The 72,089-nt window shown below is 29.8% G+C and overlaps 4 protein-coding genes across 5 annotated transcripts; 1 reads left to right on the top strand and 3 right to left on the bottom strand.

The window, feature by feature from the left end:
• Positions 1–11,429: 11,429 nt before the first annotated feature.
• LOC135956958 (cytochrome P450 4g1-like) lies at positions 11,430–13,700 on the bottom strand. The gene is made up of 2 exons (XM_065507594.1): positions 12,465–13,700; positions 11,430–12,338 (listed from the first exon to the last, which is right to left on the bottom strand). The coding sequence occupies exons 1-2, from the start codon at positions 13,533–13,535 to the stop codon at positions 11,739–11,741; spliced, it is 1,671 nt and encodes a 556-aa protein (XP_065363666.1). The 5' UTR covers positions 13,536–13,700; the 3' UTR covers positions 11,430–11,738.
• Positions 13,701–22,532: 8,832 nt separating this feature from the next.
• LOC135956332 (cytochrome P450 4g1-like) lies at positions 22,533–25,497 on the bottom strand. The gene is made up of 4 exons (XM_065506785.1): positions 25,134–25,497; positions 24,333–25,052; positions 24,162–24,274; positions 22,533–23,408 (listed from the first exon to the last, which is right to left on the bottom strand). The coding sequence occupies exons 1-4, from the start codon at positions 25,357–25,359 to the stop codon at positions 22,803–22,805; spliced, it is 1,665 nt and encodes a 554-aa protein (XP_065362857.1). The 5' UTR covers positions 25,360–25,497; the 3' UTR covers positions 22,533–22,802.
• An 11,495-nt stretch (positions 25,498–36,992) lies between these two features.
• On the bottom strand, positions 36,993–38,142 carry LOC135958216 (leucine-rich repeat-containing protein 57). The gene has a single exon (XM_065509098.1). It carries the CDS (start codon positions 38,033–38,035, stop codon positions 37,319–37,321), a length of 717 nt encoding a protein of 238 aa, XP_065365170.1. The 5' UTR covers positions 38,036–38,142; the 3' UTR covers positions 36,993–37,318.
• Positions 38,143–39,006: 864 nt separating this feature from the next.
• carmine (AP-3 complex subunit carmine) lies at positions 39,007–41,467 on the top strand. 2 transcript variants are annotated; one of them, XR_010576425.1, is made up of 7 exons: positions 39,007–39,144; positions 39,201–39,288; positions 39,349–39,674; positions 40,238–40,397; positions 40,464–40,916; positions 40,977–41,300; positions 41,379–41,467. XR_010576425.1 is itself a non-coding variant. In XM_065508526.1 (6 exons), the coding sequence occupies exons 1-6, from the start codon at positions 39,110–39,112 to the stop codon at positions 41,160–41,162; spliced, it is 1,248 nt and encodes a 415-aa protein (XP_065364598.1). In that variant the 5' UTR covers positions 39,007–39,109; the 3' UTR covers positions 41,163–41,355. The 2 variants fall into 2 exon arrangements, 1 of the variants encoding a protein (XP_065364598.1); XM_065508526.1 differs by lacking the exon at positions 41,379–41,467 and having other exon boundaries at positions 40,977–41,355.
• Positions 41,468–72,089: the final 30,622 nt, after the last annotated feature.

The raw sequence follows: 72,089 nt of genomic DNA on the forward strand, positions 1-72,089 counted from the left end.
TTCAGATGGGGCAAGGTCTGCACTACAAGGGGGTGAGGCAAAACTTCCCAACCACTTCATTATAAATAGTTTTTAACATTATAAATAGCATATTGTGGCCGATCGTTGTCATGATGGAATACTGCGGTTTCATTTCTGTCCGCATATTCTGGTCGGTTTTCGGCCAATACTTGCTTCATACGTAATGATCTGGCTAGATTTCAGCAGCTCGTAGTTTTATCTATACACAAATAATAATAATTCCCGAAAATTTACCGATAAAATTTTCATTGGAATTTCTAAAAAATATTCCAAGTTTTTCCTCAAAAAATTTTGCCAATTTGGAACCCTAGTTTGGAGAGCACTTCGAGCATAAATTCTAAAGCAGTTATTTCTAAACCTATTTTATATTTTAAACAAGATATGCAGAACAATTCAACATTCTTTAAAATGCATATAATTTGTGGTCCATAAGTTTTAATCATTTTGGGTTTAAAATAATACAGGTCTTAAGAATTTGGCTTTTCTAAAAGGTTCAAAACATTTTACAATGTTGTATTTACTTGCCACACAAGTAAATTGAAACATCAATTGCAATTTCTTGCAATTCATAAAATCAAATAAAGTCAATTGAGTTGTAACAATAGACAATGACTCGACATGATCTTAAATTTAGCTCTATTCAAATTAAACAAAACCTGCAATGATTTTGTATTTTGTGAATTTAGTTCTTTAACTCAACAATACATTATTATGACATTTCAATCAATTTGTAAAAAAATTGCAAAGAAAATTATTTTCAAGAAATTCTATAGATCTTAGTTAAGATGTTGCTAGTTTCTGTTTTCCTTAAACTCCATTGAAGATCGTTTTTGCTCTCAGGCAGTATTTTTGATTATTATTTGCAAATACTTTCAAGCAAAATCATTAGGTGCCGTACTATGTATTATGCTGCAAAAAACCATAAGTTTTAATAACATTTGGCTTTGAAAAACAGCATGCGATTTCTAAGCTGAATTTCATTGAAGATTTTAAAGAATTTATTTAGAACACACACAGTTTTTAAGGTGTCAATAGAAATAGGGAAAAGTGTACGGCATCATGGTGTGATATTCATATTTTGAGTTTCATATGAATGGTTTTCACACACATAGAAACATAGGGAATTTCAGGGACTTAGTAACTCATTTAGATTATCCTGCTTAGTTTTCTAGGGCTTTATTTTATTTTTATTCATAGAGTAATTATTTTGGTTTTTTTCTCAAGTGTTTTAACCTGTTGTTATTTGCAAAATATGTTTATGAATTGAATTGTTTTGTGTTGAAATATTCCAAAATAACAATTGATTTTAAAACAAAAGATTGCTGCAAAATTTGTTCAGAAAATTTAAATAAAATTTTTTAATTTTTCTTGTATATGGATCTATTTTAAACCATCACCATAAACCAATAAAATTCGACATATGATACGAATACTTAAAGTTAAAGCCCATGGAAAAAATTAAATCGTGAATAAAATCGCGATTTTTTCGAAATTTAAAAGAAGACATGTGTTTACAGAATTTGTTCAAAATCGTATGAGCCAAGGTATATTAATAATAAGGTAGTGTCATCGGCGAATTCAGAATACCTAGCGAATTGGTTATATTTTTTATATGTAATTTGAAATTGTGCCTGCACTTGAAGGCGAATTGGCTGTCAGGGAAAAATTTCAAAAACAGCTGACAAATAAATCAAAGCGAATTTTTGTTAAACAAAAAATGTTTATAAATTTGAATCTGTTTTTAATTTAATTTGATGTTTTTAAAAATAAAACTAATTTCGTGTAGTATTATTATTGGTTTTAAAACATAAACGAATTTAACAGCAAAACAAAGTTTGACATTTACAAAATGTAAACAAAGTTTGACATTTATTTTACACCACGGCGAAAAATGAACATAGTAGCAAAAAACGATCAGCTGTGCTGATAACACTACCTTATAATTAATATACCTTGTGATGAGCCATGATTAAAAATTTGTGTTTTTTCTGTTCTGTGCTCTTTAAAAAAATACAGAATAAACGAAAATTCTTTGTATTTAACAAACTGACCGTTAAACAGAATATCTTTTCATATGTCTACTCTCCAAATCGTATTTTTTTTTGAAATAAAATTGAAATGTCAAAATACTGCTTTGTTAGGATACACACAAATAAAACTACAAAATCATTGCAAATTTCATTACATGAATTAAAACTAAATGGAGTTTCCTGTTGAGTCATTGTATGATGTTACAGCTCAATTGACTTTGACAATTATTAGAAGTTGTCATTCATGCTTCATGGGTTTTTATGAGTTTATTTGTGCAAATAATGGTCTATACAAAATACCTTTCTTTATATAAATTATAAGGAATAATTTATACATTCATTAGAAATTTTAGACCACCTTCAATGTTAATGAAGGAATACCAAAGTCCTTTTCTAAATGGTGGAAATATTGAAAAAATGCTATCCTGTAAGTTATAACAAATATTTTTAAATTAAAAGAAATTCTTTCACTGACTAATTAAATATTCATGTAGTTTGGTTTTACACATTACAATATTCATATTCAAAAATTTCTTTCTCACACTTAATATTCAAATGAAATTTTCAAATGTTTTGACGTTTGATTGATTGTTTTTATGCTGGCATGTATCCTTTCGTTTTGTTTATTAAATCACTTTTACGTTGCATTTCAAATTAGGTGCCGAAAGGCTCAATTGTAATTTGAGTTGAGTTTGTGTCAAGAGCCAACAAGTATTTACATAAAAAAGAGTTTTCAATTTCCATAAATTTAAAATTGTTTGAGGGGATATTTCAAAATTCGGGACAAATGATTTTCCTTTATTATGAAATACATATTGACTTGATTAAAATAAAAAGAAGGGCTCCTCGTGAAAAACGTCTTTTCCATATAAAGTTGAATACAAATACATATGTAAAATAAGTGCAATATTTTTGAAGAACGAAGTTTTAATGTGGCATATTTTTGAATCTAATTGAGATATTGAGTAGAAATTTTTTTGGTAGACCAAAAATTAACTTATCTAAACAAAAAAAAAATAGATCGGAATAAATGTGGATCAAATTGTTTCTAATATTTGCAAGCCTATTAAAATTTTGATACAAATTTTAGTTTTAGAAACTCAATAAATATGTAATATGTAATAAAATCTTTATTTATTAACAAAACTCAATGAAATTTTCAAGGTTTTTTAAATTTGTCATTCTAAATAACAAGGTGTAAAAAGTCTTGTCAAGATGTCAAAGGGAATCCCCTAATTCCTAAAAATTGGAGCGAAAATCCCAAAAATGGTATTTTTTACAATTTTACCGATAGGGTCCACATTTCCTTAGGGGCTGGGGAAATACTTTGGGGATAAATAGGAAACACATCAAGGTTTCCAAAGCTGCTTTCCGTTTTCAGATCCCAGCTTTGAAATTTTATAACATGTTGACCAAAGTAGAAATTTTGATAAAAAATACGTCAAATTCCGAAGAGAGTAGGGGCGACATATTCCAAAAATAAGACATTTTTTATACCAAAATATTTTCCGTAAAGTACATACCTTACAGAAAAATATAAAATTGTTATATGTTCTTAAAGAAACTGTTGTTTTAATAAAAAAAGATTATTCACCTTTTCGTCCAAATAACAGCAAATATTTTGCTACATTTTGAATATTTAAATTGAAAAACGATTTTTTTTTGGATCCATAGTCGATATTGCTCTGAAATATTTTGTATATTATTGTTAATTTAGATGTCTAACTAACAAAAAAACTCGAATCCATTCGGTCCAAAAATACGAACTATATTTTTAAAACATCGGGCCAAAGTATGGCAAAATTTTTAAATTTCAATTTTGAATACCTATAATAAATATAAAAATATTTGAAATCGGATGGGAAACAAAACAATGGCACGTGTTTAAAAATTGTACATGTCGAAGGTATCCTATTTTGAGCCCCCATAACGCTGCCCCTGGAGCATGTGTAGGGTTCATTTTAATAACTTTTAATAAACTCGAATACTCCTTGTCTAAATACGTCAAATTTTATCCCAATGGGACCAGCCGTTTAGAAATGCCAGATTTATTTCTAAAAAAAAAATAATTTTGCCCCACTGCACAGTGGGAGAAAACCCTAATTTAGTGGAACTAAATTCATATCTTCTAAACGCTTGGCCAAATTAATTTCATTTATATGGAAATATTGCAGGCAAGGAGGTAAGCTAATAAATAAATGCAAAATGGGTACTGCTACTTCAGTAGAATGAGCGTGAGAGGCTGCTAAACTACACTACCTCGGAAGAAATTCTATACTATTTTCAATTGTAAGAAATTATTTTAATATATCTTTCAAAAAATTTAAATTATATAAGTAATTTTATTTATAGCAAGTAACTATTTAAATCTATTGATTTTGGACATTTACCCTATTGCTGGCATAGGTCGAAATATTCATATAAAATTAAACTTTTTTTAGTTTTATTAATAAGTTTTAAAAACGAATAACAATTATTAGTTATGAAATGATTTTACTTCATTATTATAAATAATTTAGTTATAATTCAACAATGAAATAAAGAGTAATTAAGCTAGCTAACACTTGTTACAATTTTGTGAATTTTTATTATGAAATTTTTAAAATCACTAGGAAGTAATGGATCCAACAAAAGTTGCCTAACATCTTTCGATAACGGTTCCACTTTTTTATAGCTTGCAGATGAAACTAGAGATGCTAATCGGGACTGATTTTTGAAAATCCCGGGGTTCGGGATTTGGTAAAGATTTAGATTTTCGGGAAATCTAAAATACCGAAAATTATAAGAAAGAAACGTACATAATTATGTCTTTACAATTGAAAAACTATTTTTTATTTAGCAATTAATTTTTATTATACACCAAAAAGCTTAAAATACTTGCATGAGTACATTGTATAAGAACAAATAACAATAAAGTATGTACCTTACGGTGGGTCGATTTTTTTGACGAAAAAAAATCCAAGAAACTATAGGTCTAAAATCAAATCCTATTTTGCGCATTTCGTTTTTTATCCAATGATATTTCAGTATTTTTTTATTGGATAAAAAGCGAAATACGCAAATGTTATATTTTGAATCTAAATAAAGCACTACCATATTTAAAAGGATTCATAATTTTAAGGAAAATTTGGTATATGGGCATTTGTTTTTAGCAACTTGTAAGTAGTTAGAATTACATAAATTTCATTTTTATGTAATGTAATTACCAATAACACTTCTTATATGCAATCTTAACAAATTTAGTACGTCTTAGTCATTCTAGTATCAATGGCTGCCAGTGGACTTTAGAAAGTAATGCAATCGAGTAAACATCTCAAACTCACCAGTTGTAAACTGAGAGCATTGACTAGTGCTAGAATGTCTAAGTAGACGTTAATTTTTGACGTCTCCAGATAAAGTTATCGATATCGTATTATGCTGGATGACAGTGTTTGTAGTCCAGTCACTTCTGTTTGGTATTCTGATCTTAAAGGTTTTATTAACATTCAGAGTAAATAATGTAAGAAAAAACAAAATGTATATCCCTAGTGGAAGGTGCAAATGACGGGAACTTTCGGTTTTAGTTGTAAAGGAAACAGATACAGAAAACCCATTGAATGCTATAATACTCCAGAACACGGAATACACCTGACAATTTTTTAAGGCCGTAGTTTTTATTCCGATGGATTTAATTTTTGTTTCTTCAGATTCCGTGTAATTTATTAATTCTAAAAATATTTAATAATTCTGTAACATTTTATAAAAACAAAAAACAAAAGAAATATCAATTCCACTTTGAAAACTGAAAGTGGTTTCATTCCGAAAGATATTTTCATTTTACTTTATCTGAAGAAGCGAAATACTGAGCTAATTCCACTTTCTATCGGAATGAAATTCTGTGACAGACCTGTATATTTTTTATTAAACAATTCAATATTTAAAAATGTTAAAAACGCCAGCAGTTTGCAAGACATGAACAACTTTTACACTTTCTCTTTAAAAATCACCGCCAATTGAATCCTAAAAACATTGAATTGCACCTTCCTTTCTTCATAATTAATCTCTTCCTTTAAGTGAAAGGATTCTTCAAAAAAAGTAGCAAATTAATAATTAAAAAAGGAAACATTTCTATACAATTTCATTTAATCCTGTTGAAAGAAAAAGTGCGCAACAGCAAAATATCCATTTCCTTCCGCTTACGCAAAAATAAATTAATGAAAGATTCAGCATCCTTTTTAACAGGCGTATAAAATTTCTCTAGACAACAGGTTGTAAATACGAGTTTCCTTTCTATTTCCCATAAAGAAAAGTAACAAAATGTTAAAACGAAAGGGTAAGAAAATAATATATTTTGTTGTTGCTGATAAAAGTAAAAAGGATCCTTTAAGATCCTCTATTTACTATTTGCAATTTGATACAGCTGTAGGGTGATGATGACATTGATGTTGGGCAAATAATAGTTTACCTTGTATACATTCCCATCGCACTGTTTCTGGATGGGTGAGAAACTAGTGAGAGTCTTTTTGTTTTTGGGTTTCTTGAAGAAAAAAATATCAAATTATTTATTTGAAACAGGTAGCTTGGTGTTTATTTTCATTATTTTTCATACATGAGAAAGTTGAAGATATTTTTGGGATGATTGGCAAAGAAACTGAAATTGAAATTCAATATTGTACATATAAGAACTTTAGGTTGGCAGTAAAAATATTTTTGAAGTAGTCAAATGAAATTGAAATTTTAAACCGATTTATTTGCTTTTGAATTCTGTTTTGCTAGTATCTACTATTAGAAGTGCATAGAAATATGGCTGAGAATATTTTATTATATTTACTTTGGCTTTACCTGTATTTTTATTAATTTTTTTTTTTCAAATTTCACTGTATCCTGTAAATAATCACCTCAACAAAACTTTTCAAATTACAATAACAAAATTGTATTAAATTTATAAGCGATTGTCAAAATATTTACCACCTCTTTATGTTGTGACACAAAAACGAGCACAAAGCCACAAGTAACAACATAATCTGGTTGCATGTTGCATTCACTGCCTGCTACTGCCCCAAGTAACCTTGTAAATAAATAAAATCTAAAAAATTACCATAAATTGAAGCGGCATTTAGCTAAACCAATAATAAGTAGGTGCATAAATATATGAGATCATCAATACAAAATTTATAACAATGTCAATATGAATGCACTTCTCTAAAGGCTTCAAAACATACAGTTGCACCTTTTACCACCATTAAATTTACAGACACCTTATTGTGGCACAAACTCGCTACTGCGCGTAAAGAAAATTGAAATGTAAAATTTCTTGCGATTACAAACAATGAGGAGGAAGTTTAATACGCTTAAAATAAACGCAAAATAACAAATGATAATGCCATTGTGTGAAAATTATGTCTACTTAGACTTTGGACAAAAAAAAATATGCAAATATGTACAATTTTAATAATAATATAATACTATGCGACAGCAATAACAGCGTCAACAATGACAAATATAAGACAACTAAGACCTGTGTATAGAAGAGTGTTATAATCGGCTGTTCCGAATCTTAAATACCCTTCATCTTAGTGTACTTTAAAAGATAAATTTCTGTTTTGGTGGAAACCTGTTTTTTTTGGAAATAAATGTAGTAAAATAAAGGTTGTTGGCTTGACTAATGCGCCATCTCACCACCAGAGGCGCTGCAACCTGCACTAATAACAAACATAACGCGCAATTGCAGAGTTGTCAATTAAAAGCTTTTCTCCTCCTTTCACCACCTTTTCTTCTACACTCTATCCCCTTTCCAAAGAAAGTAACACAATTATATATAGGTATATTAATTGCCTGAGTGTTACTTCTCTTTTTAAAAAAATGTATATCAAATGAAAAGTATTTCAAAGGCCTTTTCACTATGAATAGAACATAGTATTAGTAGACGTTTATGTACCGATTTTCTTGATTTTCAATACCAAAATTTTCTAACGTACTTGGTGTGTACTTAGAACGTTTTTAAGCTTCTTGAATTTTTGAATCCTACGTTCTCTAATTTAAATACTGTCAAAATTTGGTTAAGATAGGCCGATCCGTTAGTTATAGACATAAATATACTTAGACTACACATATAGTCGTATAAATTTTCCATTCTAAAATGTAGTAAGTACACTTAGAATACTTTTGCTTGAACAATTTTAAATTGACTTGAAAACCATGTTGACTTAGTATGTTATGAAAGGGACATTTATTAACGTTGTTTTTTATGTGTATTTGGTATGTTCATATGTATACTTAGGTGATTAAGTTAAAAACATGCTAAGTAAACTTAGACGACCAATAGCCAATATTCTCTCCGTGCTAAAACATTCTATATAATTTTTTGCTATGATCCAATTCAAATTTGTAAATTCTGAAAATACTGTAAAAATTCTACTCAAATTCTACTAAAAACAGTGAAATGGCATATCTTATATAGTTTACGAGATATCTAGTAAAAACTTTGAGAGCTCGTAACTCAAAACTAACTTTTTCGACTTAGAATGTTATATATAGAATAGAGGCGTCGATATATTAATAAAAAAAATTGAGTCAATAATATATCTGGGTCATTCGGAAAGCTGTTTTCAACAGACATACTTTTATATTAAATATCCTTAGCACTACATTCATTCAACCAAATAAGAAGGAATCTTTAGTGAAATTCAAATTATTAATACAGGCTTCACTAAAAATAGAAGTAAATAAAATTGGTTCAATTAAACCAATAATAATCATTTTGATTATTACAAAAAAATGTATTCAAATATTGTACAATTTATTATACATCAAAATATTGGCAAAACACTCGGTATTTAAAAATTTATCCACTTTTTCGGAAATTAAAGATTTTATAGTTGCTTCCGTTACCATTTTGGACGAGGTTATCCACTTACGCTTAAATACAGACCTGTGCTGGGATACCTTTCCTGTGTTCTTTAATTTATTTTACAAGAGCCCAAAACCTTGTTGTACAAATTTGACATTATTGTTTGTATACCACTCAAGGGCCTTTTTTCCATAGTGGCCCTTGAGTTGTTCAACTTCTTTTGCCTTAATATATTTCAGACGCTTTTTTCTTACTGATCCAGGTTTTGCGTAAAGTGGAGATATTTAGAAATTGGACTTTATCGGTCATAAATGCTTGATTTATATTGATATTTACACAAAGTTTTCCACAAATAAATCACACTTACATTTTGCATTAACATTTTGTGCAGATCGATTAATAATTGACCATAGCTCCCATATAGGGACCACTTCCAAAAATTACTTTAACGAGCATAAAACTCTTAAAAATTTTGGTATCCCAATACAATTCGATAGAGAAAAGCTTAATATAGAAATAAAATTCGCGACCTAATTTCATCGCGATAGGTCCATAATTAGTCATAGCTTCCTTATTAGAACAACTTCCAAAAATCACAACAATAAATGTAGGGTATTGTACGGTCGGGCTTGACCATTCAAATGTTAAATGAATTTTGAAAATGTTTTATGAATTAATTCTACAATTAATGAATTCTATTTAAATAAAATCTTTTGAATGAAGCTAAAGATTGAATTGCTGACATTTCTACACCCCCACCATCAACAAATTTTAGCAGACCCACATTAACTTAACGTTGGTGTAAATTTCATTCCGATCGGAAGACATCGATTTTAAAAGTTGGTTCAGTTGACATGAAATCCCCCATATATATTCTGGGTGCTCATAAGATTCTAAAACGATCTAGCTATGTCCATCTGTCGGTATGTCTGTTGAAAACACGTTAGGGACCAAACTAAAGTTGCTAGCTGGCTGAACTTTTCCACAAATACTCTCTATTTGATAAGGTTTGTTTGGTATTGAAAATTGTCAATATCCATGATTTCACCAAGCCCCCATACAAATGTCCCCCGGAATACTGTTTGAGCAGTCATAAATATTCTGACGACACATTGTGATTGGACATAAACAAGTTTTATAGGATCAATTATGGAGGATCGGTACATAATTGACACCCCATATAAATCCTCTATCAGAATTGTCACATATTGATAACACTATTACTTGTTAATCCTGAATTAGATTTTAGTGAATTAAGCTTAAGTTCAAGACATGTCGAAATAGATTGTATACTTTCTCGAATTATGTATTATAATAATTTTATTTAAGGTATTCATAGACTGCAATACTGAGTGTTAATATTTGTCAAAAACTCAAGTATCATAATACAATTTCATCGTCTAAACAAAATTTGTTTTAGATTTTCAAAAAATACGAATGAATTTTTTGATTTGTTTAAAACAATTCAAAAACTTTTTATTTTCATATGTATCGGGTATGTATTTATAAATACAAATAACCCCCATTAACACGAAGACTGGTTATGCCTTAACTAATAGTTATACAGTCGGTTAAAATTATTTTTGTATGAAAACTGTCAGTATAACTATTAGTTAAAACATAACCAGACTTCGTGTTACTGGGGCTAAGGCAAACAAAAATGTCAAGAAAATATAAAATAAAGTTTGCAGAAAAAATATCAATAAACAAAGTATAAAATATTTGTAATACTATCGTGTAAACAAAAAATGTTTTTTCGAAACGATTTCTTGACATACCGAATGATTTCAATAAGATTTTAAATTTGAAAAGTGTTAATACTCAATATTGTCAATTATATTTTATTTAAATAAATGTTTTTTTATCGAAATTCAGTTCGATATTTCAAAAGTCCTGAAATTAAAAACTTTTTGATTGAGATTAGCTTAATTTTAAATTTTTCTTTTAAATATAAAGTGGTTTTTATAGAGGAGCAGAACTTTAAATTGAAATAAAACAGAGAAAAAATTTTTTAATATCCATTGGCATTAATCTTTGAATATGATTTCGGGCGTAATCTGGAAGTCTAATTTTCACACACCCTTCATTTGATAATTTTGTTCAGTGATAAATCACTTTTGATTAAACAAAACTGCCTCAAGCCATTGTCGAATGATGGCCGATAGAATCATTGGTCCATATGTCTTCACAAATAACGATGGACAGAACGGTACAGTCAACGGTGAGCGATATAGAGACATGCTTCCTAACATGTTCGTGGCTCTATTGGAAGGCACTAGTATTGCTAGCATGTGGTACAATAAGTTTACTGAGAAAAACATTTGGCGAACTAATAATTTCAGGAAATGTTCGTGTTAACTGGCCACTGGTGATTTGACGACATTGGTTAAAAAGTAAGTGAAATAGTTTATAATGTCACTGAAAATCGGCCCATTTATCGAGAGTATTATCCAAAAAATTATTTGAAATTTTGGAATTCTAGAAACACAAATCAGTCTGAAATACTTTATACCTATACTAAAAACTAAATCCAAATAAAATCACAAAAGTTTACAGTTTTTTTACTGTGCATGACCTTTTTTTATTGAATTTTATAATCTCTTTGAATTTATATAACTTAAAAACTAGTGTTAGTAACTTGAAAAATAAATGTTGTATGGTGGTATTAAAAAATCTTCCTCTTTTACGTAATTTTTCCTGATGTTATTAGCACACGTTTTTCATTTTTAAAAATATCATTTGGGTTAGTAATATTTCTTTAAAGCATAAACCTGCAGTTTTCGTAAAGTTTGTAGTAGAATGGTCCATTTAACAAAGTCATGGTCAAAATATCTGGTCAATTTTCGCTGAGAATCACTTTAAACTTTAATAGTAGTGCGGGGTTCCAAACTGATTTGGAAACCATTGCCCAATTTTAAGATAATATCACCCTGCAATTGGAAATCTTTTTCGGTACGTGACGAATTCACACTATAGTTGCGGATGATGGTCGAGAGTAAAACTTTCAATTGCAACATGGCAAATTTGCGGCCAACACAACTACGTGGACCGGCACTGAATGGAATGTAGCTGTAGTAATGTCTGTCGACTGAACGTTCGGCCAAAAAGTTATCGGGATTGAATTTGTCGGGATCTGGGTAGATGTCAGCACGTCTGTGTACAAAGAATTGGGGCACAATGACTGTGGTGCCTTTGGGTATGGTGTAGGGTCCAGATTTTAATTTGGTGTCCTCTTCCATTTTACGGGCAATTAAGGGTACTGGTGGATATAAACGTAAAGTCTCACAGATTACACGTTCCAAGTAAGTCATTTGCAATGTGTCGGCAAATGTACAGTCACGTTGTAAATCATCACCGAAAATGGTTTGCTGCTCCTCGAATACACGCTGTTGGATATCCTTGTGGATACCCATGGCGCATAGGGCAAAACTAGAACCGGAAGCAGTGGTATCGTGACCCTAAAAGAGAAATTGTTTACAAATTTCAGTTTTAAAATAAAATTCTAAAAACTTTAATCAAAATCCCTATAGTAGTAAACTTAATCCGTTTAACAAATTGTATAGGAAAAATTTATCTTTACTTACCTCAAACATAATGGTGTTAACTTCATCCATAACATCCTTATCGGTCCACTTAATATCGGGATTCTTTTCCATTTCCATCATAGCATCCAATAAGGCCAAACGACGTTTCTCTCCCACATCATTCTCATCAATATCATCCAAATCGTCACGTAAACCATCAATTTTAGCCTGTTGCTTCTTCTTTAACGCTTCGTCAGCCTTCTCAACAATACCTCTTTCCTCAGCATTAAAATTCTTTTTGCGATCTTCCACAACCTTACGGGTCATGCTGAGAATGACATTCATTAATTTATTGTTTTGTTCACGCATTTTGGTGAAATTGAAAGCCGAATCCAAACGATACAAGAGTTTCACCTGGCGATTGTGGATAATGTCACACATATCCATAACAGCTTCAGCATATTCGGCACTCTTTTCGGTTTCCGGCTTAGTTTTGCAACCCATGGCTGTGGTGAGTAAAATATCCACAGTAGTCTCGGACATGTATTTGTGAACATCAAACTCTTTGCCAACGTTGGGGGACAAACGGCCTACAACTGCTTTTGAGTGTTTAACAAATGTGGGCACAAAACTCTTCAAGATACTCTGATGGAAGGTGGGGGCAATCATTTTGCGATGGTGACGCCAATGATGTCCATTCGAGATCAATAAACCATTACCAAACCAGGGTTGGAAATAACGATATTCAACCGATTTTTCTAAATGCTTGTAGCCACCCAAAACAATTTCAATATCCTTGGGATTTGTAATGAATACCACACTCAAATGACCCAGCATCACATGCACTGTTTCGCCATAGGTTTTAATTAGTTCCATTCCAACCTTTAAGGTTTCTACATTATTTGTACCGAACACCAAGTGGCCGTGACCGATTAATGGCATTTGTGGTGGTGTGGGTATGCCTTCTAATATTTTGGCCTCTCGTCTGTTACGACGATAGTATTCATACAATGCTGCTATGAGGCCCAAGCCGAACAGCAAAGTCACCAAGGTACTAGGACCAGACGCGGCTGCTGCCAAAGTTTCGCCTGCCATTTGAGGAATTGAATCCTGCAGCGTCTCCACCGACATTGTTGTTCAAGTGTAATTATCCTTTGGTGAGAAATTTCTCAAGATATTATAATCCTTTTCGACGAATACTGTGTCTCTCAGTTATATGAAATTTCTTATTTCGATATAACACTTGTGTACTTGTCAAGTCCGAACTACAATCAGAACTAATGCAAGTTCTTGTCCTCGGACTGCATTATTATATTCATTTTTGTACTTCGAATGCAAATACATATTTTGCGCTATTGTTTGTTTACCGCAACATTATGAAATTAGTTCGATTACATGTAAATATTGTTTTTAATTCGTTCACTAGAATATATTAAAATTGAATAAATTATAATATATATTGTATATTTATTAAAAATCTACGCAATTATGTGTACGTATGTATAGAACTACATAAGCGTGTTGCCTTCTGTATTAACCACCTGACCAGAATATTCGAAAATTTCACCACCATAGAATTGTATGCGAACGTTTATCTTACAAACATTTGAGCTTTGAAGCAGATGAATCGAAAAATTTCATCTGCCGCGAAGGTTCCTGAACTTTTAGCAATATCGATCGGGATTTGATTACTATTACAAAGATTTGATCTTTTAAAAATTCGTAATGATGAATAAAATTTTCGTTATTTGGTCGCGTGGGAATAGTAAATATTTTAACAACTTCTAGAAAAATCAAAAATATTTTCATTCAATTTGGATTAGATGAATGAATTCTATTAATTTTATTATGAATTAATTCAACAGTCAATGAATTATATTTGTATAGAGGCATATTTTAATTCAGAATTAAGATTTTTATGAATTTAGCTGCAATTGAAGAAATTAATTATTCAGATACACACTATATGAGATAAATATATTTTTTCTAACAAAGCCACTTATAAATGTACCCTCGCATTAATAAAAATGTTATTAATGAGTTCGCAATTATATTATTGTGCAATGATGATTTCGCAAAAATAATTCATTTACTATTTTAAAAAACTATTAACTGCGTAAGCATTTTCTGAAATAGAGACTTTGGAATGAAATATGAAAAAAATCTCTTAACAAACTGATGAATACGAAAATTAACTTAAAATATAACTTTTTTAGAAGAGGTTTTCTTATGTAAACTTTGAAACGTGTAAAATGTTTAATGAATTAATATTTAAGGGAAAAAATACTTTAAATTAATTTCGAGTAACTGATTAGCTATTGTAAATAGAAAACAAAACCAATTATTAATGCACAAAATTTTTGTAACATAGAAAAATACATATTTATATTCATATATGAAAATATGTACACAAATGTTTAATTTTCATCGTGACGTCCAATTTCATAGGTATAAATTTGTTCTTCGATTACGTAAACAACTGATGCTTTGTATATAAATATACAAATTTTCAATAAAATCGCAGAATTTATGAAGTTTGTAACGATTTAAAATATTTGAGTTTTTTATACTAAAAATCTATTTATGGCATAAAATATGAGTGATCACAGATTGAGCTTATTTTTACGATGTTATTAACGATTTAAGATATTTGAGTTTTTCATACTAAAAATCGATTTTTGGTATAAACTATGAGTGATCACAGATTGAGCTTATTTTCCTTAAAATCGCAGTATTTACAAAGATATTAACGATTTAAGAAATTTGAGTTTTTTATACTACAAATCAACTTTTGGTATGAGTGAACACAGATTGAGCTGATTTTCCTTAAAATCGCAGTATTTACAACGATATTAACGATTTAAGATATTTGAGTTTCTTATACTAAACGATTTATTATGTTATTAACGATTTAAGATATTTGAGTTTTTCATACTAAAAATCGAGTTTTGGTATAAAATATGAGTGATCACAGATTGAGCTTATTTTCCTTGAAATCGCAGTATTTACGATGTTATTAACGATTTAAGATATTTGAGTTTTTCATACTAAAAATCGAGTTTTGGTGTAGAATATGAGTGAGTGATCACAGATTGAGCTTATTTTCCTTAAAATCGCAGTATTTACGATGTTATTAATGATTTAAGATATTTGAGTTTCTTATACTAAAAATCGAGTTTTGGTATAAAATATGGTGATCACAGATTGAGCTTATTTTCCTTAAAATCGCAGTATTTACGATGTTATTAACGATTTAAGATATTTGAGTTTTTCATACTAAAAATCGAGTTTTGGTATAAAATATGAGTGATCACAGATTGAGTTTACTTTCCTTAAAATCGCAGTATTTACAAAGATATTAACGATTTAAGATATTTGAGTTTTTTATACCAAAAATCGATTTTTGGTATAAAATATGAGTGATCACAGATTGAGTTTACTTTCCTTAAAATCGCAGTATTTACGATGTTATTAATGATTTAAAATATTTGAGTTTTTTATACTAAAAATCGATTTTTGGTATAAAATATGAGTGATCACAGATTGAGTTTACTTTCCTTAAAATCGCAGTATTTACAAAGATATTAACGATTTAAGATATTTCAGTTTTTTATACCAAAAATCGATTTTTGGTATAAAATATGAGTGATCACAGATTGAGCTTATTTTCCTTAAAATCGCAGTATTTACAATGATATTAACGATTTAAGATATTTGAGTTTTTTATACCAAAAATCGATTTTTGGTATAAAATATGAGTGATCACAGATTGAGTTTACTTTCCTTAAAATCGCAGTATTTACGATGTTATTAATGATTTAAAATATTTGAGTTTTTTATACTAAAAATCGATTTTTGGTATAAAATATGAGTGATCACAGATTGAGCTTATTTTCCTTAAAATCGCAGTATTTACGATGTTATTAACGATTTAAGATATTTGAGTTTTTTATACTAAAAATCGATTTTTGGTATAAAATATGAGTGATCACAGATTGAGCTTATTTTACTTAAAATCGCAGTATTTACAAAGATATTAACGATTTAAGATATTCGAGTTTTTCATACTAAAAGTCGAATTTTGGTATAAAGTATGAGTGAACACAGATTGAGCTTATTTTCCTTAAAATCGAAGTATTTGCGATGTTATTAATGATTTAAAATATTTGATTTTTTTATACTAAAAATCGATTTTTGGTATAAAATATGAGTGATCACAGATTGAGCTTATTTTACTTAAAATCGCAGTATTTACGATGTTATTAATGATTTAAGATATTTGAGTTTTTTATACTAAATATCGATTTTTAGTATAAAAAAATCAAATATTTTAAATCATTAATAACATCGCAAATACTTCGATTATCGTAAATACTGAGATTTTTGGTATAGAATATAAGTGATCACAGATTGAGCTTATTTTCCTTAAAATCGCAGTATTTACGATGTTATTAATGATTTAAAATATTTAAGTTTTTTATATTAAAAATCGATTTTTGGTATAAAATATGAGTGATCACAGATTGAGCTTATTTTCCTTAATATCGCAGTATTTACGATGTTATTAATGATTTAAGATATTTGAGTTTTTTATACTAAAAATCGAATTTTAGTATAAAATATGAGTGATCACAGATTGAGCTTATTTTCCTTACAATCGCAGTATTTACGATGTTATTGACGATTTAAGATATTTCAGTTTTTCATACTAAAAATCGAGTTTTGGTATAAAATATGAGTGATCACAGATTGAGCTTATTTTCCTTAAAAACGCAGTATTTACAAAGATATTAACGATTTAAGATATTTGACTTTTATAATAAAAATCAAATTTTGGTATAAAATATGAGTGATCACAGATTGAGCTTATTTTCTTTAAAATCGCAGTATTTACCATGTTATTAACGATTTAAGATATTTGAGTTTTTCATACTAAAAATCAACTTTTGGTATAGAATATGAGTGATCACAGATTGAGCTTATTTACCTTAAAATCGCAGTATTTACAAAGATATTAACGATTTAAGATATTTGAGTTTTTTATATTAAAAATCGATTTTTGGTATAAAATATGAGTGATCACAGATTGAGTTTACTTTCCTTAAAATCGCAGTATTTACGATGTTATTAATGATTTAAAATATTTGAGTTTTTTATACTAAAAATCGATTTTTGGTATAAAATATGAGTGATCACAGATTGAGCTTATTTTCCTTAAAATCGCAGTATTTACAAAGATATTAACGATTTAAGATTTTTGAGTTTTTCATATTAAAAATCGAATTTTGGTATGAAATATGAGTGATCACAGATTGAGTTTATTTTCCTAAAAATCGCAGTATTTACAAAGATATTAACGATTTAAGATATTTGAGTTTTTTATACTAAAAATAAATTTTTGGTATGGAATATGAGTGATCACAGATTAAGCTTATTTTCCTTAAAATCGCAATATTTACGATGATTTAAGATATTTGATTTTTTTATATTAAAAATCGAATTTTGGTATAAAATATGAGTGATCAGAGATTGAGCTTATTTTCCTTAAAATCGCAGTATTTTCAAAGATATTAACGATTTAAGATATTTGAGTTTTTTATACTAAAAATAAATTTTTGGTATGGAATATGAGTGATCACAGATTGAGCTTATTTTCCTTAAAATCGCAGTATTTACAAAGATATTAACGATTTAAGATATTTGAGTTTTTTATATTAAAAATCGAATTTTGGTATAAAATATGAGTGATCACTTATTTTCCTTAAAATCGCAGTATTTACGATGTTATTAACGATTTAAAATATTTGAGTTTTTTATACCAAAAATCGATTTTTGGTATAAAATATGAGTGATCACAGATTGAGTTTACTTTCCTTAAAATCGCAGTATTTACGATGTTATTAATGATTTAAAATATTTGAGTTTTTTATACTAAAAATCGAGTTTTGGTATAAAATATGAGTGACCACAGATTGTGCTTATTTTCCTTAAAATCGCGGTATTTACGATGTTATTTACGATTTAAGATATTTGAGTTTTTTATACTAAAAATCGAGTTTTGGTATAAAATATGAGTGATCACAGATTGAGTTTACTTTCCTTAAAATCGCAGTATTTACGATGTTATTAATGATTTAAAATATTTGAGTTTTTCATACTAAAAATCGAGTTTTGGTATAAAATATGAGTGATCACAGATTGAGTTTACTTTCCTTAAAATCGCAGTATTTACGATGTTATTAATGATTTAAAATATTTGAGTTTTTTATACTAAAAATCGAGTTTTGTTATAAAATATGAGTGATCACAGATTGAGCTTATTTTCCTTAAAATCGCAGTATTTACGATGTTATTAACGATTTAAGATATTTGAGTTTTTCATACTAAAAATCGAGTTTTGGTATAAAATATGAGTGATCACAGATTGAGTTTACTTTCCTTAAAATCGCAGTATTTACGATGTTATTAATGATTTAAAATATTTGAGTTTTTTATATTAAAAATCGAGTTTTGGTATAAAATATGAGTGATCACAGATTGAGTTTACTTTCCTTAAAATCGCAGTATTTACAAAGATATTAACGATTTAAGATATTTGAGTTTTTTATACCAAAAATCGATTTTTGGTATAAAATATGAGTGATCACAGATTGAGTTTACTTTCCTTAAAATCGCAGTATTTACGATGTTATTAATGATTTAAAATATTTGAGTTTTTTATACTAAAAATCGATTTTTGGTATAAAATATGAGTGATCACAGATTGAGCTTATTTTCCTTAAAATCGCAGTATTTACAAAGATATTAACGATTTAAGATTTTTGAGTTTTTCATATTAAAAATCGAATTTTGGTATGAAATATGAGTGATCACAGATTGAGTTTATTTTCCTAAAAATCGCAGTATTTACAAAGATATTAACAATTTATTATATTTGAGTTTTTCATATTAAAAATCAATTTTTGGTATAGAATATGAGTGATCACAGATTGAGCTTATTTTCCTTAAAATCGCAGTATTTACGATGTTATTAACGATATAAGATATTTGAGTTTTTCATTCTAAAAATCTATTTCTGGTATAGAATATGAGTGATCACAGATTGAGCTTATTTTCCTTAAAATCGTAGTATTTACAAAGATATTAACGATTTAAGATATTTGAGTTTTTTATACTAAAAATCGTATTTTGGTATAGAATATGAGTGATCACAGATTGAGCTTATTTTCCTCAAAATCGCAGTATTTACAAAGATATTAACGATTTAAGATATTTGAGTTTTTTATATTAAAAATCGAATTTTGGTATAAAATATGAGTGATCACTTATTTTCCTTAAAATCGCAGTATTTACGATGTTATTAACGATTTAAGATATTTGAGTTTTTTATACCAAAAATCGATTTTTGGTATAAAATATGAGTGATCACAGATTGAGTTTACTTTCCTTAAAATCGCAGTATTTACGATGTTATTAATGATTTAAAATATTTGAGTTTTTTATACTAAAAATCGAGTTTTGGTATAAAATATGAGTGACCACAGATTGTGCTTATTTTCCTTAAAATCGCGGTATTTACGATGTTATTTACGATTTAAGATATTTGAGTTTTTTATACTAAAAATCGATTTTTGTTATAAAATATGAGTGATCACAGATTGAGCTTATTTTCCTTAAAATCGCAGTATTTACGATGTTATTAACGATTTAAGATATTTGAGTTTTTTATATTAAAAATCGATTTTTGGTATAAAATATGAGTGATCACAGATTGAGTTTACTTTCCTTAAAATCGCAGTATTTACGATGTTATTAATGATTTAAAATATTTGAGTTTTTTATACTAAAAATCGATTTTTGGTATAAAATATGAGTGATCACAGATTGAGCTTATTTTCCTTAAAATCGCAGTATTTACAAAGATATTAACGATTTAAGATTTTTGAGTTTTTCATATTAAAAATCGAATTTTGGTATGAAATATGAGTGATCACAGATTGAGTTTATTTTCCTAAAAATCGCAGTATTTACAAAGATATTAACGATTTAAGATATTTGAGTTTTTTATACTAAAAATAAATTTTTGGTATGGAATATGAGTGATCACAGATTGAGCTTATTTTCCTTAAAATCGCAGTATTTTCAAAGATATTAACGATTTAAGATATTTGAGTTTTTTATACTAAAAATAAATTTTTGGTATGGAATATGAGTGATCACAGATTGAGCTTATTTTCCTTAAAATCGCAGTATTTACAAAGATATTAACGATTTAAGATATTTGAGTTTTTTATATTAAAAATCGAATTTTGGTATAAAATATGAGTGATCACTTATTTTCCTTAAAATCGCAGTATTTACGATGTTATTAACGATTTAAGATATTTGAGTTTTTTATACCAAAAATCGATTTTTGGTATAAAATATGAGTGATCACAGATTGAGTTTACTTTCCTTAAAATCGCAGTATTTACGATGTTATTAATGATTTAAAATATTTGAGTTTTTTATACTAAAAATCGAGTTTTGGTATAAAATATGAGTGACCACAGATTGTGCTTATTTTCCTTAAAATCGCGGTATTTACGATGTTATTTACGATTTAAGATATTTGAGTTTTTTATACTAAAAATCGATTTTTGTTATAAAATATGAGTGATCACAGATTGAGCTTATTTTCCTTAAAATCGCAGTATTTACGATGTTATTAACGATTTAAGATATTTGAGTTTTTCATACTAAAAATCGAGTTTTGGTATAGAATATGAGTGATCACAGATTGAGTTTACTTTCCATAAAATCGCAGTATTTACGATGTTATTAATGATTTAAAATATTTGAGTTTTTTATATTAAAAATCGAGTTTTGGTATAAAATATGAGTGATCACAGATTGAGTTTACTTTCCTTAAAATCGCAGTATTCACAAAGATATTAACGATTTAATATATTTGAGTTTTTCATATTAAAAATCAATTTTTGGTATAGAATATGAGTGATCACAGATTGAGCTTATTTTCCTTAAAATCGCAGTATTTACGATGTTATTAACGATATAAGATATTTGAGTTTTTCATTCTAAAAATCTATTTCTGGTATAGAATATGAGTGATCACAGATTGAGCTTATTTTCCTTAAAATCGTAGTATTTACAAAGATATTAACGATTTAAGATATTTGAGTTTTTTATACTAAAAATCGTATTTTGGTATAGAATATGAGTGATCACAGATTGAGCTTATTTTCCTCAAAATCGCAGTATTTACAAAGATATTAACGATTTAAGATATTTGAGTTTTTGTATTAAAAATCTATTTTTGGTGTATAGTATGAGTGATCATTGATTGAGCTTATTTTCCTTAAAATCGTAGTATTTACAAAGACATTAACGATTTTAGAAACAACATAAATTGGGTTGGGCCTTAATATGTAAAATAAAAACATACTAAAAATAACTAAAATCAAACGTTGAACTCTTACCAAGGAAACAATGCAGACTTTTGACCTGTTATTTTAAACTTTTAGTAATAACATAACATCATTAAAGAATATATACCGGAGGTCATACAAAACATCATATAATTTAAAATTTCATTCATAAAATCCCCTACTTTAAACTATTCAAATTCACTATGTCTAATTGAAAGTGAAAACCATTCATATTCATATCCTTCCGGCCTCCTCAGACTACAGGATGCTTTAAAATAAAACCAAATCAAAAAAAAATAAAAGAACAAGTGTGTATTTTGTTGGGCTATAGAAGAAATATATCTTATGCATGGACACTAAGACAAGTATTGATTTGTACAAAAGAAGAAACAATGGCTTTGAACCCCGCCACACACTTGTTGGATTCTATTGTAATACAAATTTCAATTTTAAACTCCGGAAATAAAAGAATGAGAGTGAAACAGGATAAACGATTTCATTTTCATTTAAATGAAGTTCTTTAACAACATTCATTAAATAAAAACCACAAAATCTTAAAATTTTGCATAAACAAAGGAAACTTTAAAGTAAAAATAAAGGACTCTCAATAGCAAGGATCTTTTTTTTGTGGCTACACTCGAAAAATGCACGTGTTTAAAGCATGTATAGGTGATTAAATTTATAAAAGAAACACTCAAAATTTATAATAGTTTTTACAGTTTTATTTACTGTGCATGCAGTTATAAAAATAGTTATTAAAGCTATATTGTTAATAATTTTTTTTTTTATTTTTTTTAATTATTTTCAGGGTTCATTATTATAATTTTGAAAATGTGTTAGTCTGAGTTGGGTTAGTAAATTTGCTGCCCTTTTTATAAAAATGTCCAATATGTTAGATTTATCTTAGCATCTTACTGACTAATCAATCTGTAGTTCAAAGTCCTTTATATCTAATAGAATTGTGTACATCTTAAGCCTTGGTTGCTTTGTGTGTTCTGGGTTCCAACATTACATTAAAGCCATTCTCCAATTTCAAGATAATATCACCTTGTAATTTGAAATCTTCCTCCTTCATCTTAGAGTCCAACTTAAAGTTACGTATAATGGTGGAAAGTAATACCTTCAATTTCAACATGGCGTATTTACGACCCACACAACTTCTGGGACCAGCACTGAAGGGTATGAAACTGTAGAAATGTCTCTTGGCCATACGTTCGGGCAAGAAGTTGTCGGGATCGAACTTGTCTGGGTTGGGATAGATGTCGGCATTGCGATGTACAGCAAATTGCAATACGACAACGGAGGCTCCCTTAGGAATGGTGTAAGGACCAGAAGCTAGTTTGACATCGTGATCAACACGGCGGGCAATCAAGGGTACTGGTGGATACATTCTCAATGTTTCCATAATAACACGTTCCAAGTATTTCATTTCCATGGTATCGGCAAAAGTACAATCACGTGACATATTATCACCGAAAATGGCCTTTTGTTCAGCCCAGACTTTCTCCTGGATATCCTTGTGAATGCCTAACATGCAGAGGACGAAACTGGAGCCGGCAGAGGTGGTGTCGTGACCCTGTGATAAAAATTTAATATAAATATAATTCGACAAATTTGAAAATTCATTCATAAAAGTGCACAAAATTTGTAGGGTTCGAAGGACCACTTCTAGCAAAAGCTACAAAACACTTTAAAATTGTCATTGGCTTTATTATATGTTTTTAAAAGTTAATGGCTCAAAATACCATTTTTATCCACTAATTTGTTAAATGTTTAAATATTTTCTCTTTTCATGAATCAATACAAAATAATGGTTCGGAGGACCATTTCTGAGAAACTCTTAAACCAATTTAATTAATAAATATAACAAACTTATTTAAATAGTTAAAATAAACAAATGAAATATAAAAATGTTTAAAAATTTGGAAACGTTAGCAAAGGTTTATAATTTAAAAAGTTAATTTAGTTCAACAAATTTTCTAATATTACGTAATATTTAAACAAATAAGAAAATGTAGATTATTGGTAGGATTATAAGTTTTCGCAAATGTTTAAATGCTTAAAACAACCAATCAATGAAATAATAACAAAGAAATTTGCAAAACTTTAACAATTTAAATATTCGAAGGACCATTTGTGGACAGTGGTTTGGGAAATGTTGAAATATATTCAAAAAGTGCAATCAATGAAACAATAACAAAGAAACATTTAACAAATGCAATATTCGCTTTCAATTTGAGTTAAGAGTCAATTGAAAATTCATTGAATTGCATAATAATGCGAAGGACCATATTTTAAATCATTTCTTACATTAAATCTTTAAACATACCTCAAACATAATAGTGTTAACTTCATCCATGACATCTTTATCGGTCCAGTCTACATCAGGATTCTTAGACATTTCCATCATGGCATCCAACAAGGCCAAACGACGTTTAGAACCTAAACCAAATTGCCATTTGTCACAAAAACCATTCATATCAAAAACATTCATACATACCAACATCATTTTCATCAATATCATCCAAATCATCACGTAAACCCTCTTTCTTAGCTTGTAGCTTTTGCTTGGTTACTTCATCTTCCTCCTCCACAATGGCTCTAGCATCGGCATTGAAATCCTTCATGCGATCATTGACCACCTTGCGGGTCATGCCCAAAATAATATTCATCATCTTGTCACCCTTCTTGCGCATGGGTGTTAGATTGTAAGTGGAGTCGAGACGATAGAAGAATTTCATTTGTCTCTTATGGATAATATCACACATATCCACCACAGCCTTGGCATATTCCAAACTCTTGTTATCTTCTGGTATATGCTTGACACCCATAGCGGTTGACAGCAAAATCTCCACTGTAGTTTGGGACATGTAGTCGTGCACATCAAATTCCTTGCCCACTTCTTTGGTCATGCGCGAGACAACCTTCTTGGAGTGTTGTACGAATGTGGGTATAAAACTCTTCAAAATACTTTGATGGAAAGTGGGAGCAATCATTTTACGATGATGACGCCAGTGGTGACCATTGGAAATGAGAAGACCATCACCGAACCAGGGTTTGAAGAAACGGTATTCTTCTGACTTTTGCAAATGATGTTGACCGCTCAAAATGATTTCAATATCAGATGGATCGGAGAGGAACACAACCAAAATGGGACCCAACCAGCCGCGTAAGGTATTACCATAGTCTTTGATATATGAGCGAGCACGATCCATGATTTCTGGGAAATTAAAAAAAAAATTAAAGATTAAATTTTCAGATTTACTTTCAGATTTTCAGATTTGCTTCATTATTCACTTACCAGCATTTGTTAATCCTGCCACCAAATGAGCATTGCCCAAAATTGGTACTCTGGGTGGGCATGGTATATTCTCAGATAATTTATATTCTCTTGTATTTTTAATCCATACTTCAAATAGTACCACTATGGCCACAATACCCAGCAATACAGTCCACAAAGGATTAAATCCCGAAGATGTTTGTGCAACTTGTGCTACAGTTTCTTGTACCGTATCCACCACAGACATTTTTTTAATGTTTCCCGAATGAACAGACGATTTAAACTAAACTTAGAACTATTTAATGACCGTTAATATAAATTCTTTTATTCGAATTGTCTGTATTTACTACACCTCATATGAAGGTGTCTGGCAAACTGTTGTCGAATTTTGTGGCTACAAAGTATTTTATTGTATTTTAAATATTTATCGGGTGTATGGATGAAATGGAAGTAAATAAAGAATTAATTATTCCTGCATTAAAGTTCATTTACGCTTAATATAATTATTCTATGTTTTTTTTTATTTATTTTATTTTTTATATAAATTAAATACTATACATAGTATATATTTTAAATAGAGACAACAACATTAATACAAAGTATTTACATTTTAATTATATTTTGCTTTTTGGAAAAAAGTTCCATTGTCACCGAAAATGGGACAAAAAACAGACACAAAAACTTTATTTTACGATTTAATTATTCCTTAACATGAATAGTGTTAAAACAATATATAAAAAATCGGTTTTGAAAGTGAATCATGACATTAGGATTGCTAATTAATCTTGATTAATTTTTATTTATATTAGATGTAAAAATATTATTTTATTTGTTTAATTCAAAATTTTGGGCTTGATCTAATTATTTTAACACAACTGTGCAAATAATGGTGTTAAGATCTGCATTTAATGGTGTAATTCACTGGATGTAAAATTGTTGAAAATAATGGATAAAGCAATTGGTAAATATTTATAAGCTATTCAAATAATTACAAAGCCTTGGAATATAATACATATGTATTTAAATAAAAATGTTCATAGAACTTCATATTTACCAGTCATTCCCCATTTCTTTATAAACATGTTCCATTTCTTACAAATCGTTTACGATCGTTTGAAAGTTATCGCTTGAAGGTTTTCAAATTAAACCAAGGATTCTATAAATGGTATCTAAAAATGTCTTGTAATATATGAGGAAAATCCAAAATTTTATAGAATCGTTGAAACTAAATTCAGGTGGATTATATCGATGGACCATAAAATGTGTAACAATAAAATATTTTTCTGATATAGACGATATATGGCGGGTAGGGTCAATTATGTACCGATCCTCACAAAAGTTGGTAGAAATATTTAGGTTCATATAGAATTTTGTTTATGTTCAATTTCATCATTATATTAATTATTGTAAGACGTTCAAGTCATTTTCTGAGGGGGGCCTTGTTATTACTTAGAACTAATTTGTGCAACATTTTATCAGGATTGCCGCAAAATCAACATATTTGTTGAGCTAGGTGAATTTTCAATACCATATAATCCTTATCAACAGAGGGTATTTCTATTGAAAATTTCAGCCAACTAGATCTTTTCGTTTGGGCCCTATCGTGTTTTCACCAGATGGACTGACATAGCTAGATCGCCTTATAATCTAATGAGGACCCATGTTCTACGACCAATATTTCGATATGTTATCAACGGAATGACAAAATCAATATACCCCCACCTTTTTTGATGATAGGTATAAAAATATGCTTTGAAACATACAAGAAATTGTACATTATTTTGTTATCTGTATTAACAGTTTCTAACTTACACATTGAATCCAACATTAATTAGAGTCACTAGATTTTGAACATTTGTATAGCCTATAAATAATGATGGTATACCAATAAAACTAAAATTTACAGATTTTTAAAATTTATCAGTTTTTTAAATTAGACAAATAAATTTTGACAATTCGGTACCTTAACCCTTTGACGACCATGGGGACACCACACCGGTGTCCCAAAACGAAAATATTGAATAACTAAACAACGAAAAAACGAATGGGTTCCATTTTAATTTTAATTAGTTCGTAAAAGTGTCTCTTATTAATGTGTTTAGAATCTAAACTTTAGATTAAAACAAGTTCGGTTATAGCATTTATTTTTTATTGTCTTTGAAAATTGAGTTTTATTTTGGTACTCTGTTCAAGAATTGTGCAAAAATCTATTTAAGTGAAAAATTATTTTTTTAAATTTTATATTGCGATATACAGTGACGGACAATACAATAGAATCACTACATATGAATTCGATTAAAGCGGTAAAACTACAAAATTTGATTTCAAAATTTAAAATTTGTTCATTATATATTAATGCTCATAACGTAAACAATAAATAGAAAAAAATAAAATAAAAAAATAACACATTCTTATGTTAAAAACGATGTCAAATCTAAAAGAATAAATAAAATATGCGACATTCAAATAGAATCAATCAGTCTTAAAATGATTAAAAATAAAAAATCATCATAAGAATTCGTTGTTTTCTTAATATTTTGTTGCATATCAATTATTTCTAATAACAGCATCAAATCTTATGGGGATTGAATTTATCAAACTTTCGCATGTAGATCGGGAAATTGCATACCATATTTCCTGAATTTTCTGCCAAAGTTCTTCCTTGTTTTTCAATTTTTCAGGTCCGAGTTTGTCTTTTACTATTTTCCATAGGATTTAAATCTGGTTATTGAGACGGCCATTCCATAACATGAATTTTGTTATATAAAAACCATTTTTTGGCAAGACCTGACGTGTGCTTTGGGTCATTATCTTGCTGGAAGAGCCATTTTAAGGGCATATTCCATTCTGCATGTGGCTTTATAACATTCTCCAAAATATTTACATACAAGTGCTTATCCATATTTTGTTTAATCCAATAAATTGGAACAACGCAATACCAAGAAAAGCATCCCCATATAATAATATTTCCCCAACCATGTTTAAACGTTTTTGGTTTTTGACATTTTTTGGACGTCTAACCCATGTCTTATCATCACTACCAATTAAATTAATGGTTGTTTCGTCCGTCCACAACACATTTTGCCACTTTTTTATATTTTCTGGCCACACCAATTATGATTATGATTGGTAGTGATTCTATTGTAATGTCCGTCACTGTATATTCTTCCTGGTAAGTACATTTTTGTTACAAAAAGTTATAAAATCATTAAGGGTCCTCATGTAAACGCTTAAAAGCCTCGCAAACTGTGCAATCTGTGCATTTTTACACTCTCGCAAATGAAATGTCAAAAAATGTATGGAAATTCGTTTGCACAACTCCGATAAGTTTGCGCGACAATTTAGACTCGCAAACTTGAATTTATTGTGCATTTGATGAATCAGCTGCTTTTGTTTACTTTTATTTATAAGAAATAAAAATCAAATAAAATATAAAAATTTTGTGCATGTTAAAATTGTGTAACTTTGGAACAGAATGATTGTATTAAATGACATTGTGTATGAAAACATTAACCAACTGCTAGAACATAAACAAAATCCTCCAAACTATGTATACCACCGTTTGTTCCAAAGATTTAACTTTCATTCAACATTTTAAAATTAAAATTTATACAATTTGAAAAAAAATTATTAAAGCTTTTGTTGAATTTATGTATTTTTATTTGACAAATATAAATTTTCTGTATAAACTTGCACAAAATTGAAAAGGTGGGTTCATGAAACATGTCGCGCAAATTTGCCCATTTGCACAAATGGGAAACTTAAGCGTTTAAATGAGTACCCTTATTATTCATGTTGCGTGTATTGATATATAGTCAATAAACATGAGTATGGGGAACGAAAATTTGCACTTTACGACCAAAATTCCAGTAAATCAGTTAAATTTTTTTTGGTTTTAATTTCGAAATATGTTTATTTGGAGCTAACTGATTCACATTAAATAGTCAAAATGATTACTTTTATCCAAATAGTGTTATGGTCGTGAAAGGGTTAATATAGAAACGCCTTAACTCGTGTTTTTTTTTGTGTAAGCCCAGATTTTCATTTATTTCTATATTTATTTCCGCTCATATATTATTTTTAGCCAAAAAATCTCGACTTAAAAAAAATACGATTTAAAGCCTTTCTATATTAAGGTAATGAATAGATTTTAAAATAGAAAAATTAGAAAAAAAAAATATTGGTTTTTGTTTTCACATAGCTTTTTTACATTCTCACCACTTAGTTTTTTGACAACTGAGTTAGGTATTTGATAGGAGAGTTTCCGAGATTTGGAATAATTTATTAAATATTAAAATATTATTAAACTAAATCAGTTGATGATAAAATAGAAAAATGCTATAAAATATACTTAAAAAATACTTTTAAACTCTATAACTAGAATTTTAAAATAACTAAAACTTTGTCTTTAAAATTGTATTCCTTTAAAATGTGATCATTCAGTTTGTAACACATCGAAGTATTAATCGTAGACCCACAATATATTCCTTATGAAATTCTAAGCATAGATGGGGGTAGTGCACTAATTTTGCAGTTTGCACTAACACTTAGTGATAGTGCAAAATTAGTGCAATCATTTTGTTCATATTTAGTGCTGAGTTGAAAATTAGCAGCCTCACTAAACATTAGTGGTAGTGAGTTAAAAAAATTTGCACTCAAAATTAAATTAGTTGATTTAAAAAAATGCAATCAATAGCTTATTGCAACTTCAAATTGTGCACTAAATTTTTTAGTTCAAAATGGTTTAAGTTTATTCCTGTACACTAATTTAAAACTTAAGACTAATATTTCATTAAAAATAAAAAAAAATATTTAAAATTTTTATTTTTCGAATTTGGATTCAACAATTTCATGACTACTCATTTTTGAAAATTTTGTGATAGTATGTTTAATGCAGCCTTTTTTTGATTGCAGGTTAAAATTTTGCACTAATTAATTGTAATGCAGATTTTTGCACTAAATCTTCGTTTAGTGACAGTTAAAAAATTATCACTATCACTAATTTTTTTAGCGCTAGTTAAGAAATAAGCATTATCACTAAAGCTGATAAAAAATAGTGCAAACTAAATTTTTTGCAATTTTAGTGAGTGATAGTGCAATGCTGATTTCAATCGACATTTAGTGCATTACCCTCAACTATGATTCTAAGACGTTCTAGCTATGTCCGTCTGTCTTTATGTCAGTTGAAAATACGATACGAAAGGTTTGTTCGGTATGGAAAATGTGCAATATCGGTGCATTTTTCACTTAGCCCTCATACGAATGTCGCCCCGGTATACAGTTTGAGCAGTCATAAATATGTTGATAATGCAATCCTGCTAAAATTTTGCACAATCCCTAGTACCCAAGTTGTACCTCAGAAAATGACTTGAACATTCATAATTGTGTTATATGAACCTAAATCTTTATTCAAACTTTTGTGATAATCGGTCCATAATTGACCCTAGCCCTCATATAACCCCTATATCAGAAAAATATTTTATTATATATACTAGAATGTCCCTTAGAATTAAATTTTTTGAAATGTTGAAACGGTACCCGCTGAAAACTTTCGTAATGACCTAAAATACCACCAAAAAAAATTTTAGCTTGTTCTATGAAGTGCCGACTTTCGATTTAGTTTTGAGGTGCATTTACAAGGAGAAAAATTGCATTTTTTTCAGATTTTTTAAAAATTTAGCTTTTAAGTAATTACTTATGCAATTTAATTTAAAATAATCGAAATTACGTACAATTTTCGTTCTAATGAGATATAAAAGTCAAAAATTAGTTAAAAAATCGCCTGGCCGTTAACTTGTCTTAGGCCACTAGAACAAGAAATGTAGGAACAAAATTAACATATTTTGAGAAATATTAAAACAAACGTTTATTAAAATATATCCATATTTACTTGTATATGAGTTTTTATATTCATAGGATACAGTTAACCTATTCGCAGGTATAACCAAAAAAAATATTTTTTTTAACGGTAATTTCAAAACTCCAATTTAAAGTTTTTAAAAATTTTGTTAAACAAATTTCAGAATTGTTTGATCATCGCATGGGGATTTATTGATAACATAATAGGGAATAAAAATGTGAAAAAAGTATGTCAATACCTCCTATAGTTTTTTCGTACCTGCGATTTAAATTTTGCGATTTTCGAGAAAAACTAATTTTTTGGCCATATTTTGGCGAATGAGCCAAATTTCCTTAATGTTATGATTTTTAAGTAAAACCGATTCAGAATATTATAGTCCAGGTAATTCTAAATTAGTCCGAATGTTTCACTAAAATCGAAAAACGCTAAGCCTTAAATCTTGAGGGTCAAAGGTCAAATTTTTCAATATTAGGAATTTTTCATGGAGAGATAGCGAAATATTATATATTTTTGGGCCGATTTTAATGAAACTTAAGAAATATATAACATGAAGTCTAGTATTTACAATAAAAGCACAAAAATGGAAATTAACCCTTAAGAGCACTTAGGGTCAAAATGACCCTAAATCACGAAAAACACAAGTACTTTTTATCAGGTATTGCAACATGTGGCCGAGCGTTGTCATGATGGGCAATCTTTGTCTTCCGTGTCAAAATCACCACTTCTGAACAGTACAAACCATATCTCGCACGTTGAAACCGATTGAACACATTCAACATAAGCTGTGGTGAGCTATAGTAAGTAAAGAAAAACTTCCCGTATATGAAGCTTTGTTGGCCACATTACCGAAGCAAACTAAGTTTTTTTATACAAGGTGGCTCAAAAGTAAACTTCCGATGTTTTTTGGATGTAATTAAAAAAAATGAAAAACTTTTATTCTTCTTGTGGATTATTTTTATTTGGTCTTTTAATTGTTTTTACATCAAGTCGAGATGTCATTTGAGCCCTTTTTATAGCATTTTCCATTACTTTGGCCAAAACTTCCGGCGATAGGTACTCACATTCTTGACGGATATTGTCTTTAAGAGCTGCAAGAGTCTGAGGCTTGTTGACATAAATCCGCGACTTCAAAAAGCCCCACAAAAAGAAGTCTGGAGCGGTCAAATCTGGCGATCGTGATGGCCAGTGCAAATCGCCAAAACGGGAGATTATGCGCCCGGGAAATGCATCCTTCAGCATATCGGTTGTGGCACGTGCAGTGTGTGCCGTTGCACCGTCCTGTTGGAACCACATGTTTTCCAATCCCAATTCATCAAGTTGCGGCAAAAAGAACTCGTTGATCATTGCTCTGTAGCGCTCACCATTCACAGTAACCGTTTGGCCCGCGACGTCTTCGAAGAAAAAAGGTCCGATGACTCCTCCAGCGAAAACAGCACACCATACAGTGCCCCAGAAGCGTAAATTTTGCATATTTACGTACCCACTAAGATGGAAATGGGCTTCATCACTCATGATTATTTTTGATGAAAAAACCGACCGAATATTGGTAAAATAAATAGTCAGCAATATTCCGCGTTCTGGAGCAGTGTAGCATAACATTGTTTATTAACGTGTATTTCGCATATGTTTACTACACAAATGTCAAAACAGAACTGACATTAGGGGCCAATCGCAAAATTTATAGCATTTTCTGATAGGAAGATTAATTTTGCGCCACCTTGTACTATATGTTCAATAACTAAGTGAGGATAAATGACAGATATGTACCCTTCATAAATGAAAACCGCAGCTCAATACCATTCATTGGGTGATTCGGTTTAAATCGGGTGATGTCTAAACTGACTTTATCCCCCTACCATGGTATACCGCTGGCTTTACATGGCCTTCCAAATGGAGACAAACTTTCTTCTATTTATTTCATCCACATCCAACAGAAGGGATTTTTCAGTTTTATGGTAGTTTTACAACAGGTGATTTATATATTTGTCCCTAATACCTAGTTGGAAATAGTGTCTTATCGAATTTTATATTGGACGTCTAAATTGCATTTCAGGACTTTTTTTTGGATATTTTAGTATTGAAGATTTTCGTTTTTATGACTTACTTTTAAGCTAATAAATCTGTAGACAACATTTTGAAAATCAGACTTAAATTTTTTAAATGTATTATTGTTGAGTAGAATAAAAGCCATATTTGGCCCAATGGGCTTGGCTTTTTTTGAATTTAAATAAAAAAAAAATAATATCCGAAATGATTTAAAACGATTTTTTTTTTAAATTCTCTGGGAATTGTGAAAGTCTTATGATACAAAATGTAGTATACAACACATTTTATATAAAATAAATTATGTTAAAAAATTCTTGTACAACATTAAACGGTCATTGTAACACATTTACACTTGAGTGTGTCAATATGAATTTCATTTACATGGTGCACTTTAAACATTTCAAACATAAAAATACAATTTAAAAAAAAAATTGTTCTTAAAACAAAATTAAAAATATCACGTAGACAAAATACGACCGGCACTACGTCATAAAGGTTGTGTTCAAGTGTACAAGTAAAGTACGATTTGTGATATTCCACACTTTAAACTGATACGAATTACAAGTAGATCAGACTTCTATGGCAGACATTTTATTATTTTATTTCTACGCACAAGTGTTCGTTCTACTTTATTTTGTCTAAAAAGGTTTTCAAAAAAAAATCTTTAATTTCATTTTATTATTTTAAGTAAATGACAGAAAGCCGCAATTTAAACAAACAGCAATTTTGTTGGCTTTCGTTTGTTTCTTAAATATGGCACGCGTAAGTGATAAAGGACTTCCTTTCGATACACAACAATAACATCAATACATAACAATTGTCTTTCTTCATTTCATTTAAATTTAAAGATCCTGTTGTCTGTTTGCATTTTACTTTTCATTTGACTGAAAGTGAAAACAATACAAGTTTTTGGTAAAAAAATAAAAGAAAAAAACTGAAATGAAACCAAAAGGAAGAAAGAAGAGTAGTTTTGTGTTTTAGTTTGATCGTCTTTGATCCGTCAATTTCCGTTCAACAAGTGTTTTTTTTAGTTTCTGAAGGAAATTTAACACATACACAACAACTATTTCATGCTCAATTTAATTTAATGCAAAAAATATACTTGACATGAAGTTAGGGTATAAAATATGTTCTATGTACTTGTGAAGAAGGCATGCGTTTCATTTTATTTTTTTTTTTCTATAAAAATTATTTGAAATAGAAGTACATAGTAAGGTCAGGAAGTGGATTATACCTATACTCATTATAAAAAGTAAACGTTTGAATAATTTACAGTGTGAATAGAATTATAATATACCGAAATAGAACACAAAGCAATAGAGCTTATTTATTAATGAGTTGTTTCTATAAAAGATAAACCAGTTTAGTTCAGAATCTAAAAATGTATCTAATGACAAACAATTTGACAAAGATTCAAATGAATTAATTCTTAATTCCAGTTTCGAAATCTAAATAAATTTTATACATTTTCTAATAAATTTTATGAATTAATTCATAGGCTTAATTCTTCTTTTACTTCAAATATATTGAATTCATTCCTTTAAGAATACATTCTTTATATAATTAATTCCTTACCGAATCATTTATTAATTCCTTACCTTTACAAAAAGCTTAAACAATTATAAAATTATTCTTCAATACAAATCTATTACAAAAAGGCCTTAAGCTATTTTTATACCCTTCACCTTCGTGAGAAGGGTATATATAAGTTTGTCATTCCGTTTGTAATTTCTACATTTTTCATTTCCGACCCTATAAAGTTTTAAGTAGAAATTTATAACCGGTTATGGCCAATAGGCTAGGTCGTTGAAAATAAATAATAATAAAAGTATATATATTCTGGATCCTTACAGATAGCGGAGTCGATTAAGCCATGTCCGTCTGTCTGTCTGTCCGTTGAAATCAATTTTCTGAAGACCCCAGATATCTTCGGGATCCAAATCTTCAATAATTCTGTCAGACATGCTTTCGAGAAGATTGCTAAATCAGCAAAATCGGTCCATAAATAACGGAGATATGAGCAAAAAACCGGGACAACCTCGATTTTTCACCTATTTTTTATCTATATCTGGATTACTAAGTCATTAATATAGACAATATGGATATCTAATGATAGATATTTCAAAGTCCATTGCAACGATGTAGATAAGGCTATAGTAAATTGGACCTACAATGGGTCAAAATCGGGAAAAATATTTTTTAACCCGAATTTTTTTTTCATCAAACTATTTTTTTTGTCATAAATTTTTTTCAAAAAAAAAAAAAAATAAAAACTAAAAAAAAAAATTAAAAAAAAAAATTCATTTTGTAACTGATTAAGAGCAATCCAAAAACATAACTGCATGAAGAAAAAATATTTTAATTAAATTTGTATTAGGTATGAATTAACATAAATTTAATCATTCAAATTTCGATTGAATTTTATTATGAATTATTTATAATGATATGAATTAGTTCAACAATGAATAAATTCTATTTAAATAAAAGCCTTTGAATAAAGCTTAAGAATTATATGTTGAGAATGGATTTATGGAATGAGTGGCTGGCATTTTTGAATTTCGAATTAAGATTTTAGTGAATTAAGCTGAAATTGAATTAATTCGAAGCTCTGTAATTTGAGCAGTGCGACTATTATTTGCAAAAACGTTTTTAACCATTTTCCACTGTATTTAAATTAATTTTTCAAAAACAAAATACAATAATATATTGTAAAGTAGAAAAATTTAAAGAAAAAGCTTGAAAAAGCTATTTATTAAAGGTTGGACAATAAATTAATTGACAACAAATTAAAAGAAACGTTCGCAGTTTGTAAAATTTTGTGTCGCAAATTGCTCTTTTATTTCTTTCCTGCCAAAAAATATGCTTTTATTTTTTAATTATTTACTGTTGTTCCTCACAGGGTAACACTAATAACGAATTTTAATGTTTCATGCTTAAATAAATAAAACATAAAGCATACTTTTGGGAGCTCATTAACACATGTAGTGGACCTTTTTGTGTTGAATTCTTTTATCTTCTCGAAAGACCAACCGCCCAACTCCTTTTGAGTACGATATTCTCTTCTTCAAACTCTTAATAACGTCTTAACAGATAGGTCCATGGCTATATGAATTTAGACCTTAAAGGTGGATGCGGGGCCTCAATTTATTTTTTAATTTTTGTATATTTAATAATAATTTAACGGCCACTTTTACAATGTACGATTAAAAGTTAACGTGAACTTGAACCGTATGTTAGGCTAATCTGAATTTCACAACAACAAAGTTGCTGTTAAATATAACAGAACAAACTTCGCCGGTTAGCATCTTAATTGTAAGAAATGTACAGCCCAATTATGAAAAAAAATTCCCCGGGAGTTCCCCTTTTCTTTTTTTTAACATAGAATTTTAATAGTAAAAATGAGAAAAGGGAAAAAACTCCCGGGGATTTTTTGTTCATAATTGGGCTGATAGTAAAAGAACATGGACAAGTGAGGCCAAAATTAACGTTATAATAAAACACCGTTACTGCTAAAGTACGTTTTACGAATTAATCCAAATTAGCGTACGGTTACTGGCACTGATTCGAAACGGTTAGAAAAAAATCTTAACGAAAAAACTTGTTTACCCACCAAACCATTTTTCAAAATGTTAATAGATTAATTTTTGTAAATTTTATTTAAAATTTAATTCAGTCCTAAATAACCGTTATCGATATATGTAATAGCAAATATAGCTAATAGTAAATTACCATTACCGAAATAATTCAAATTAGTGTTTAACCTGCAGTTTCCCAAAATAAATTTTTGTGTATAAATTTTGGTAAGCGAATTGGCTTATGGAACGATTTTCTGATTTTTAATACCAAAATTCTCATGAGCATACGTAGATACCACATGTAGATCCACACGTTTAGTGGCTTCGGAAACGCTATTTTCAACCAATACATCTTTGAATTGACTCCCATTTTTTACTTAAACCAAATAAAAACCTAACTTTTTTCGCATACATATTACTTTATTCAAGAAATAGAGTAATTTAAATACAATAATAATATTATCAAAATAGAAATTAGTGAAAATACAGTCACACTCATACAATAATTTAATGTAATTCAAGCTAGTTTTACAATTGCATTATACTCCTAAATAAATATCTAAAGAATGCTTGATAAGTAAAGCGTTTGTGTTTGTCTTTTTCATTTTACTTAGGTGGTGTTATATGATTATGAATACATATTTGTTTAAATATATTTTGCAGAATTATATATTTTTTATAATTTATCATTTGTTCTACCCAACAATAACACGGATGCTCAAACATTAAAACATTTTCTTTTTTACGGCTGTATAACGTTCCATGTAGACATCGTAGCCATCTAGATCGGTAAATTGTTTCGACTGGAACAAATTGCCATCCACTGACAAATTAGAAATTTTCGATTCTTTGAGTATGCGTGGTGTAAAAGCATTCGCCTGCAGACAATTCTCTTCCAAACGCAAGGTTTTCAGTTTGGGACAAGCTGCTATCTCTTCGGACAAAGAGGAAATTTGATTTTGATTCAAATTCAACTCGGTCACATACAATGTGCCCACTTCATTTGGTATGGTGGTGATTTTATTGCGAGACAAATCCAAAACGTCTAAATGTTTAAGGCCGCACAACATCACGGGAAACTCGGTAATTTGGTTGTGACTCAAATTAACAGTCTTTAGGTTCTTACAATTGCCCAGTGATCTGGGTATACGTGTAATCATGTTATCGTTTAATATCAACACCTCCAACTTAATAAGTTCTCCCAATGCATCGGACACCTCGGTTATACGATTCCCATTCATATTGAAATGTTTGATGAGGGTAAATTTACTAATTTCTTCTGGTATTTGTTCGAAACGATTCTGCGACAGATCCAAAGTTTTCAAAACATTTGGATAATTTTTTAATTGTGGTGGCAGTTCCTGCAGCCTTTGCAAAGAAATCTTTAGTATTCCGGTTTTTTGTGCTGTTTCCAGGTGTTGTTTGATTTGTTTATTTCCCATTATGTCTATATCACTCACTTGTTATTTTTTTTATTAAAAATAAATAAATTATTAATTGAAATTATGAAAAATTCGTGTGTACTTTTTTTCTTGTGACTTTACTTTTGTTTTTTACTTATTCGTCGTATGAAAAAAATCTTAATTTGACAGTTGCTGAACAGCTGAGACGTCAATTGGTAAGAGGTGCCAGATTTGATATTCACGAGCTCCAAATTTGACGTTATAAAAACACTTAATTTAAATAAAAAACTGATATAGTACAATTTGTATGTTAAAATTAATCAATTACAAATTTTCAAATAAAAACAATAATTTTCAAAAATACGCTCTATATATATTTCTCTATGGCTTCGACTAATTTTATTTGTATGATGAATTTTTGTTGACTTAATTTTTTAATCAATTAAATAACTTGATTAATTTATTACAGAAAATGCATTTAAATTATTTTTTTTATTGTAGAAACACGGATTTTTCATTAGAGACATAATTTTAATTAACAAATAAAGTATTCAAACATCCGAAAAAATTGTGTCATATAAATAACACAACTCTTTTCTAATTTGAAAACATGCCACTCTGTTTAAAATAGAGGTTATGTCATGTACGTGTGAAGGTGGAAATTATGAATCGTATGTATAACTTCAATTTTAACATATACATGGAATTCCATATGTATTGATGGAATACATTCCGTGTGACCTAACTTTTAATAATTTTCAAAAAATCACCGTCACAAAATATGTCATAATAACTGAATATTGGTACAATTTTGTTGGGTTGCAAAAATTGTCACTAAAATTTTCTTATTTACATTTTATTATTGTCTCAAACTGCCAGGCAACTCTTTTCTAATTTGAAAAGATGCCACTCTGTTTAAAATCATACAATACTTTCTTAATGCACTTTTTTACAACCATTAAACCAACAGCTGACTAGTGTGTGAATGTGTTTGTGTATGTTTGTGTGAGAAATTTTCATTTGGAATTTGTTGGCATTTTTATTTGTTTTATCGGGAGAAAAAGAAAAAAATTAAGGAACATTTTCACAAACAATAGTTTTAAAAACTAAATAATGATTCATAGCTTATTTATTGTAAATAATAGTGGGTAAGCTTAAATGCAGATTCTTAATAAATCACTTTTAATTATAAATTTCTTCCTAGCGATGTTTTTCTTGAAAAACATTGGCGCTCTGTGGTCTCCCGTTCCGTATGTGATTATTTCTTAGATGCCCAAAGAAATTCACCATATGTAAGTAAAAGTTTGCGTGATTTGTAAAAAATTGTTTAAAATTCTTTATTTCATTTAAAGGATGTACCACCCGTTATTTCTACACCCCACTATTACTTGATAACGGTGCAACGTAAAGGCATTTCTTTGGTGTGTGCCTGCAAACAAGAAGTGCCTCCTTTATTTGTTATTGAATTTTTACATCGTGTTGTGGACACATTTGAAGATTATTTCGGTGATTGTTCCGAATCGATTATTAAAGAAAATTATGTTTTGGTTTATGAGCTGTTGGATGAAATGCTGGACAATGGATTCCCCTTGGCTACAGAGAGTAATATACTGAAAGAGTTGATTAAGCCACCAACGATTTTAAGGACAATTGCCAATACCGTAACCGGTAAAAGCAAGTGAGTATTAGAGGAAAATGATTGATTTTATTTAAGTAGAAAACAGAGACATTTAAACAGAAAGCACATAATAACTCTAAAAGTAATTATATCCTTCCCCATGAGTGGTAAATATAAGTCTGTCATTCCGTTTGTAATTTGTAGATTTTTCATTTCCGACCCTCATAAAGTTATATAAATCGGAGTCGATAAAAAAGTCCAAAGGCCTTTATTTAAATCACGATTGATATGTACATCGTATTTCGGTTGCTATTTAAAATCGAGAAAATTGGTCATAAATGGCGGAGATATAAGCAACCTCGGTTTTTTTCACCAAACATTTTTCTCATCGACAATTTTTTTCACCATATTTCCCCCACCAAAAATGTACAGCCCAATTATGAATAAAAATTCCCCGGGAGTTTTTTCCCTTTTCTCATTTTTCCTATTAAAATTCAATGAGAAAAAACTCCCGGGGAACAAACTCCCGCGGAATTTTTTATTCATAATTGGGCTGATTGAAAGTTTTAACAATTTTAAGACATGCTTTTATTTTATTTTCTGATACATATATATTTTTTTAGTGTCAGCACTACATTGCCCCAGGGTCAACTGTCAGCCATACCTTGGCGTCGTAGTGGCGTTCGTTATACCAACAATGAAGCCTATTTCGATGTTATTGAAGAAGTAGATGCCATAATAGACAAATCTGGTTCTACTGTCTTTGCTGAAATTCAAGGCTACGTGAGTTTTTCTTTATAAGAAATATTTATAATTTTTCTATATTAATTTTATTTACTTTGTACCTAGATTGATTGCTGTATTAAATTATCTGGCATGCCAGATTTAACATTATCCTTCATGAATCCTCGAATGTTCGATGATGTTTCCTTCCATCCTTGTGTACGCTTTAAGAGATGGGAATCTGAACGTCTGTTGAGTTTTATACCACCAGATGGCAATTTCCGTTTAATGTCCTATCATATAAGTTCTCAGTCTGTAGTGGCCATACCCATTTATATAAGACATAATTTCTCCATAAAAACGGGAGAACAAGGACGTTTAGATTTGACTGTGGGTACACGAACATTAATGGGTCGTTCTGTGGATAAAGTAAAATTGGACATAGCTATGCCGAAGTGTGTACTTAATTGTATACTAACACCGAATCAAGGAAAATATACCTTTGATTCGGTATCGAAAACATTAACGTGGGAGGTGGGACGTATAGATGTTACTAATCTTCCCAATATAAGAGGAACTGTAAGTTGTATTTTCTTATTATTATCAATCACATATATATAATCTGTTAATTTTTTCCAGGTTTCTATACCTCCTGGTACCCCTAGTTTGGGTTCCAACCCCACTATAAATGTGCAATTTACTATTTCTCAAATGGCTGTCTCTGGCCTTAAAGTTAATCGTCTCGATATGTATGGTGAAAAGTATAAACCTTTTAAAGGTGTCAAATATCTTACCAAGGCTGGTAAATTCCAAGTTCGCATGTGAATTTAAACTCTCATTAAATCAAACTCTATTCCATTAATTTTTAATTTATAAAAGAAAACAAGAGACATTATTTTTGAAATTAAGCCAGCTATTTAAAGTTTTTTTAAGTTAAGTCCATAATATATTACACACAAAAAGGTAAATGTTGTATTTTTAATAAATTTATTATTCAACCATATAGTAATTAATTTAATCATTTAATTTTTTTTTTTGTAGAACTTCAAGATTAATTTTTCAATTCAAGACAAATTCATCTATATTTCATTCACAAACAAACACTCAAATAATCAAGAATTTTAACTATATCATTTCAAGATACATTTATTTCCAAGTTTTAATATGTTGGTAAGTGTTTTTCTTTATTACTTACTAAACATAGTAGTTATTGAGCCAAAGGCTAAATTTTTTATAGCACGAGTTCTATATTTGAATTATCTGTATAGATAATCTGTGATAAACTGAACATGTTTGTTTACTTAGTTGGTTTTAACAGCTGTCAGTTACATATTTATTGTACATACATATATGGCCATTGAAATAGGAAAGTTATTAAATGTTTAAAAAAAAAATATTTTTTTTTTAACTTCTGGAAGGCCATAAAATTAAATAAAATCTAAACCGACTAATTTTAATATTCAACTTTTTAAATTCTCAAAAACACCTTAATTTCTTACAAAAAATATATATACAAAAACATAAACCAGAAACCAGTTTTAATCTTCAGCCGACATAAGATGTTGGTATGAGGTATATATTTTTAGTTAGTTCCAAAACATTACTAAACTTTGCATACTATTTGATTTTTCTTTTTCAAACAATTTAGGAAATTTAACAATGTCAAAGTTGACATGGTCTGCATTTAGAAATGCATAAGTTTCTTTGCAACTGACGTTTTGCAAATTAACCATACATATAGGCCTGCTTTTCATCACTATTTGAGCGTAACGAAAAATGTCGATAAAAAAATTAATCTTCTGATGTCGATAATATTTTCCATATCCATACCGAATTTTAAGTTCTCCAGAATTGGGAAATTCGCTTTAGTTTGTTTGTTACATAGGTTCAATGTAAGGTTCTACAAGTCGATTGTTCGAAGAATTGCCTCAATAAATGTGAAAACCAACAGCCCAATTATGAATAAAAATTCCCCGGGAGTTTATCCTCTTTTCTCATTTTTCCTATTCAAATTCAATGGGAAAAAACTCCAGGGGAACAAACTACCGCGGAATTTTTTATTCATACACTTGTTAGGTTAGGTTCCAAGGGCAGCCACTCGTCAAGCAGCTCACTTGGGTTATTCAAAACTGATCCCATTGTGATACCATAGGTGAACCAACCAGATTATCTGATGAAGGAGTGGATTCGTCTTAGATTCACCCTTGATAGCTCATCTAAACACGATTGAAATGGGGTTCCGAGCATACGTTCCCTCAAGTTTGTCAGATCTGGGCATTGAAAGAATAGGTGGGACACAGTCTTCTACGTAATCGTTGTACCGTAGGCCCAGTCTTCTAACGTTTGTCCCAATTATACAGTGTCCTGAAATAAAGGAAACAATTAGCCTTATTTGCTCACGACGGAATTCCATAAATAGATTCGTCCTGCCGATTTCATATACTTGCCAAGTCGATTTCGCGATAACAGAGGTGGGTTCATTAGTTCACCTATTCACCAGATATTCGATAATACCTCAGCCAATTGGATGCACGTTTTATAACAGTAATTTCCGCCAGAAGAGTAGTGCAGAAGTTAGGTATCCTGAAGAAGAATTTTGTCCCACAAATTTAAAATGTAGATTTAAATAAAAAAATCGAAAGTTATATATAAATATATTTTTCATAGATTACCAAAAAACGAAAGTTCGAAAAGTCGACTTTTTGTTTCAACTATAATGCAAAATCCATATTTTTTAATAGATGTGTGAAAAATACCAAAAGTAAAACTATTAATAACTTTAGAAATGTTAGTCCCATTTTATAATTTTTGATCTCATGTTATTTTAATCGTAGATTTTAAAGTTTTTTTTTTCAAATCCGTTTCTCATCTAAACTGGATATAGTATAGGAAATCGTCCTTGAACAAAAGTTATTTCAATAAATATTTCTCATTTGTCGTCGACAACCAGAACAAATCGTTAATGACTTTTTTGAACAAATATCAAATGTCGCTCAGTTTGTCGTTCACACAATATCAATAAAAAGTTCGGCTATAAGTTAACGAAATACCACATTCAAAACAATCTGGCTTATCTTGTTGTCAACATTCAAGACATTGTCCCTCATCAATTGTGTTTGATATAAGACATTTCTTACATAAATCGTCAAAGACAATCGTTTTACGCCATCGACAGTTTCATACTAGATAAAGAAACAGATTTCATTATATCTTTAATCTATGTAATACGAACTTTTGATTCCGTAAAACGATGTATGACGATTTGTCCAACTGGCTGACTATTAAAATAAAAATAAAATTGGAATATATAAGCTTTCTGATCCAACTTTAATTGAATTTCGATTTATATTCCAGTCTTCCTAAATCAGAATATTTATTTTCTAAACAGTTGGAAAACTAATCTATAAATGATTTTCAATTGTTTTAAAACAAATTTTTAACTATATTCCCACTTACAATTCTCAAGCAAAAAAATCTCTGTTACCTTACAACAAATCAAACATTTACTTTTGCACTTCTATGCCATATAGAAAAACTGCATTTCTTTTCACCAACTAAATAATTTATTAGCCACGACTTGTATGAGTACAATTCGAAGCCGGAATTTCAAACAACTTGTCTAGTCTGAGACAGTATTCGCTTTGACATACAGCGCTTGCAATGTGTAAAAAACTGTCCATTAAATTTAATGGAAAAAAATAAACATAAAAAACAACACAACACAGGCAAAGCTAATCAATAATATATAGAACTTTAGCTCATCTTTGGTTTATGGTTTTTTTTATTACATTTGCTTGTTCATAGAACTCTCGAGAATACTAAAAACTTGCAACATATTGTCTGTCACAAGTTTTTTATGTAAACTAAAACTTAAATGTTTGTAAAATCGAACTTCATTTAAGTTCTGTAGTTAAGAATATGAACTACCTTAACAGTTTATGGGTTAAGTGGTATTTTTTTTTTGTTTGTTTTGCTGTTGGTGTGCAACAGACATTTTTAGCAAATGCAAATGAATGAATTTCAAACAAGATAAATAAACTTTTTGAACATGTCTATATGTACTTTGAGGTAAAACCAGTTTCAGACATTGCACAGATTTAGTAATGCATTTTAAACAATTCTACCAGCACAAAAAAGGTTCTAAAATAAAGAAAATATGCAATTCAAAAATTAAAAAAAAATATACATTTTAAATGATTATTTTTACATTTAAAGCAATAGGTGGTAAATTAATAGAAGATAATGCTATTTCAATGATTAAAATTCAAGAGCATACATGTAATACTCGTTCTTTGAACTTCATTAATGTTACATGATTATAAAAATAATAAATAAATCCAATTTTATTATTTTTACACAAATTAATAAAATCTATTTAGCTTGGAATAACCAGGTTTTTGTACCAGAAACATACGCTGTGACATTGCTTTTCAGCAGGATTTTAAAAAATTTCCTCATGTTCATGCATGGTTAAAACGAAAGATTTAAGACACCAAGTTTTTTCTGTTACCTTTTTTATCTTGATACTTTTTTCAAACATGTTTCAGTTTTTTTTTTGAAACAGACATTGCTGCACGCAGCATTTGCTATCGCTTGCCTCAATCACACAAACATGTATTTCAATACATACAAATAATAAATAAAACTTTAGGCTCTGACATTTTGTTTTTTAATGGGCCTGTAACATGGGTGCGGCAAACGTTCAAATTTTAGTGCAAGGTTGGTTGGCGTAAAAGAAATAAGTACGTATATTTTTGAAATAGAACAAAAATTTTTGGAAAAATAATTTTTTCCATGAAGTTAACAAGAAAAATTTGAATTTAAACGTGTTTAAATTTAAAATCTAAACATATGTTTGTGTAAAATAAGATCTATTAAGGGCAAGTCACTTTCGGTGTATAACAACTTACCAATATCAACTGCAATTGTGAGTACCAACTACGAGTGAATAGTTATCTGGGAGAAATACAGAACTTCTTCACCAACGAAGAATTCATCAATAATCTACACCTTCTGTACTAAGGATTGGGATCAAATTCCGACTGTGAATCACTCAAAAATGTTGGGGGTCGACTTTGACATCCTATTTACGGCACTGCAGAATAGCGAAGTAGAAAAAAAGTTCTCAAAGCGCTATCGGGCAGCACATGTGATATGGATAGAGACACTTTGTTGGCTACCTACAATGCGATTGGTCGGTCTGTTGTTAATTACGCTGCTCCATTCGTGGCACCTTCGTTAAGTAATACCCAGTGGAGAAATATTCAAAGCTGCCAAAATCTTGGCTTAAGGACTGTGACTGGTTGCATGCAGATCACATCGGGACAACATCTACAAGAGGAAACGAAGGTTCTTCCTCATCGGATGAGTTATCCTAGCTTCAATATCACACAGCTGCAGCCTCCTTTGAGGCATGTCAAAATGGAACTTCGTGTATACGAGGAGTATCCATTGTATCTTAATTCGTATATGGCTACTTTAAACGACATTCATACGAAGAAAACCGCGGTGTCCACAGGATACCGCATGAATATCATACCACCGGAAAACAAAAGTAGGTTTGGCAGGAGCAACAATACTTACTGGTCCCGCATAGACCGCACCGTCTTAAATTTATGCATAGCTTACGGTCAAGATTTCTTTACTATAGTAACGGCTAGATTTTCAAGCTGCCCAGACATTGTCTGCATGTCGCTTCTTGCCCATACATGACCTGGCAAGCCCAACCATCACTTAGCTCAGACCACATTCCCCTCTTGAACACATGGCTTTACAAACTTTATTGACGAAAGCCTTCGTCACTTGTTATGTACCAAAAACGGAGAGAAATATTTTAGAAACATTGTTCTGTAGGCGGCAAGGCGCTTTATTCCAGCAGGAAGAATACCATACGTTAGACCAAATTACCCATCTCATGCAGCAAGTTTGGCACAAAATCGCATTCTCTTACGTGCTAGCAAACCAGCTAACGGACAAATTGAGCAATTGACAGTTCATATTAATCATCTCGCAAACGAACAACGCCGTTCTAAGTAGAAACCTCGCATGCGAATAAGTGCGCAACTCAATTCTGCAAATTATTGAACCTTTCCCCTCTTAGAACCGGACAAAAAAGATTTCATGTTCGATTCCTTCATTCCCAGTGAAGTAGACAAAATTATCTCCAACTCAAACTCCTCAAAAGCTTTTGGTCCTTATGGCATCTCTATGCTAATGTTCAAAAATCTTGCAACAGTAGATTTTGAATATCTTACCCTACGCTTAGGTCTCTCTGTTCGTCAATTGATGAATCCAGATATCTGGAAAGTTGTCCATATCCCCTTTCTAAAAGCAGTTAAACCTGCTACTCTCTGAAAATATATACCGCCCGAAATCACTTTTGTGGCCCGTTGCAAAGGTTTTAGAATCCATAAGTTACCATTTCTCGTTTGCCACACACCAACATGGCTTTAGGGCAGCGCATAGCACAACCACAGTATTGAACTTGATAATATAAGGCCAGTCAATTGCCTCAAGCAGCAACGGCCGTGTCAATTCACTATTGGTACTTCTTTGGATCTACTCTATGCTCAAACTCCACTCTTCTCAACAATGCCAAACGCTAGATTGCCAATTATTTCTCTGGCAGAGACCAAAAATCCAAGTATCACAAAATAAAAATGGGGGTTCCACAAGGAGAAATACAGTCGCTAATAGGCTCTGTGGATCTCATCTATATGAAGAGATAGGATGCTGTCGGTCACGCAATGTAATGTATTGCTGACCAGATAGTTCCTGATTGTCACAAGGAGGAGTGTTGTCTCCAATGATCACCGTATCGTAACGCTGTGTCAAGATAACGAGCGTGATTCATCTACATGAAAATATCAGGATGCTGTCGGTGACCCAATGTAATGTGTTACTGACCAGACAGTTGCTGATTGCATGTCATGAGCATTGTCAACCCTACCATCAGTTTCTGATGCGGGAAACCACTCGACACATTCGACTAGATTTCCATCGCTATCGCGGGAAAATCTAAGACATAATCCCATCAGACATCGACAGTAACGATTTCAATGCCACACCCTGTTCATTTAGAAACGTTAACTTATATTTAAAAGTCGTTAAGATTTAATTTCGAAATGTGTTGCTTCTGTGCTAAAATACTCATACATATGGATTTTCTTAATTATCATTTTAATTCATTACAAATTAAAAAAGTACATGCTTTAGTCTTGCTTTCAAATTTTAACACTTTTAATTTTAAATAAATTTTGACATTTGTAGCATTCAAATTGAAACACGCCTTTTGTACGAATTTTAAAGCTTGTGTCTTTAGTATTTTCTTATTCTTAATATTCGTTTTTTAATATCAGCTTTTTAATTAAATACTAACGCCATGTCATTATTAACTTGAATAAAAAATATTACTTTATTTTCACATCAGCAGCAGGAACAGCCTGCATGTTAAAACAATATAAAGTATACGCGTTTTTAAAAAGAATTTATAAAATTATTGAGTTTTAAAGGCGTTTAATTAATTCCAATTTTCAACAGAAGCATTCGACCGGTTGGTTCTCTACTCTCTTAGCACAAGAAAAATGATGCTGAAATAAAGCAAATAACAAAAAATATAAAATAAAACCAATGAAGTCGTAGAATAAGATCCATTCTTATATTGTATTTCAACACTAAGTTGCTAGTGGAGTGTAGTGACTTGTTAAAAATGTTTATATTTATCTTGTTGTTGTTATTGTTGGTGGCAAAGATATTGCGGATTTTGTTGCTTGCTGCTGTTGGTGTTTGTTTTTTGCTACTACACTTCTTTCTACAATACAATTAACAGAAAATGGTAGCTTTCAAAGTATTTTGCTACAAAAAAAGGCTCATTTAACACTAATATTATGGGGATTCATAAGAAAACTAGTTAGAGAAGTATAATCAGCAACAGACGACTGGCTGATTTAAAGGTGTTGCGAATATATTCTTTAGCTGTAAAATGTATGCAGTTAATTTACAACAGTGATCGGCAATCATAGCCAACAAGGGCAGAACATAATCGGTTACCTGTAGCCAACTCGATTTTCAACAAAGTTCATAAAAATTATCAAATAAGATACAAAAATGACCATCAGTATTGGGTCAGTATATTATGAATCAAGTTAAATTTTCCCTTTATGCCGACCACTGCTTTACAAGTTTAAAACAATAATTGTGTTAAATTGTCCACATATCATGCTTTTTAAACTTGACCTAATCGATTGGTTTAACAATTTTCAAATTGTTACAACTAAATCCACTCAATTATAGTTTCTTACTAATCTTTTTATTAGCTCCATAGGGTAAAAATATGTTTAGTTAAACTTGTCCTGCTTCATTTCAATCTTGTTTCTTTTAAGTGTTTGTTTTTAATCTTCATTTTTGTCTTGTCTTCTTTATCATTTTTTTGCCAATAAAATGTTGGTTTTTTATTACCGTTGTTTTTTTTTCATTTTCGTAAGCAGAGAATTTATATTTATTAAATTTTGACCACTTGTTGTTTAACACATTTTCAACGGAGATTTAAACAAATTTATTGTTTAACACTTTGAAAATATGATTTTTTTATAGCAAAAACGTGTTTTTTGTTATTGTTAATTTTGCTCATACATATAATTTTCAATAAGTGCTCTATCATCACTTTATTCACTTGTTAATTAATTTGTGTTTTTTAATTGAATTTAAATATGAATGAAAAATTTTCCACCTCATGTTAATAATTGCTCTCTAAAATATTATGGGAGTAGTTTTCAATAAAGATGTGTTAGATTACAAACAACTTTCAATAATTTCTTAAACTGTATTTAAATTTAATTGAGATGAGATTTAAGTATCCGCTTTTGTTAAGAATTATTATCATTATTTAATAACTATAGGAATTTGTGAACATTTTTCAGAAAGAAAAATGTGTATAGATTACAGCTTAATTTTTTTAATAGAAATTTGGATAATTAGACAAAATAAAAATAAATTTGACTGACATTTCATTATTATTATTATTTTAAAACCATCGTACAGTGGGGGATTGTCAGTTGAGAAAGACGAATTACGATTAAATATCCGAATTTGTGTCACCCCAAATAAAATTTGTCAGCTACAACAGAAAAATTCAGCCATTTAGACTGAATGTTTCGATTAGATACGTATTCGGTTATAACTACAAAAAATCTTTTGTTACTTTTTGTAGTCACAACTGTGAAATTCGATCACTAAGTTGGAACAAATTCGGTTGCTACTACGAATATGTTGTCTCTGTGTAGATTGGGCAATATGGCCACCTCATTAAAATACGTTACAATGCCCCGGTCCCCAGCACAACCTAAACCTTGCAGGTATAGGGTGAAATCGAACGTCGCCTCAGTTGTACTGCTAATGACACTAGTGATATCCAGTGAGTCATATCTCTGAGCCTTATTGAGTATTTTCCAGTAGCTATCCAATCGCCTCCTTAAAGACAATAACAATCATTCTGGATCAGAAACCCCAATTCTTACCTATGGAATTTCTGCAAACGTAATAGCCATTGAATCCTTTTTTGGGTCTCTACTTTGTGGTGTTTCTTTTTCAATTAGTGTTTCAAGGATTTACAAGTTCCATGTGATCTTCCGCAAGCATTCGTTATATGTTCTTTATTGGTGTTGTCAATTGATCGAATAAAGGTTATATATGTTTTCATTATCGATTCATGATCAAATAATTTTTAAAATTTTCTCAATTATTCGATCGATTCGATCTATATTCCAGCACTTGTTTTAAAAAATATTCATCGCTGGTTCGTTCACTTAGGAACCTTTTCTACCTTTCATATCAATTTGGGATTTTTCGCCATTGTTGGAAGGTTGCCAACGTCCAGCCAATCCCCAAAAAAGGCGAACCCACTAATCCGAATAATTATCGCCGAATCGCAATTTGTTCGGCGATCTCGAAGGTTATGGAGATCAAGTTAAACTATCTCCTTGTCAATTATTTAGAATCGAATAGACTTCTCAATGACACACAATATGGGGACCTAATGGTGTTTCTTTCAGAACAGTGGTGTCAATCAATACACCGCATAGGAGAGTGTAAGATAGTCGCACTAGACATTTCGAAAGCATTTGACCGGTTGTGGCATGATGGACTGGTTTTGATATTGATCTCGTTCGGTGTTGGATTAGAATTTTATAGTTTCATTTCTAGTTTCTTTCGTGGACGTACTATAAGGGTAGTAATAGATGCGGTTTGTTTTGAAAACTTCATATTGAACTCTGGAGTCCTCCAGAGTCTGTTCATTTTCCTTTCCTTTTTTAATTTTCATGAATAATTTACTAACTCACTTCAAATCCAATTAATTCTTTCGCGGATGACTGTAATATCTTTCACTCATATTCATTTGACCATAGACCAACTCTTTCTGAGATTAATCTCTCAAGAATGAAGATGACTTGATAAATCGTAAACTTACTTAGATAATATCAATGCACTCAAAACTCAGTGTTGCCTATTGACACACAAATGTCTTAAGATTTTAACACAATCATGTCTTCGTGTGGGTAACGAAACTGTTGGAGTTTCAGATAACCTTTTGATTCTAGGTACGAGAATACAGTGTGACACCCTTAGGAGTCGTCATATAACTATTTGATGTTACGGAAACTTGAAACGTTGGCGGACATATTTCTCCCCTTCAGACCAATTTTTTATATACATTACGTTTTTGACAATAGAATTTTGACAGGAGAGTTTCCGATCAATGTGTATTTATCTATGACTGTAGCATTTACTACAGCTTATAAAACTTTTACTTAAACAAAAGACTTAGGAAACTAAATTTTTATTTTTTAGTAATTTTGAAATTAATTAAAACGAAAGACTTAAGAAACAAACATTTGTTGAGATAAAAATCTCAATAGTTTTGTCTTTTTTTTATTCTTCTCAATTTTAAGCGACAATAAAAATTGTTTGAAAAAGAAAAATGCCCAAGACAAAAATGCATTCATTTTCATTTATTTATTCAAATAAAACTGGTTTGTTATAGGTGTGTGTTCCAGCCACCACACAACTTTTATTATTTTGGGGCTGTACTCGTACATCATCACGAGCACAGCGCACCGTCACATTTAAGTTGGTTGTTTCTTTTTTTTCCACTTTATTTAAACAAAATGCATACAAATTTCTTAAAAAAGAGAACATTCAACTTCAAACTATAATATAAACTTTGGACTTTAAACATATGTATATGTACATAAAATTAAGTGAAAATACCAAAAAAAAAAAAACATAAAAACGTACAGCACTATAATAGTTATGTTTAAAATCAACACTTAAATTAACATCTATGAACTCCTATGAAAAGTTATTTGAAATTGTTTTTTTTTTCTTTTTAATGTTTTGAACCTATGCGTCATGCTTAAACTAAGCAAAGCACCCACATAAATATGTATGTTCAAATTTTTATTTAAAAATACAAAAATAGCAAATCATTACTTTTAAATTCTTACTTTTGTTTCAAATCTATCAAAACTTACAAATATGTATGTTCACATGTCACATGTTTATAGTTTAATTTAAAGTGCTTTATATAGACAAAATCGTTGCATTGTTAGTCAATTTTATTTAATTTTTTTTATGTCTTTGCAAACAGCTGTGTTTGTAAATCTTAGGAGTTTTTTTCACTTCATTAATTTTGCAGAATTTTGTAATTATTCGTATGAGTACTTTTTTTAATTAACAAAAAATGTTTCTTTCAATTAGGATTTTGTTAAAACATTTAAAAATAGAGGTCAGTTTTGTTAAATTGATGAAGTAATATTACATGCTGCACAGTGGGGTCGATCGAAAAGAAGTGGTAATAAATCTGCAACTTCTAAACTACTCCGATTGAAAATTAATATATGAACCAATTGTACAGAAGAACATAAGCTTCAAAAAATTAAATTAATGACCATCCTGTTAGAACACATGCTAACATACAGGGTATCAAAGTCGATTAACTCTGGTTTGCAAAACTTTGTACAATTCGTATAGGATAAAGTTTGCCAAAAATTGGGTTTGTCGGCCTTTTTTGAGTTTTCTTTATAACTTTGTCAAAAACTACGATTTTATTTACTTTTGAAGAAACATTTTAAAAGAAGAATGTCTATTAGTTTTTGCAATGAATTGGCTCATTAAGGTGCCCTACATTAAAATTTTTCGTAATTTCTTATGAAAAAATCTTTTAAAACTTTTATGAAAATGAATAAACTAATAATGCCGTTTGAAAGATCAATTAATTCTTAATAATTTAGGGACAACTGTACCCTGGTCAGATATTAGCAGCTCATAATAGATAGGACATTTTTGCTCTCACGAAATAAAGATAATTACCTTGGCGCCATGGATATTCTGCTGGTTAGCCGGGCTTTACATACGATATATTACGCTTCGGATTATCGTAATGGATGCATTTTTCATCGCATGTAATGATTCAGTGCAAAAATTATTTTCTTTTATAGTGTTCAAGCATCATTTCGACATAAAATCGTCTATCAAGGTCTTTCGATTTAATTCGATTGGTATCCAATTTTTGGATGAATTCTGCTGATCGCAAACGTTTTGAAATTGCTGTTTGAGTAAATTCCAATGATTTCCAAGCTCTTGTTGAGTTTGGCAACAATCTTCTTGGTCTCCAATTTTTGGTCTTCAAACTTTTTTGGCTGGATTGGCTTTGTATTGCACAATTTTACAATCGGACTTGTAGTTTAGAAGATATAGATTTATTACCATATTTTTCCGATCTATCCCACTGTGCGTTTTTTGAATGCTGGCTGGCTTTGTATTGCACAATAGCAGCCGCTTTTGTCAGTGTTACATTATCTATCAATTTGTTCGTAAATTGTGAAATAAAAAGAATTAAATAACAATAATCCCAAACTTCTTACAACAATAAATATAAAAACAATTTTAAATTATTTGTCGGCCTGCGATTTTTTTATTCGCACATTGCGTGCCTGGCTCACGTGCTTATTTTCACAGTTTGTTGAATTTTAAATTAAATATTGTTTTTTTTTTATTGTTATTTACTTTTGTTATTACTTAGTTGCCACATCATACGCTCTCAAACAATTTGCATAAATTAATTTGTATCAAATGTGATGCAATACTTATTTTATCATTATTTCTATTATTAATATTACAGCCCATAATAATGTAAAAGCAATATTTATTAACAGTCTTAAATATAGACACATTTATTACAATTGCATCTCAATTAATTAATATTAATATTGTTATAATTTGAATTGATTAATTTTCTTTTTTTTTTAAATTCAATTAAAATTAAATTCATTTATTAATTTTATTTCTTTTTAAAAACCACACAGTCAACAAACTTTATAACTTTTTAAATATTTGTTAGTCTTGGACATGTCTGTAGCGGTTTTGATTATTGTTATTTATAGCTTGAAAATCCCCAAAAATTAATCATCCTATCAAAATGATTTGTAAATGTCGTGCAAAAGGAAATACTTTATGATATGAATCATTTTTGTAATTTTGTTAGGGTTTAATGATTCTTTTCTGTTAGAGTTTATTTCCTGAAATCTAAAAATAAAATAATACCGATCACAAAGAATTGTTTGTGTAATTTAATCTAATTCAAATTGTTGTTGGTAATTATAAATTAACTTTTGTTTCTTGAGTCTTTTGTTTTATACAATTCACCAGGTAAAACAACAAACAATACCTTTGTAGCTATTTTTTCATTTTATTTTTTATACATATAAATTCATAAATACTTTATGGTTTTCTTGCGGTTTTTTACAATGTAAAATTTTGTTATAAAACATTTTTTTATTTTTTGTAAATTCATGTAATATGATTCATTTTGATGAAAGTAAAAAGAGATTTTCTTAGGAAATGAAATCGTAAATGATATACTATATTTACATTAGGGCTATAATCAAATATTACTGCAGAAATATTACTCCTTTTCTGATTTTAGCGTTTCGTATCTTGTTAAAAGCTTAAAGTTATCTTCGTGAAATCGGTGATCTGAGAACCTTATAAACTGACAAATTGGGTATAACACAGACTGATATTTTGGTATTAATATAAATGCTAAAAGTGCAAGGACAGCCCTCGAATTCCATAGTACATTGCTGATGGGCGGAATAGCTGTATAGTTTTATGGTAAAGTTAGGATTCACATGATTGTCGGAATCATATATATGATTGCATTAAGTAAATATATGTTTATGCTAATCATGTTTATTAATGATGAATCATTACATCATAATATGTTGTTCTTAGATTATGATATCCATAAGGCGAGAACAACATATGGGCAATTCCACGAGAATCGCTACCAGGACTGAAAACACAAAAACCCTTGAAACTTTTTTTCAAGATGATTTGAATAGAAGAAAATAATAAAATGTTATTATGTGAAAGTATTTAGATCATATTACAACATTTTAAAGACAAACATAGTAGTTTAAACTGTTTTAGGCTAAAATTGCGAAAACTAGGCTCCAAATTAGCTAGTAGTATGAAATGAATTTGACTCTGATTGTTTTTTTTTGCTATTGTCAAATTGTTTATTAAAACCGAATGTATATTTTCTATTCACTTTTTTAGTTTTTGTATTAAGAGAAAAATCTGTCACGTACGGTATGTCACGTACGATATTAAATTTTATTTATTATAAAATCATCCAAAGATTGTTTTTATTTAAATATGACGGATTGTAAAGGAAAAATATTTCGTTTTGTGTAAGAAATTAAAAGAAAACATAACGCCTCCCACGATTCGAATATTTTCGCATATTTCTACATGTACCTCAAAATGAGTTCCGTTTTATGCCACGTACGATATACCCTTATTACGCTCAATATTTTGGACAACAATATTTCAAAAGAACTATTTATTTTAAAATATAGTACCCTCTGAATGGAACATAAAGACCAAATTATTTTTCACATACTCTTATTTTTGCAAAATCTATTCCACTCTATAGACGTACAAATGTCACGTACGATGATATGGAATTGCCCATATGTAATAGGATAAATCCTTTCTCATAAACATGGTTGTCACAAACATACATTTCTTTAATGTTATCATATATATGATTGCTACAATAATGTTAATCGTAACACAATCATATACATAATTACAGTGATCATAATATTTTTCAAAAACTTCTAAAAATGTTGAAATGGTTACTGTAAACATGTACAACTATATTTTTTCTTTGCGTGTGAAATTTAATACTTCATCGCTGTTGGTGTGTGAACTTTTTTGACGCCAGCGAAAAACTAAAAACGTATTTCTTCATAATTTTTAATGGCCTATTCGACTATACTATGTCAATTTTGATATTTGCCAAAAAATTTAAAAAGTTATAGCCCTAATGTACATACATATGTATAGTATATAGTAATTTTTATTGAAGTTACATTTTGAATTTATTTTTTACAAAAATAATTTATTTGTTTAGCTTATGTTTGAATTATTTAATAGTAACAGTTGTAATAATCATAAATTTGTATTATACAATATATATATGTATTTTCATTGACTTAAATCAATGTCATGTTTCAATAACTCATTTTGTTACGCGTGCATAACGATTTGACATAAATTCTAATCATTTATCAACATCAGCATAATTTTTCAAACTATTACATTCAATTGTAAATTGTGTTAATGAAAATTGTTGCTATACTGAATCAATTTTAAGATAAAATTATTTGAAATGATGGTATAAGCCTGTCAGTGACAGGCAAATACAAAACTCACTGATCGAAATTAAAAAATCTGACTCCGTTAAGATTTGAAGCGTAGTACAGTGGTGTCGATCACAAAAATAATGGTAGTAAAACTAAAATCTAGAACGAACAAATCGTAGATTAGGACTTATGCTTTCAGAAAATGTAATTTGTGATCAGCCTGTTAGTATACAAAGTGTGATACAGGGTGTCAAAGTCGATTACTTCGGGTTTGCAAAATATTGTAGAGCTCATAACTTGGACAAATATAAAGGAAACTCAATGAATTTTACTTTGTTGTAAATCAAATAGAATAATGAAGAAGTTATCAATTGGGTGTATAATTTAAAAATGTGGGATTCACAATAGATGACGTAACTTTTAAACGAGTCTTTAATAACTTGTATGTAATTTTGAAGGGTACATATTTGTCATTTATGCTCACTAAGTTATTGAAAGCAACAAAGTTTTTTTTTGCTTCGAAAATGTCGAATTTTGTGCCAACAAATCGTCATATGCTAGATGTTCGGCTTTACTTCTTTAATTGAAAAATGTGCCGCTGAAACACACCGATTGATCACGGAAGCTTATTGTGAATGTATTCCATCGGTTTCAACGGGCGTCAGAAGGTGGTGATTTTGTCACGGAAGTGGTGATTTTGATGTCCAGGCCTTCCGAAAAAGTGCGAAGACCAAGAATTGGAGGCATTACACCATGAAGATTTTTGTCAAACTCAGCAAAAGCTTGCAAAATAATTGGGAGCTCCTTAATCAACAATTTCAACATATTTGCAAGCAGCTGGATTCATCCAATAGTAGGGAAATTGGCTACCATACGAAGTGAAGCTGAAAGACGATTTTGTATGTCTGAAATGATGTTTGAACACTATAACAGAAAATCATTTTAGCACCAAATCATTACTTGCGATGAAAATGGATCCACTACGATAAACCGAAGCGTAATATATCGTATGTGAAGCCCGACCAAACAGCCGAATCAACACCAACGTCAATTATCCATGGCGTTAAGTTAATGCTCAGTATTTGGTGAACCCAAAAGTGTCCTATATATTATGAGCTGCTGAAATCTGACCAAAACATCACAGGGAACCTGTACCGAACTCAACTGATTCGTTTGAAGCGAGCATTGACCAAAAAACGCCCAGAATGCGGCCAGACTCTCTCTGTGATACGCTTTACTTCAGAACGGAGTATCGAAAATTGGCTTGATTCGTTCTTGGCATCAAAAGAAGAGCAGTTTTCTTTGGCTCGGAATCAATATGTTGCCAGAAAGATTGTTAAAGATCATAGCTGACAATGGCCAATACTTTGAATAAATTTATATTGAACAAATGTTTCAAAATAAAAGCTAAAAAATTGAAAAATTACATATTTTTAAGTCATATACCCAATATTAACACTCATATTTTTTTTTTCTGGTCTAGGTTTGTGGTCTTTGTTCAGGTCTTCCCAATGCTGTTTAAGATTATAAAACAGTTGCGACAATGAATCTTAATACCCAATATACCCTACCACTATGGTGGGGAGGGTTATTGGGTTAGTGCTGATGTTTGTAACGTGTAAAAATATTGTCCTAACACCCACCTTAAAGTATACCAATCTGCTCAGGAGCACTTTCTGAGTCCGTCCGTCCGTGTAAACCTAGTAATCAAACTACTGGTCACAATGGGTGAATTCCAAAATGTCTGTATGCAATGCAGTCATATCTTTATCAAGACAAAGCAAGCAAACGCGTAGTTAAAATTTAAAAAAAAACTTAGCATACTGCCTGTTTTTACTTTTTCATACATTTTGCGATATGAAACATTATCAAAGTTTACACGGTTGCGTTAAGAATCGCTCGACTTTTTAAGGATGCATTGCATACAGACGTTTTGGAATTCACCCAATTTTAAAGATAATTTGGCACAACGACTAGACCTATTGAATTTTGTTAGATTCTTTCAATTATTTTTCCTAGGCCCCATACAGCTGCCCCATATAAGCACCATTCTCAAAAATTTCATTAATGTGCATAAATCTCTGAAATATGTTAGTATCCAAATAAAATTCAACACAGTTATGTTTTTATATATACGCAAATCATCCTACCATCGCGATGCATCGGTCCATAATTAGTCATAGCTCCCATAAAACTTCTGAAAATCACTTTATCGAGCATAAATATCTTAAAAAAGTTGGTATTCAAATACGATTCAATACAAGTTTCACATCAAAAGAAAACAGTTTATAATCATATACTCGGTGTAGGGTATGAAATGGTCGGGCTTGTCCGGCTATACTTTCTTACGTGTTTTTTTAATAAAATTTGTTATTTTTGGCTACTCATTTACTAATTTTATTTTGGATTACTGCAACTTCATGCTTGATTACTTCCAAATTATCACAACTTAAAATTAACTTTCACTTAAACAACTTACATTAAAAATAAAATATTTGAATAGTATTTTCTTTAAAAAGAAAATTACAATGAAAAAAAGTAAATACATTAAACGATAGTACATGTGTATAGCATTACAATTACAAGACTACTTTTGTGGTTAAATAAAACGCTGGGTATGTGTTAAATGTCTACATACGAGTATTTAACATTAAATCATTTAACCAAATACGTTAATTAAAAACGCATGTCTTTTGGCGCAATCAAATCAAATTTTTTCATATTTATTTTGTTTTTCGTTTGTTTATTCTTAAACAAAACCAAATAAAACTAAAATCTATTTAACACACTCTCAGTCAAACAAATAAACAGAAATGTTGCATTTAACACTATGATCATAATTGTTGTACAAAAGAAAACGGCTAAGTACGATTACAATGAGTGCTATGGACTGCTTGCTGCAAGAAAGTGGGTGCTTATTTTAAAGTGGGCCTTAAACACCAGTTCTTGTATTAAATTTAAAAATTTTATATATTTGTATAAATGTGTATTTTTTTCAACAAGTTTACTTCGGTAAATGTTGATTAAGTTTGTGTGTATTATAACTTTGTGCTTAAAAGTTTTGAATAATACAATAGTCCCACAGACCCTACTGAAACGACGTTAGACCACAAAGTAAATATTTATTTTTTTAATTTGTTTGTTTGATTTATAAATAACCCTTGCTTAACAATTCTAATATGTAAATTTTTATTCATAATAAAACTTTTGTTTGACATTTAAAGCTTTTAAAAGAATACCTTGTTTTTTTTTTGTTAGTGAACGAGTGAATGACTGACAGATTTTGTATTTTTTTTATAGTTGCTTAACACTGTGTTAATTAAAGTTAAATAGTTTGTGTCAAGTATGTATATTATAAATGGTACCATTATTGTATTTGAATTTGTTATAATAAAAAGCTTTATACTCCTATATCTGTAAAATCCGGATCTTTGGCTAAAATTGGAAATAAGACCATAAAGTTCAAAATTATTTTTATACCCTACACCACCATAGTGGTGTCATGTCACCAAATTTTGTTACGATCGGTTCATAATTAGTCATAGCTCCCATATAGACCCGCTTCCGAAAATCACTTTAACGTGCGTAAATCGCTTAAAAATATTTGTATACACACCAAATTCAACATAGTTAACTTTCATATAGACATAAATCACATGACCTAATTTTATGGTGATAGGTCCATAATTGGTCATAGCTCCCATATAAGGACCACTTCCGAAAATCACTCAAAAATAAAAATTATTGAAATTTTAAAAGAAACATTTTTATGCTCTTTTACTTAGTGTAGGGTATTATATGGTTGGGCTTGACCGACCATACTTTCTTACTTGTTTATACTATTTTCGATCTACAAACTAACTTTTCTTGGGCTAATAAATTTGAAGTAAATAAAAGTTTATTAAATTCTTATAAAATAATTTCATAGCGATATACAGGATCTTTGAATTTTGGCCATAACTAGAACAACATTTTTAACAAAATTAATAATATGTTTTTTTAATTATTTATGACTTAAAAATGCGAGATTTTTTTCAAATTTTTAGCTTTTATTTTGATACATGTGTAGAACATAAATTTATTAAAAGTATTGGCCAACTTTCTGGCAACATATGGATTCCGAGCCAAAAGAGCTGCTCATCTTTTGAGGCCAAGAACGAATCAAGCCAATTTCAGATACTTTGTTCCAAAGTGGAGTGTATCCCAGGGAGAGCGTTCTGCATCGAACGAAACGGACGGAGCACAGCAAAACATCCCAACCACTTCATTCTAAATACTTTTAACAGGTATTGCCACATGTGGCCGTGCGTTGTCATCATGAAATATTGCGGTTTCATGTCTGGCTGCATATTATGGGTGCTTTTCGACCAATGCCCGCTTCAAACGAATATGTTGCGTTCGGTACAAGTTCCCTGTGATTTTCCCTTTGGTCTAGGGTTCCTACGCGGGAAAAATTTCCAGGGAATTCCCGGGAATATTTTTTTGTTAATTTTCGGGAAATGTTTGTCGGGAATTTTCGGGAATTTCTTAATAAGTTTTATTCTAAAAGTTACAATTTTTAGATCTGTTTCGATGGCCAAATTTGTTGCTGATTGAAGCATTCGATTATATCCATAGATTTTTTCGGTTCTAGCAACAGATAGTCAATTGGCAAAGAAGTATTACGGTTGAAATAACCGGATTTTTTTCACTCAACCACAGCAGAAAAATTTGGTTATTATGAATGAATCTAATTTAATTTAACATGACAACTTTTAGGGATATTCAATGAATATTATTCATATTTAGAGAAAATAATAAAAATAACAGTGGTTCAAATTTGTTTATCCACAATCAGATGTGAAAAGTTGCTCTAACTACTCAAGTTTTTTAATTAAACAAATAATTTATTGATTTTATACTGATTAAAACGGCGACTGTGACAATACCGATAAAATGCCACTATAAAATAAAAAACCCATAAAAAGGCTGGACCAATTGTACAACCAAATATAGTTATTTTATACTTCTTTTAAAACCCTGCTACAACTATAAGTCATTTATTCGAAAAAAATTTGCTGGGTTTTGGTTTAATTTAGTGTTAAAAAATTCCAGGGAATTCCCGGGAATGAAACGATTTTTTGATTTCCTCCCGGGAAAGAAAAAAGTCCGGGAAATTAGGAACCTTACTTTGGTCCCACCATGGATATTTAGCTTTGGTTTCAATTCGGCTGGTTGACAAGGCTTCACATATGATCTCTTACGCTTCGGATAATCGTAATGGATCAAATTTTTATCGCAAGTAATGATACGGCGCAAAAATGATTTTTCTTTTATAGTGTTCAATAGAGTGCTCCAAGATTGTATGGGCGAAAAAAACTTTCTAGGTACAGGCCGTCCCCCCCTCTAGAATTGTTCTATGTATTGTAGAAACACGTTGTGTAAAATATTAGGATGATAGGATAACGTTAACTGGTGGCGCAACGACGCTGAAGTTTTGAGGTGCATTTACAAGGGGAAAATATGCAATTTTTTGAGTTTTTGTAAAAATTTTGCCATTAAATAATGACTTTTACAATTTAATTTAAAAGAATCGAAATGTGTACGTAATTGTCGTTATAATAAGATATAAAAGACAAAAATTGGTGAAAAAATTTTAAAGTTATTAAAAAATCGCCAGGCCATTAACGTGTCTCAGGACACTAGAACAAGAAATTTATGAACAAAATTAACATATTTTGAGAAATATTAAAATAAAAGCTTATTTTTACTTAAAATATATCCATATTTACTTGTATATGAGTTGTTGTCCTCGTAGGATACCGTTAACCTATTCGCAGGTATGACCAAAAAAATTAAATTTTTTTAACGGCAGTTTCAAAACTCCAATTTCAAATTTTTAAAAATTTTGTTAAACAAATTTCAGAATTTTTTGATCATCACATGGGGATTTATTGACAACATAATAGGGAATAAAAATGTGAAAAAAGTATGTCAATACCTCCTATAGTTTTTCCGTACCTGCGATATAAATTTTGCGATTTTCGAGAAAAACTAATTTTTTGGCCATATTTTGGGGAATGACCAGAATTTCCTTACTGTAATGATTTTTAAGTAAAAGCTATTCAGAATAATATAGTGCAGGTTATTTTAAATATAGTCTGAAAGTTTTACTAAAATCGGAAAACTTTAACCCTTACATCGTGAAGATCAAAGGTAAATTTTTTCAATATTTGGAATTTCTCATGGAAAGATAGCGAAATGTTATATATTTTTGGGCCGATTTTGATGAAACTTAAGAAAAATATAAAATCAAGTCTAGTATTCACAATAACAGTACAAAAATGGAAATTAACCCTTAAGAGTACTTGGGGTCAAAATTAATGTGTTTTTCGTGATTTTAAAAGTTGAGGGTCATTTGGACCCCAAGTGCTATTAAGGGTTAATTTAAATTTTTGTACTGTTATTGTGAATACTAGACTTCATTTTATATTTATCTTAAGTTTCATCAAAATCGGCCCAAAAATATATAATATTTCGCTATCTTTCCATGAGAAATTCCAAATATTGAAAAAATTTACCTTTGACCTTCACGATTTAAGGGTTAAAGTTTTCCGATTTTAGTAAAACTTTCAGACTATATTTAAAATAACCTGAACTATATTATTCAGAATAGCTTTTACTTAAAAATCATTACAGTAAGGAAATTCTGGTCATTCTCCAAAATATGGCCAAAAAATTAGTTTTTCTCGAAAATCGCAAAATTTATATCGCAGGTACGGAAAAACTATAGGAGGTATTGACATACTTTTTTCACATTTTTATTTCCTATTATGTTGTCAATAAATCCCTATGTGATGATCAAAAAATTCTGAAATTTGTTTAACAAAATTTTTAAAAATTTGAAATTGGAGTTTTGAAACTGCCGTTAAAAAAATTTAATTTTTTTGGTCATACCTGCGAATAGGTTAACGGTATCCTACGAAGACAAAAACTCATATACAAGTAAATATGGATATATTTTAAGTAAAAATAAGTTTTTATTTTAATATTTCTCAAAATATGTTAATTTTGTTCATAAATTTCTTGTTCTAGTGGCCTGAGACACGTTAATGGCCTGGCGATTTTTTAATAACTTTAACATTTTTTCACCAATTTTTGTCTTTTATATCTTATTATAACGACAATTACGTACACATTTCGATTCTTTTAAATTAAATTGTAAAAGTTATTATTTAATGGCAAAATTTTTACAAAAACTGAAAAAATTGCATATTTTCCCCTTGTAAATGCACCTCAAAATTTCAGCGTCGTTGCGCCACCAGTTAACGTTATCCTATCATCCTAATATTTTACACAATGTGTTTCTACAATACATAGAACAATTTTAGAGGGGGGGGACGGTCAAAATTCGCAATTTAATTTTTTTGGAGCACTCTAGTGTTCAAGCATCATTTCGGACATACAAAATCGTTTTTCATGGTATCTCGGCTTCAATTCGTATGTTACCCAATTTTTTCGGCCAATGACCGCTTCAAACGAATATGTTGCGTTCGGTACAGGTTTCCTGTGATGTTCTGGTCAGATTTCAGCAGCTCATAATAGATAGGTCCCTTTTGGCACAAAGTATACAGAGGTGTCAAATTTGACAGTTCAAAAACACTAAAATCAGCTTTTTTTGAAATTGTTTCGATAGAAAGAGAAAACAAATTTGCGGTTTAATACAGACAGTGCGTTAAAACAAACAACTATATAAATAAGCACAAAACCAAACCAGTTGAAATTGTTTCGAGCGAAAGAGACAAATATATTTTTTTGCCGTGTCGCCTCTGTATACTTTGTGCTTTTGGTCCCACCAAATACAGATCATTACCTTAGCGCCATGGATATTTGGCTTTTGTTTAAATTCGGCTGGTTGGCACAGCTTCACATATGATATCTTACGCTTCGGATAATCGTAATGGATACATTTTTCATCGCAAGTAATGATACCGTGCAAAAATGATTTTTCTTTTATAGTGTTCAAGCATCATTTTGGACATACAAAATCGTTTTTCAAGGTATCTCGGCTTCAATTCTAATGGTACCCAATTTCCTTGCTTTGGGATGAATCCTGCTGCTTGCAAACGCTTCGAAATTGCTGCTTGAGTAGCTCCCAATCATTGTTGAGTTATACAGCAAGCTCTTGTTGAGTTATACAACAATCTTCATGGAGTAATGCCTCCAATTCTTGGTCTTTAAACTTTTTGTCTGGCCTGGGCGATATTTATCTTCCGTGTCAAAATCACCACTTCTATACTTCACAAACCATAAACTTTGGTGAGCAATCGGCATGCTCAGCGGCTCTTTTTTTTCAAATTAAAAAAGTAAAGTAAAACTCCCCGCATATGACGCTTTACCAACATACATGACATATTACCAACATTACAATACATGTACCAATGCGGTATTTTTCATTTGTGTCGACCACAGCTTTCAATAAACACATGCATTCAATTGTGATTGCTAAAACCGAAATAGACAAAACCAGATATAGATACAAAGTAGAGGTAGTCGTGCTGATTTGAGATTTTCCCTAATTTAAATAAAAATCTAAGCAGGTCTATATCGGATATATTGCTGTATCAATCATGTTTGTAATTTTAAGGCTTCGAAATTGGGTAAACCTCTTCAGAATAATAAAATGGGATAGTGCTGATTGATCATACAAACATTCGATTTATATGATTTTGTTCAGTTTATTGTTTCCTACTTGGAACAGCTGAAAAAGTCACCAGGGACAAGAAATTTCCAACTGGGTTGTTCTTCTCCTAAGAGAAATGTCTTGTCATTATCTTTCATGCGTCTATTAAATGTCTATTAAAAGATTGTTTAATTTTTATTTGTTGCTTTTTCATGTGGCATGTTTGCCAACATTATCATAAAAACGGTAGAATGTTTTTTTTTTGTTTTTTCTCTCTAACGTCTCTTCGTTTAATGGTTTTTCTGCAACAATCATGATCAACAGAATTCCATATTAAGTTTCTCACTACTTTATATTTAGCCAACACCGATTTAGCTTCTTTAACTGAAAGGCATTTATAAACAATTTTCTGTATTAAACGATCGTTTGGCAGACTGGCTGCTTGGGTTTCGCGCGTGTTTAAAAGCCTACATTTAGTTTTATTATTTTAGTATTTTTTTTCTTAATATTTTATTTAAGCATTCGGTCAGTTCATATAACAGTGTTTTCGTGCTAACGTTCTTAAGCCATTTCTTTCGTTGGTTTTTATTTATTTTTTGTTTTTAATTTTTTTATTGTATGTATTTTTATTTATTTTTTTCGCCTTATAGCTAGAAGTATAAATCTTTGTAGTGAGATGCTAACTTTTTTTGCAAGCCTCTTGGGAGGGCATTTGCTTCTTTTTCAGTTTTCCTTTTGTCAGTTTCAAGTTTTGAGTTTTTTTTCTTCTGTTGTTCATCTTGTATATAAGTGTGTGACTTTTGATCATGAAATTCCTTTATGTGCAGCTTTTTTTTTTTTGGTTGGTTTGTTGCAAGAATTGATGTTGTTGTGTTGTCGATTATTATCATAAAGATTTATGGTTTATTTAAGGTAAAATGGTCGAGAATATATATCTAATATTTGCCTGTTTCCCCAAGTAAATTGGCCTTTTTTAGTGTCTCTTTTTTTTTGGTAACAATTCCCAAAGTGACCATCTTTAGAAATCTTTAGAATATGTGAACTAGAGAGGGTTGAAGGGTTTTGAATTTTTTTTGAAATCTTCTACTTAAGAAAATATTATGGAACAAACTTGTCTAACAAGGTTGGCTACCGATTCGAAATGGTTAAAAGTTAATTTGGATTATTTCGTATTTTAGCGACCAACCCTACTAATCAAATGTTATTGAATCAAATCCAGTTCAACAGATTATTCTGTCATATAAACACGTTTATCTCGATACTTATTGCTAGATAGGTTGGTTGATAATTTCATTCCCAAAAAAAAGGTATTTTGTTCAGCTGACCTGTGACAGCACGCATTGTTATAGGAATGAATAACCCTTGAGTACTGATTCCTTGTAATTTTCACAATTATCAGTTGCGACCCCATAAAATATATACTAGGGTATTCGAATTATTCGATTTTTCTCTTGTTCGAATAAAACGAATAATTCGAATAAGAGATTTTAACTTGTTCGAATAATTCGATCACACGTTTAAAATTAATCGAATTATTCGAATAATTTAAATTTTTTTTTAAAAAAGTAAAGAATGAAATTTTGATGTCGGTTTTTTAATATTTTATTGTTAAAGAAAAACAAAAAATAACGTTAAAGTTAACAATTCATGTATTATAATGTTATTGAAATGTTCGAAATCAAAGTCCATCATTAAATTTGCAACAGAAATATTTTGATCAGATTAACTCCCGAACAATCTACAAAACAATTGACTAGCAAACCCATTAGTTTCCGTTTTGGAGCTATGCTTTAAAAAATTTGAGCTAGTTGGACATGATCCTTAATTCAAATACAATATTCATTAATTCGAGTTTTAAATTGAGTAACTAATTCTTTAGTAAATTAATTATTCACTATTTCTAAATTATTTATAACAAATTGTATTATACATCAAGCTCTATCAACGTTGCCGAATCTTTGCTTAATAAAGTGGTCTTGGAGAATTACTCAATAAAGGGAATCTGTACAAAGTTTGATATCATTGTCAGTGAACGTGGATAATTTGAAGTCGGGCAGTGCATGATTGACGCATTTACAAATACGCAAAAAGTTTATTACCATGTTAGACAAAGATGTTCAACGATGTTCAAAATCATGTATAAGACGAACTCCATGCTTTTCTTGCAACAAAACTTTAGTTTGCAATATTTTGTGTTTATCATTCGATTTATTAAATATTTTGCAACACTTACGTACACGGTAACTAACATCACTTATATACATATATTTTAAGATCATGGCCTTCATCTATTTCAATGTAATCATTATAAATGTCATCCTCAATATCACTTTAGACGACCGTTTCAAAATCACATTCTCCATCACATTCAACTCCACTTTAATCTAAGTTAATATTTTGAATATTAATTGCGAATCTTCAAATATTGCGACAGCTAAATAACAAATATTTTATTTCATTCCTTTTATTTTCATTGGTTCAAGTCCAAAGTTAAACATTTTGAAAGATTTGTTTTTAGAATTGTAACTTCTTGCAGTAATATTTATATATTTATATAAGGAGCTATCGGAACACTCATCTACGGTGATCGTAAGTTTCTTTGTATGTAGTTATTTGTCGACTTTCAGAAACAATACAATTTACATTATTACTTATTTAAATTATGAAAAATTTTAGCAATTTAATAAATTTAAATATATATGAACATTTATTCGTTTTATTCCATTATTCTACATAAAATTGTTCGAATTATTCGTTATTCGAAAATGGCCATTTTTAGATTGTTCGAATGATTATTCGTAAGAAATTATTCGATTAATCGAACGATCATTAGTCGAATGAATACCCTAATATATACTCTATATTTTGGATAGAGGTTTTGTCAAGGTTCAGATAACCATCCATACATCTGTTGGATTATTTGAAGTGGTCCCACTTAATTAATTAATCTAAACGTACCTTTAGATACATTTTGTATATGTTAAAAATTAAACAGACTTTCTACAGCCTTCAAATAATTCAGCGTAGCGTATTCTCAACTTTACAATTACTATTTTAATTATACAAAACTATTAATAATCTATAATGAGATAACAATTAAATATTTTCATTATAATTAGTTCAACAATTAAACCAAAATGATGACGACCACCTCAAGTGTTTTTTTCGAGAGAAACTGTAGGGGGTGATGAGAAAAAAATGTTCCCACGTTATTTGTAGACGGTTCTTTTAAATCCTCTTATTAAAACAAAAAACGTTATTCAACAATTGTCTGTCGGAGATGAGATGGCGGCAAAGTAATTTTCACAGGCTTAAAATGGGAAAAAGTAAAATGAGAACAAAATCGTTTTAAACGCAAGATTCGCAGAGAGTTAAACGATTTGTTTATATTGTTATTATTGGTTTTGTTATATATTTATTTTATGCATGATTTATTTTTAAAATGTATACTAAATGTTTTTGTTTTTTTTTATAAAAAAGATTAAAAATAAGTACACGTCTATTTTGACAAAGGCGATAATATTACAAGCTGTTATTGTTATTTGTAAATTTATTATTCATCATAGTTGCGGAAAGCGATGACAAATACTAAATTAAATTTTTAACTACAGTTGAATATTTTTGATCTTTTTATATATTTAGTTTAAATCCACAAGCATGAAATTTCGTAGAAATTGAGTGATATTTTAGTTTCAATGATATTGATCATAAATAACTGACACTCAGTGAACGGATTTCCTAAACCATAACATCTTTGGTTATGTGCTGAGTTTGCTCTCATTTAAACTTTTAAATTCAAATTTAGAATCCACATTATGTTGCAATTAAAAAAACCGAGTACTAAAGCCTAGGAACTGAACATACTGTTTTCAATACTGTATATCTGGGTTCTGTTTTCTGTTTTATCTTTGGCTCGTTTTTCGAGTCTTAAGTATTTTTATATCGTAATAAAATGTCAAAGCACAATGCCTGAAAGTCCACTGAAATTTATGACGCATCCATTAAATACAAACAACATCTTGATTATTAAATTTGCTGAGCGTTATAATGACGTTTTATAAACATTGCTTTTTAGCAAGTCATTAAGTTTGTTATTGTTGCTATGTATATTTATACACTACTATAACATTTGGTGTAATAGGTTAGTTATTCGATCTGAAATTTACTCAGAAATTTCCAATAATACAAACAAAATTTCACTTGACTTCTCTACATGAAAGAATCGAGTTTGAGAAAAACAAATTATCAAACCGGCAAAATCTTACCAGGGTTTTTACTTGTGATTTGAAGTACATTTTTTAAAATTTTAATTTGAAAATAAATTAATTCGACTATTCGATTAATCAACACTTATTGATAGAATATTTCTTTATTCAAAATTGAAAAATTTTATTCATTCGATAAGAAATTTATTTTTCTCGATTATTCGAATAAATTATATTCGAATGAAAATAGTAGTTGAGACCAAACAGTGCAGATTTTTCGAGATACATGATGAGACTTCTGAGCATGTGCTTTGCGATTGTCCCCTGTAGTCTTGTAGAGAGATGAGTCTCCTCAAATGTTTTTGTTCACCCACCGAACTGAATAACCTGATCCATTCTAGGCAAGGGTCTATTGTGAATGTTAGCGTTTGAATCTCGATTATGAAACACGATTCTTATCGTATTAATCGGTTGCTGGGTTTGATTATATCTACACCCAGCGAAAAAATGAACACATCGGTGTACAATTTGACACCATTCGGTGTCAATAGTGTATCAACCCAGTATGTGTACAAATCGTACACGAACGGTGTCAATTTGACAACGAAAAAATTACACCATTCCGTTGTCGAATTGACACCATCCGTAGTCGATTTGACAACGTTCGTGTACGATTTTATAACAGACCGTTGACAATTTGTCACCGTTTGTGTACGATTTGACACCAAACCGTTGTCAATTTGACACCATAAGTTGTCGACTTGATACCGTTCGTGTACGATTTGACACCTGACAATTTTACCTTTCTATTTTTTTGGTAATTAATGTAAATAGCAATTTCTTTATTTTTTAAATTTTTTTATACAATACTTGTATATAAAATAAATATAAAAACTATAAGTTTCCATTTGGAGTTGTATGTCGACACTGGATTCGGTGGTCTTCTCTGCCTGGATCTTCACTGACTTCACTGCCTGGATCTTCAGTTGCATCAACACAAATTCGCAATCAAACACAATTACACTTTCTTTTATATTTTGGTTTTTAAACCCTTTATTTGCATCACTATTACCCATTATTATTTATTAAAATATTTTAAATTTTTTAATGTAAATTAAATTAAAACAAACTTATAAAAAGCAACTCACGTTGAAATGCGTCGCGAATAATTTAACAACATTGCGTTGTCGATTCGTACCCGTTTGTTTACAAATTGTAAACGTACGGTGTCGAAAAAAAGTGACACCGTATGGTGTCAAAATGACACCAACCGTTGTCGATTTTGCAACGTCGTTGTTCCCTCAGTGTAAAGAGTGAGCCGAAAAAAACTTACACTTGTATTAAGTTAAATAAAACTTTAACCTTAATTTTAAAATTTTACCTCAATTTGTCACACGTTATTTTTCTTCTAAGTTCTTTACTTTGATCTGCGCACAAAATAATCAGAGCATGTAACTTTACGAGCAGCTTTTCTTATAGAAGTGTTCGGTGCGAAAGAGTTTTTCGACTTATTTTGCCTTACCAATATCTGTTACACCTTTTTTTCTTCCTGATCCAGGTTTTCTTTCAATGTTCAAGTCTTCCTTATACTGAAAAACATGTGAAATGTATGTTCCCATGAAACATCCATTTCCCTCGAAGGGAAAATTCCTATCGTGATATTCGCCTGAACTTTTCATTCACAATAGTTGATTTTGTTCGTAACAGCTGTTTATTGTTTACAAAATTCCATTTAAGAATTTCACAACATGGAGAATTTTTTCACGTGAACAAACTTTATGAAAGAAAAATGTGAAATATTGATTCGCGATAGGGGTGCATATCTGACATATTTTTAAAAGCTAACGTAATTAAAAAAATAATAATTTCTAGGACCAAGGATAAGTTTTGGCTGTAATAGTTAGTGTGTATAAGTTTTTTCTGACTCACTCTTTATTTATTTATAATTATTATTTTCTTATTATTTCCAATCCTCTTACATTTTTGTTAATGTAATGTGAAGGCCTCTGTATTTATTATTGTATCAATTTAGTTCAATTACGTACGAACATTCATTCATTTTCGATTTACTTCTTTTTCATCAAGACAGTGGAATTTAAATTATACATTATTAACTCGTTTTAAGATTAATTTACTTGGATTAAAAACAATGAAATTCGATTTAATGTCTACTAATCGGTATTGTACTGCCCATAATTTAGCTTTGTATAAATTTAATTTAAATGTATAATAGTGATTTAAAAAAAAACTAAAAAAGAAAATAAAAAAAATAAAAACGTTGGCCTCAATACAGATGTGACCCATTATGAGTGAGTGTGCGATTAACTGAGTGAAGTCTGTAAAGTTTTGTGTGCACAATTGAGTTGATTTATGAACAATGTAAGTTTCAATCTGAATTTGAAATTGAAATTATGTTAATGTTACTTTATGTATACGACTGACTGGCTACTTGTATAAGTACTCTTATATAGTAATATAGTACATGCTGATTGGAAGCATATTTTTTTTATTTTATAAATGATGTTTATAGTCTTTTATTGTTTGCACTTACGCATTTTCTATATACAAAATGAATCGAATTGTAAATGTAATGTATAAAAGGAAGTGAATAAATTTAAAAAGTTAAACAAATCTGAATAATTGTATAAGTTTGAATGGGAATCTTAGAATTAAAAAGTTTAGAGCCGTAATTAGCATTTTTAATATTATGGGAATTAGTTTTTCATTTAAAAAGAAACTTAAAAATTTCTAAATTCTAAAATGTTTGACAAGTATTTGTTAAGAGTTTTATCATCTGTTTATATCATAATTGATGTTTTTTTATTTCCCAAATATCTTCTTCTCACATTATTTGACAAGTTTGCATCATATAAACTCAATATGTTATCCGTAAATTGTTTATTTACTTTTGATTCTCCACTTAAGAACAACTTGACCTGTATGCAAATTTATATTCCCAGACTTTAAATTTTAATAAATTAAGGATATTTAATATTAATTGACTTATTTTATTGTGTATATTTTTTTCTCAAAGTATGGCGGCACACATTTAGATTTTGAACGTACGTAGATCATTGAACCTAAATTTAAGTGATTTGATAAACTTTGAAATGTATAAAAATGTCATTCATCCGAAAAATATACCCTTACATGTGTTATTGGTTTTTTTTGGTTA

Source organism: Calliphora vicina, chromosome 4 (genome assembly GCF_958450345.1).
Source record: "Calliphora vicina chromosome 4, idCalVici1.1, whole genome shotgun sequence".
NCBI lineage: Eukaryota > Metazoa > Arthropoda > Insecta > Diptera > Calliphoridae > Calliphora > Calliphora vicina.

Bases quoted from the DNA above. Each gene is read 5' to 3' on its own strand.
- LOC135956958 (XM_065507594.1), bottom strand. From the start codon at position 13,535: ATGTCGGTGGAGACGCTGCAGGATTCAATTCCTCAAATGGCAGGCGAA. The intron at 12,339-12,464 runs GTAAGTAAAGAT...TTTCTCTTTTAG, and splicing joins TTAACACCATTATGTTTGAG to GGTCACGATACCACTGCTTC.
- carmine (XM_065508526.1), top strand. From the start codon at position 39,110: ATGATTCATAGCTTATTTATTGTAAATAATAGTGG. The intron at 39,675-40,237 runs GTGAGTATTAGA...ATATTTTTTTAG, and splicing joins ACCGTAACCGGTAAAAGCAA to TGTCAGCACTACATTGCCCC. The intron at 40,398-40,463 runs GTGAGTTTTTCT...CTTTGTACCTAG, and splicing joins TTGCTGAAATTCAAGGCTAC to ATTGATTGCTGTATTAAATT.
- LOC135958216 (XM_065509098.1), bottom strand. From the start codon at position 38,035: ATGGGAAATAAACAAATCAAACAACACCTGGAAACAGCACAAAAAACC.
- LOC135956332 (XM_065506785.1), bottom strand. From the start codon at position 25,359: ATGTCTGTGGTGGATACGGTACAAGAAACTGTAGCACAAGTTGCACAA. The intron at 25,053-25,133 runs GTAAGTGAATAA...TTAATTTCCCAG, and splicing joins GGCAGGATTAACAAATGCTG to AAATCATGGATCGTGCTCGC. The intron at 23,409-24,161 runs GTATGTTTAAAG...TTTTTATCACAG, and splicing joins TTAACACTATTATGTTTGAG to GGTCACGACACCACCTCTGC.